The sequence below is a fragment of the Spinacia oleracea genome, chromosome 3, assembly GCF_020520425.1.
Source record: "Spinacia oleracea cultivar Varoflay chromosome 3, BTI_SOV_V1, whole genome shotgun sequence".
Lineage (NCBI taxonomy): Eukaryota > Viridiplantae > Streptophyta > Magnoliopsida > Caryophyllales > Amaranthaceae > Spinacia > Spinacia oleracea.
In genome coordinates, this window is record NC_079489.1 from 11942727 (window position 1) to 12014325 (window position 71599).

Below are 71599 nucleotides of genomic sequence, written 5' to 3' on the forward strand. Positions count from 1 at the left end.
TTCTCAAGCATATATCTACTATAAAGTATACAATTCGGCTCTCAAACACAAGAAATTTCATTAAAGCAACAAATCAACTCAAATAACGAAAACCAATTTTCTACCAATCAACCAAATCACCAAGTTAGGAGCTCACTTTCAATTAAGTGTATTCCCAACTAATTATAACATCCACGTACAATTTCAAGAATTACAGAGCTGAATACAATAAAGAATCAAAACCGCAGCAAAACTCAATCAATTTTTAAAAAACCAAACGAAAAAATTCATCAATTACCTTAGGGCCCGTTCGGTGCCATTTTAAGTTTTAAGTTTTTAGTTTTTAAAAAACTGAAAACTGGTTTTAGTTTTGGATTTCTGTTTTATTAAAACTGTTTAGTTTTTGTTTCAACTTTTTTAAAAATTGGTACTCTTATCATCTTATGCATTTTTTAGACTCTAGTTTCAACTCTTGAATATATACACCACGCACTTGGACGACAAGAGTCACAAGACACATCCCACATAGAACAAATTAACAATGATCACTTGCTAGAATCAACGTGGTATACATTTTTTTTGCTGGTTATTAATGGAGATATATAATCATTACCAAAACCAATTCCTCGACACATTGTATAAAAACATCGTATTAGGAAATGTACTGAAATTAGATACAGTACAAGTAAACCAAGTACACCAGCTATACGAGAGCCAAACTAATGAAATAAAGCAATGAAACTCGTGCGGCATGTCACACAGGAAACAGACTGAATTTTAGTAGAATACAAGGAGTTTTCGTCGGAGTTTGAATGGGTACCTCGATAGGCAGGATCCCTCCCAATTGAGATATTTTCCAGTCTTAAGGCTCGAACTCAAGACCTTGGTTAAGGAGCAATAGCCCCTTAACCACTCATAACAACCTCAATTGGTTTAAATCATTTATGAGATAACATAAAAGGAAATATAAAGAACATTTTAAGACACCGAAATGAAATACTTCATCCGTACCGGAAATATCGCACCATGGTTGACTTTTACTCCTCTAACCATTACTTTGACTCTTAATGTCTCAAATCGTGTGCAAGTAAAAATTATAAAAAATTAATATTTAAAAAATATATCGATACAAATCTAACATGACCACACACGACTAAAATTTACTTTCGTACGAATCACATACATGGCAAAAGTCGCCGTGAATAGTGTAAAAAATAAATTTTGCCATATTTCTAGAAATGAGGAAATACTTAAAAATATTTTTTTATAAAAAAAAAGAAAAAAAAACTGTGCATCTCCTCCTCCTTCCTCCTCCTCCTCCTCCTAAAACCCTCTAACAAAAGCAGCGTCTTGTCATTGTAGTTGTAGTTGTATCTCTACTCGGCGCCGCCTCTGCCAACCATCCCTCCTCCTTCCCTGCTTCTGCTATTCTCGGTAATTATCTCTTGTCGGCGGCCACCTCTCCAGCCCTGGCTCAAGGACGGGCCTGCTCCTAACTATTACTGTATATACATATGTATTTTTTTTCTGATGATTTTGACTGACAATTAGCCTTATAGTACTTTGTTTGCTATTATTTTCAGATTAATTGATGGGTTCGTCAAATATCAGAGACGTTTTAACTTGTTTTAGCCCTTCTCTTGATTTCTTTGCCACTACTTCTGGCGATGGCCGAATTAAGGTAAACAATCATTAGTTTGTTCTATAATTGAATTTCAACTGTGTATAATCTTTTGGTTGTTTAAATTTGAGGGGATTTTTGTTGAAATGAGATAATTTTACTACATTGGTAATGTGGGGTTTTGGTAGGGTTTAGGGTATGCTTAAAATAATACCTTTTTTTGTTTTGGGGAAATTTCAGATATGGGATACGTTGAAGGGGCAGCTCCAGACTGAATTTTCTGATATCCAATTGACCGAAGAGGCAAATTTGTTTGCAAAGCCGGAGAAAAGAGGGCACCTTTCTATTGATTACACTTGTATGAAATGGGTATCTTTTGATAAGAAGGTATTGCATTTTTTCGAACTTTTCTACCATTTGAAATGCTCACTTAAATTGGGTGGCTGATAATTTGATGGGGTTTGGTTGCTGCAGAAGAAAAGGAAGCTAAACACTTCATTGTTAGTGTTGGGAACAGGCAGTGGTGATGTATTGGCGTTGGATGTTTCCGCTGGTCAGTTGAAGTGGAAAATCAATGACTGTCATCCTGGGTGAGTAGTTCTGAATGCTGAACTCTTATAAGTCTTTTGTTCTCTTTACTAGGATGTAAAAGACCAGGGAAACGATCAACGAATCAGGAGGGTATATGGGAAAGGAGAATTTTTTTTGTGAACTTAATTGTCCAATCGTGCGAGTGTCATATAGATGTTACAGTTAACTTTTGCTAAAGATTTTCACTAAGGGGGTATTTTAATTATTTACGGGTGTTTTTTTTTCTTGCCTGGTGAAGGTCAGTGGTTCAAACTTTTTCTGCTAGTTTTTTTGTGATGTGCAAATGCTTGTAAACATTCCCATTGCAGCATGCTGTATGTTTTTACCTGGAACAAGATAATACTAGAATTTTGACTCTCCATCCGGACATGTGATTGAGTGATGTATGATCTATTCTTTTATGTAGGGGAGTTACTGCTATTGCATTTGCTTCTAGAGGTTCTTGCTTGTATACTACTGGAGCTGATGGAATGGTTTGTGAAGTTGATCCAACTACTGGAAACTTGTTAAGAAACTTTAAAGCTTCAGCTAAACCAGTGTCCAGCATGTGTGTTTCACCAGGTAGGATTAATTCATTATCAGCTCAGTATATTCATGTTTCCCTCTTTTATATTCATGTTTCCACCTCTTTTAATGATATAGACTTGGATCTTTAATATCAGAAGGCCAAATAACAGACACTGTCTCCTGTTATACACATGTGTGTTTCACCAGATATTGTGCTATACTCTATCGTGAAAACAATTAGACTACTAAGTCACCCATTTCTATGATTAGTGTCCACAGTACTTAAGACTTACTCATCTCCAGTCTTAAGAAGAGTGATGGAAAAACCTCTTGATATAACTGCTTAATGATGTTTCAAGAGGTACACTTTGAATTGCTATAGGTTCTAAGTACTACATTCTTCTGATCAAAAATAGGATAACCTTTCAGCTAGTCTATGCTGAAAAGTTGTCAAAAACCATTGCTATAGGTTGTCAAAAATGAATTCTGTCTCTATTTTTTTCCCGCCTACTAGTCTATGCTGAAAAGTTACTTATAACTCATTAATCGCTCAGATATCTTGCAACCTATGTGGGATTTTTGGTGGTCTAGAATAAAATGGCCTTTTATTTCTAGGAACTTCGATGAATTAATTCATGTGCCTTGTAAGATTCTTTTTTTTTTTACTTGCCTGGCACACTGATTGAATGATGTTTTGAGGCAGATGGGAAGACAATAGCAACTGCGGCTTCTCAAATGAAGATATTTGGTCCGGATCATAAAAAGATTCAGAAGTTTACTGGTCATCCTGTATGTTCCAAATCAGTATATCTGTTATATTCTTTTTGAATTATATAGTTACTATTGAATTGTGCTGTTAGTACAAGCGTTATGCCATAGTTATATATATGTCACTGATGGTATCAGGGTGCTGTTCGTTGTATGACCTTGAGTGAAGATGGAAAGTATATGTTCTCTTCTGCTGTTGGGGAGAGATATGTTGCAGTCTGGAGGGTAGATGGAAGCAAGAAGCAGTCTGCAATTTGTGCTCTTGCAATGGAACACCCTTCTGTTTACCTAGACTGTAGATATGTAGACAACAGTGATGCAGACGGAGCAGGCTTTTACGTTGTTGCCATTTCAGAGCTGGGTGTGTGCTACTTCTGGTATGGGAAAGATATTGAGGAGTTACGTAAGGCAAAACCTACGAGGATCTCCTTATCTGTTGAGGATGCTTATGAAAAAAACCACAAAGGTGCTTCAGCTGCCATATATGCTGCAAAAATCCAAAGTACAGCTGACGCTGCCGCAGTTTCAATGTTTCTTGCTCATGGTTTCTTGATCAAACCGTCGTTCGAGAAAATTTTGGTTCGTCATGGGGAAGATATACAGATAAACACCTCGAAGAATGGATTGCTTCTTCCATTTAGCCAGACTCGTAAAACTAAGAAACAACTGGAGCTACAAACCGGAGGTAAGTTTGGGTTGATTGTAGTTTGCTTTTTGAGCTTGACCAACTGTTGTTGTGCCTAGTATCTCGAATTTGTAGTAGTGAGAGCCCCTGCAAGCTCCCCAAAATTATACCAAAAGAAATAACATTCAGGTTATTAGTTTGAATGCAACAATCTAGTATTTAACAATGTCGAAATCTTGCTTTCTTTAGGGTCAAATTTCGACCTCAATGTTTTATTTATGTTTATGTCCACTCCATTTTTTGGTCTAATCTTGTGTCGGTCGCCATGTGGCAAGCAATATAGGGTACTTTTTATCACCTGCCTCTGTGATTATCTTAGCACCCAAAACCATGTGGAAGCTATGTACTTTCATTAGTTGGCGGCATCTACGTTTCTGTTCAGAGGACATAATTCTTAGCTAGCTTCCTTTCTGATAGGCGATAGCAACTGAGTTTTCTCTTCTTATCTTCCAAGGTTGATATTTATTTGTCTTTTGTCCAACAGCAACGGCACTAGATCGTGCAAACGCGGAAGGAGCTTTGCATCCAGTACCAAAGGTTCTTGATCATGACAGAATGAAGCAAGATCAATCAATCAAACTTGACAATAATAAAGTAGAATCCGTAGGCACCACAGGTAGAATTTATTTTATTCTGCCAGAGGAATTCCTGAATAACTGTCTTGTAATATACCTTGTTGTCAAATGTGCACCTTTTCAGCTTTCTAACAAAGAAGTAAAGGTGAATGTTTGATTTTTCAGTCGTGATAGGATAAGGCGTGTTTCTTGAAGTTTTTGATTATTTTTGCTGAGTTTAAACTTAGTGTGCAGTATTTCTTTACGTTAGGATTTTTTGAACAGGATACATGTTAACTCATTACTGATCATCAAGTGAATATAATCTCTGTTCACAAAGTTAATCAAATGTGCATTTGTATGTCAAGTTTACTATCTGAAATATTTAATTGTGAAGGCAACAGAGTGAGAAAATGGGCTAGAAACCCAAAAAGTGAACAATGCATTTCTAAAATATGCATGTAGTTTATCTTTACGTACCTTAACTATTCAATTTGTTATTGTCAAGTGTAATATTCAATTTTGGATATCCTACTACTTGCTGAGGTTGACCAAATATTACTTGGACGGAGGGAGGGAGTTAAAAATGACATGACGGAAGTAGGATGGACGGAGGGAGTTAAAAATGATATGAAGAAAGTGGGAAGGATGGAGGGAGTTAAAAATGATATGAAGAAAGTGGGATGGATGGAGGAAGTTAAAATGATATGAAGAAAGTGGGTTTGCAAGAGCATGTAGCAATAGATAGAAGCGAATGGAGGAAGAGGATCTTTGTGGATAACCACTGGAGATAAAGTCTTTGTTTCATTCAAACCCTTTCCTTCTGAGGTCGGAAGAATTCAGATGCATGACTGTGGTTTGTCCACACAGGACCACATTCTCGTTAACCTTTTTTATTTTTTTTTATTTTTAATTTGAATATCTTGGCTAGGTTTCTCGTATATGTTGGTACTTTTTAGTTTATCTAGTTTTTGGGAAGTAACATATTGGTATTAAGTTTGAAAGGGAGATGCAGTCGTTTATCAGATCTGATGACTTCAAGGTTGGTTGAACATAGGTTTCTTAGTCAGGCATCTTTGAGGTAGCTTGGGCGCTTATCATATCGTGAAATGTAGAATCTATCAATCTGTATATCTGCTAAATGTCATGCCGTGTAATTGATTATATTATTTAAGTGTTCCTTGTTTTCTGTATACAGCTCATTTTGATGTCCCTGGAGTGGATTACACAGCATGCCCCATGGAAAATAGACTTAAAACTCTGGGAATAATCAGTGATTTTGATAGTACTACAGCCAAATCAATAAGAACTTCCAGCTTACTAAAGGATATCGATATCGAAACTGTTTTACCTCTGAAGAAGGTTGATACTTTACACATGGATTGTGTATTATGCCTCCAAGGATGTTTAAAATATTTGTACTTGCAAATCTGCTTGGTTTTCTTATTCTTGCTTATTTTTTGTGTAGATGAGGGCAATCATCTTGTCTATGCCCCCTACCGATGCATCCAAGATATTAAACATTTTGGTAGACATGTGGCAGGCAAGGTAGGTTACTCAAATGCCTAACTAATGTCATCTCCACGAAGAAGCTTTTCTGATTTTTTATTTTTTTTAAAAAATTTCGATTGGATTATCTTTTCTGAGACACTAATGTTTTTAATCAAAGCTACTTATTTTCTTCATTGTCCCCCAGTAAACCAGTATGAGGGGGACTGAAAAGAAAATAAAAGAAAATAGATTCATTTCTTGTTTGTGAAATGAGTACTGCACACAATGAATACATGATCTGATTTCTAAAAGAGATTTCATAAGTGGACATGCTATCAGGTGTGCCCTTATATGTTTCTCTGTCAAGAGGAAGCTTCTTATTAAGAAATGAAACTGATTTACCAACTAGGGTTGGCGTGAGTGGTTAAGGGTCTCTTACTCAGTTGCTCCTTAATCAAGGTCTCGGGTTCTAGCCTTGGGTATGGAAAAAAACTCATCTAGGAGGGATGCTGCCCATCGAGGTATCTATGCAAACTCCCGCGGGAGATTATTCCACCCGCTGAAGGCGGTGGGAACTCCTCGTCTTAGAACCAAAAAAAGAAATGGAACTGATTTTTGTCTTTGTATGAACCATCATTTAAACTAAATTAGGATTGTTTATTCGCTTATTTGTTTCGTGTATACATATAATAATTCTAAGCATTGATCTAAAACGTTCTGAATTATCTTTGGTATGAACAGGTCCAGCAGTGGAAAGTTTGTTCTTCCATGGATTTATAATATATTGGTGCATCATGGTCATCAGATTTTATCTCAGGAACCAGAGAATACTACAATTTCTTGTTTATATAAGGTACCATTAACTCTAGCATCCTCGTGAATGTATTGTATCTCATTTCAGACTTGGCATGTCAAAGCACAATGTTCTTCTTTAACTTTTGATGCTGTTCTCTTATCACCTTGTTATAAATTTAATGATAACAGTAATTTACAAAAGAAGCTTATATTATGCGTGGTATTTGATTGTAATGACGTGAAGTTGAAAATCGAAATGGTGAATTCAATCATCATCATTTATTCAGGGAAAAGTAATTACTTATTTCGCCAGTCAATTTTTTGTCTGAATCATGGTTGAAATAAATATCCTCCCTTTTTCTCGCACTTTGTAAGACAACCCAATCTGGATCATCAAAATATCAGATGGCATGAATACATGCTTTTCCCTTTTTTATGACATAATTTAATTCTTTATTTGTTGTTTTAGATTGCTAAATCAAAGGGGTCGGCTACTCAGTCTTTGTTGCAGTTATCTGGCCGTTTACAGCTTGTTACTGCACAGGTTTGTAATGTCAATGGTCTTTTGTGGATTCACTTGTGTTAATGTTAATGGTCTGTTCTCTCAGTGCCTTACTACATGTATCCTGCTATAGATCGATAAGGCTACCCAGTTAAAGACTCAGCCCTCGCTACCTGAAAATGAGATGATTGGAAGTGAAGATGAAGATGAAGATGTTGATGAAGTTTTGTTTGGGGAAGAGGATGAATCTCCAAGTAGTAGTGAAGACAATGATGATTAAGTGATGAGGTTATATTTCTTTTTCCTTATTTTGTTTGCCGTTTCTATAAGTTGCGTCTGGATTTCGAGAAAAAGCTGACAAATTTCTGGTTTAGGATTTCTATTTTCCTCTTTTTTTTCAACGGAGGTAGTTGGATGGTCTGTAACGGAGGTTAAATTTATATGGTTTCTAAGTTGGTGGACGGTCTTCCTACTTTATCTGGAAACTGCATTTACTTTATGTTACAACTCCTTATCAAACGCGCACAGCAGTTAAATAACCCTTAACTCTCTAGTCTCAGTCTCTCATTCGTACATGTACCATGCTTTTCTTTGTGAGGGCGAGTGGTTGCGGATGTGTTTGAAGAAAATTTTCTTTCATTCCTTCAAATCTCTGTTCCTTTTCAAATTTTTACATTTGGTGGCTCTGGGGTGTTTTTGTTCGTTCGAAGCAAGTGAATAAGTGTTGAACCAAATTTATCCTCTTGTAACACCAATATTGAAATGGTAGCTGTATTGAGTCTTATTCCAGCATGATTGGACCTTATCTGATCAGTGTTTCTGGCAGGAGATTATGAGAAGGATTTGGGAGGAATGTCCAAGAGGAGACATGTCCTTTTTGTTTATGGGAGGTTTAGAAAGTGTTGATGTTTTCTCACGTGGTTAACTTGAAGGTATCTCGTGAGTTGTGATAATAGAACATGTAGTTGTGGTGAGCGCTATATTATGAATTTGGTTCTAAGCTTCATTCTTGTGTTGTCTAGTCGAACATTTCTAGATTATACACTGGATTCTGATCCATATAAAATCCGGAGGATTTTCATGTCTGCAGGCTTACTTGCAGTTTTCTATGTGCTCCCAGTCTAATTTTATTCCTAAGTTGTAGTACAAAAGCTCATGTGTATTTTCTATGCCATAACGCATGGCTCCGTCTGTTTTGCAGTTCAATGCTTTGGATCTATGTTCGTTCATTATGAGATTGATCAGGCTTCTCTCCATCTGGTTACCATCTTCTGCAAGAATCCTGGAAAATGTCTGTGAAGCAGTATGTCTCCTTCTATCCTTGCGCATAGCTGCACTATTTTGTGCTCAATTTTTTGTCCACTGTATGGAATTTTGATCTCAATGTGTAAAAATATTGATAGGTTATTTAATATACGTCTTCTCCAATCCATATTATAGCTGTCCGCTAAATTGACTTTTTCTTGTTTGGTACCTATATCTATGATATCTTTAGAACTTCAAAGGCATTATTCATAGTTCATAGTAATTTGCCACGTCGTGCCATTCATGTGGCATTGACATGTCACATCATTCCCATGAATCCCAATGACTATGTGGTGTGATGTGGCTTTTGCTTGATCTTTTGTTATCTTCACATTCTTCTTAAAAGGTTAGTGAGTATGAACTTTAGAGTAAGCAACTAAATAATGATATTGAATCCTTTGCAGAAGGGTCAAATAAAAAGACAGAGGTGAATGCATAAAACAACCAATCACCTTTTCACACCCTAGGCTCCCACCTCCAATTATATCCTAGCTAGAGCCACGACAACTTAGTCTCACAGAGTGGTCTAGCCTATCTTCATGCTTTGAGTTTCTGCTGTCAGGAAAATCTTCACAAGCTTCTTGTTGGCCAATGCAACTTATTATTAGCAAACAAATCAGCTGAATTATTCCGTTGTCTTCACAACATTCTTTTACATAGTGACATAAATTGTAGGTCATAGTTGAAGATTGCTATTTAAGCGCCCAGGCTTTTATGACCTTATAGATTGATATTGTGCTGGACGGCTGGTATTGACTAGGTTGGATTACTTGGATCGAATTGATACCGACTAATTAGGTTTTCTCCAAAACAGTATGATATTGTTGCTGAGAGGTAAAACAACAGCAATTCATTGAGGAACTTGTTGAAGATGAATTCTGGGTGTATCAAGATATATTCTAGTGCGCTATGATTGTCTGTATCTAATTTTCTAATTAAGTGAAATGACCTGCTCATTCACCTTCATCAGGTCACTTGAAACCTTAACGTGGTAGATACTAAACCCTAAACCCTAAAATGTTGAAGGGTGAATTGCTTCTGAATAAATTAGAAGGACATGGTAGATACTTCATTTGTTTCTTCTCCTGTTCAGGCATTTAGTTTACAGAAAGTAATGCGGAATATATCATGAAATTTATACATTTCAATCATGTTGAATTGCTAGAATGGACTATGGAGGAATAACTTTTGATGCATAAAGCGGGACCCCTTTGTTGATGATAACTATAGGATTTTTTATGTAAAAAAAAATAGAAGTTGAGTATAAAATAAATGTGCGTATTTCCTTTAATATATTGGTTTGACAAGGCTGTATGCCAGCCCTCGAATTTGGCATCAGTTCTTCTCTAGCCACAAGCAAGAATCTTATTCCTGTCACAGCATTATCACAGGCTTATATTGTTAATTACTGCCACGTAATGTTATGCTATGGCCACCTAGCTTTCCAACCAAGCATCATGAATGGACTACGAAATAGGATTTTCTATTCGCAATGAAATTCTTGTACCTATACAATTGTACATGCATTTGGATTTTCATCACTGAAGATTGATGTAACATTCCCATTACTAGAAGCACTGTTCCGATATGGATCCATATTATATTGGTCCATCATGCCATAAGTTGTGTATTGTGGTGGTGGTGGTGGTGGTGGTGGTTGTACATATTGGTATTCTGTGATGGGAGTTGATGGCCTGTACATGTTATAACTGTGAGTTGTGCGAAGAGGTTGAGGTGGTTGTTCATGGTAAACAGTTCTTGGTGCTGGCTCACGATAAATAGGTTGAGATGATGGCTCACGGTAAATAGGTTGAGATGGTGGCTCACGATAAATAGGCTGTGATGGTGGTTCATGATAATTAGGTTGAGATGGTGGTTCATGATAAATAGGTTGAGATGGTTGGTCGTGATAAGTAGGACGAGGTGGTGGCTCATGATATACACGATGAGGTGGTGGCTCATGATAGATGGGCCTAGGACGCTCATGATAAAGAGATTGAGGTTGTGGCTCGTGATAAACAGATTGAGGTGGTGGCTCATGATAAACAGGTTGAGGGGATCGTTCATGTCTATAACTAGGTCCTGGTTGATTGCTCCAGTGTCCACCATAGCCATGACTGTATCCAGGTCCGTACCCGTTGCTATGACCATATCTATAACTGTAGTCAGGCGGATTGCGGTATACCACATGAACCTCCTCTACATCCTTTGGTCTGTAAGTGTTTGTTGGCTGGCTTTGCTGGGGTTCAGCTGGAGGATTTGAGTCAGGTTGTGGATTTTGATCCTGTGAATTTTCAGGTGGTTGTGGAGGTGGGGGTTGATCTTGTTGTGGTTCTTGTGGTGGCGGGGGTGCTGCTTCTGATTTCGGAGGCTCAGCTGGCTGAGCGCTTCCTCCATCTGGTGGTGGTGCCCCTCCTTCAGGTGGTGGTGCCCCTCCATCTGATGCTGGTGGTGGTGGTTCAGATGGCTGGGAATTCGGATCCGGTGCTTCTGTATGAGAACAGATGGTAGCAACTTTCCTGACTTTCTTTATAGCTTTGATGATTCTTTCAGGATCTGCCCATCCAATTATTGTTAACTTCTGCTGGGGAAAGTCGATGTAGAGATCATATATCCCTGCAGACAAGCAGAATTAGTATGAAAATGATGCTGATAAATTGGTTTAATGAGCAGATTATCTGTGATTACTTACCAGTAACGCCGTTGAGCGCCTTTTTGATCTTCTGCACACACCCATTGCAGTCCATGCGGACATTTATCTCGGTGACTCGAGGTCTCTGCATTTTTTAGGCAGGAAAACTGAAAAAAACTTAGATGGGTATCGATATATGTAGGTTGCGATTACAAAAATGCACAGGAAAAGTAAGAATATATGCTACTGAGTAATTACTAAATATTGAGGATGCAACCATACCTCTAATTGTGAAGCCATCTTGTAGGAAGAGAGGAAGATACAGGAGAATAACTGTATGAAAGAATAGGTGGCATCATATTTGTATTTGAGGAGGGAATATTTGAAAGTAGAAAGTGAGTGGGACATGCAAGGAATCACTTTTATAAGACCATGAAAACAAAGGTTCACACAGGAAGAAAGTAATTAGTTACCCTTGTTGTGCAGGACTTAGGCTTAAGAGGTCACCATCTGATATAAAAAGTAAGAGCGAAGCAACGATGATTATCGTAAAGAGGTCAATATCTTTCGTTAAAACGTTTTAAATTTTCCGTGGAAGGGAATTTTCTTTTTGGGTGGATGTATACTGTAATTAAAGAGGCGTCCGTGTTTAGGATATCTGAAGCTGACTCTGAAACAAAATACACAAAGTTAGAGGGGAAGATAATGAAATGGGAATAGAATAGTAATCTGCAGTTGTGTGATAGTATATGATCTAGTTAGTGCTCATTTTGGTCAAAGTGTCCACTATAGAGGAATCCTTTTATCACAAGTAAAAGAAGCGTTCAGACTTCAGACTCTGCCTAATTGAATATTTAATCTGTGTTTTAACTGGTATAATTTTATTATTAGGGAAGTTTTATTTCTGGAACTGTCCTTTTTCTTTCTTTTTGGAACAACAGACATCAGACTCTCTGCCTAATTGAATAGTTAATATGTGTTTTAAGGGTATTGATTTTATGTTTAGGGACTTTTTAATGTCTGAAACTGTCCTTTTTCTTTCTTTTTGGACAGCAGACATCAGATTCTTAGGACATGGGATGGTAGCTAGAGAGTAGAGAAGCCTTTTTTCTAATCTACGGCTCAAATTTGTGCCTTTTGATTAAAATAGTGATCAACTTCTAATCTTTTGATTGTTTGTTTTAGTTTAAATTAGGTTTTTAATAAAAGGTCGACTTTCCCACTGCTTTACTGATGCTGTACTAGTTAGGACAGGACGGAAAAATCTTCCGTCTTGAAGTAGATGTCCATCGTCGTGTTTAAGAAGGAACGATAGATGCAACCCTTGAGAGGAACGAATTTACTTTAATGGTGTAGACGGGATTTGATCTCAGGTGACATTCATTGTGTTATGACTCTTTAATCGTTATTAGAATTAAGGTTTCCGTGGTTGTGCTTAAAATGGCATCGTCTGATAATTCAAGGTTGCGTTGATGTCAGTATGCTCTTATTCATCGGTGATTTCTGTTAATTATTTTCTTCTTTTTTGTGACAATAATGTGTTTATCCTTTCAATTAATTGATTATACTAGATTCGTAAGTTGTACATTCATCACTTGATTCTTATGCACACGAGGTTAAATATGAATTTGATTTGAGTATGTTATTTTCCATCTGTAAAATGTGGTCGAATCTCTTGCAGTCATTGGGAGTCTTGGTCTTTTGACCTTTTTGTAAGCTAGGTTCTAGACTACCAACTTTCCATCTATTGAAATCACTCATGAGCCTTTTTTTTTTTCTTCGTTTGGTTTGGCCTAAAGACTAGATCAGATCAGATTAAACAAGGTTTCACCTTATTTTTATTGCTTATTAGACTAAACTAGAAAAATTCAGAGCAAGGCTAAGAAAGACCAAACAAACGTAAAAATTATTCACATAAAACCTTTAGGCTCTGTTTGGTAAGGCGTAAAATGTTTTCATTGTAAAATGATTTTTCATGGAAGATATTTTTCAAGGGAAAACACAATTCCAAACTAGTTTTCATTTGTTTGGTACCTTAAAGGAAAATGGGAGAAGATGGTGAAGATTGAGGGGAAGAAAGGAGAGGAAGGTAAGGAGGAAAGAAGAAAAAGTGGTTTCCCTCCCTCTCAAATGGAAAAGGGTTTTCCACTTGTCCTTACCCAACCAAACAACGTAAAATGATTAAAATAGGGAAAATCGTTTCCCGTGAAAACGTTTTACGCCCTACTAAACGGAGCCTTAGACCAAATTAGACCAGAAAAATTAATCGGACCATAAATTAGAAAAATTAAATTACAACCGTTGAAGGGATATTAAAGTCTACCTAGCTTAGATTGAAATTCTAAATAGTTATGTTTTTTTACCTCTGGTTGGTTTCATGTATTACTCGTGTAGTCGTATACTCGTACTACGTATTACATAGAAATCGGTGGGGTTTTTTTCTCCACCTTAATTGAACCATCCCAAGCTTAACAGGACTGATGTTAATTATTATTTTTAGATTCGAATGAGGATTAACCAAAGTAACAAAACAGAAAGATAAAAAAAAAACACACAAAGTGATGTTTAATGTGATACTTCATGAAATCCGATTTTCATTTGGCTTTTATGTGGCCCGACTCAGATTGGGTCGAACCAATTCAACTGACTCATCTTCGCTTCTAAGTTCTAACCGAAATGAGTAAATTGGCATTGATCTCAAACTGAACGACCAATTTTGGACAGGGGTGTCAAATCGGGTCATCGGTTAATTACGGGTCGGGTATAATCGGTTCGGGTTTAATCGGATAATGTAGTTGAACGGGACCATTATACTTATGCGGATTGAATGTGTGACTTTTGTTTTTCGGGTCACTTCGGTTTTTGTCAAAATCGATTGGATCTGGCCAATTTTTGACAGCCCTAATTTTGGTATCCTTTATTGTTGGTGTAGTTTTTGTGGGCTTGGGTTTGGGGATAGTAAGTATAAATTATATGCCCACTAGCTACTAGTCCAGAAGTCCATTAAGCTCAAACGAATTATTGTTTTGTTAGTCTTTAATCAATGTTGATGTCTCTTCTAATAGGATAACTGAATCATTAGAGGTTACTAAAGGGTGTTTGGTTCGCACATTGATTTAAGTTGGAATTATGAATGAAATCAAGGGGGTAAGTGGTGAAACTTGATTCTTAATATCGTGTGTTTGAGTTTTCCTAATGTGAATAACTTTTATGGGATACCTGAGGTGTTCGTATAAGTCATATTCACCTACGCGCTTTGGTTTATGAATTCCATATCTTATGGGTATTCGTTATAAGTTTATAATGAATTCTAAAAACAAAGACCATGTATGAGTTTAACAATATCAAACCTATAGCCCATGGCTAGGGATGGGCATGGGCCGGATCTAGGGGTGAAAGTTCGGTTTTCGATTTGGATTAAGGCCCAAACTGAATCCAAACCGAACTAGTTCAATTTTCATTTTTTGAAACCGAATCCAAACTAGATAACCTTTTAATCCAAACGAAACCAAACGGGATTTTAAATTTCCAGTTCAATCTAAACCATAAAATCGAATTTTCACGGGCCTTTCATTTGGGCCTATTTTGGACCTATATTATACCTATTTTTAGCCAATTTTCGGGCTCTTATTATACTTTTTAGCCAAGTTCAGTTTATTCGGTTTTAACTGAATTTCTTATTCGATTTGGTTCGGTTTGATTTTCGGTTTTTTACTACCAAACTTTCAACCCTTGCCGGATCTGTTGAGACCCAGACCCATATTTTTTAGGCAGACCCAGACCTGCCCCAGATCCACGGGGTCTGAAAATATCAGACCCAAATCCAATGGGTCTAATTGGTCTCACGTCGAAAATGGGCTAGTGTTATTTATTTTATTTTTTAACTTTTTTGTCTCATAAAATTTTTCCGCGCCATTAATTTAAACGTCATTTACCATCACATATTCACATTCAATATATAAAATATCAGAATTAACAAGTTAATACTTAATACCTGCATTACAAATTACAATCCAAACTCCAAAGTCACAAATACATCAAAAAACAAAACTAGGTCAAATTGTGATTTGTGCGTACAATACTAATATCATATGTGAACTCTTTTTTTTTAAAAAAAAAAAAACTTTAAAATCATATATTTTATTATTTAAATAATTAAACAGGTTTATGGGTCAAATCAGGACCGGGCCCTGGGTCTGAGAATGTTAGATCCAGACCCAAACTCTTTTTAAACACATGTTTTCAGATCCGATCCAAGCCCTTGAAAATGGGCTGAGCGCAACCGGGTTTGAGCCGGGTGCTGGACCCATGCCTACCCATGGCTCATACCAGAAATCCGCGAACAAGACAACAGGTAGGACATGCAAGATTTTGTAGATAAAGACTTTGTGGAGCTTGTCGACAGAAAAGACAACGTAGTTTTGACTTTTGATGATAATAATTGCCGCAGTCAACAACTTTGTTTTTCCCTTCTATGCCCCCCACGGCCCCACGGCCCACCCCCTTTCTCTCGATGTACGAATGGAAACTAAGCAGGCCCAATCTTGGACTGAAGCCCAAACTGTCCCAATCGCACAGGCCCAGTTTATCTTTTAGGTGCAATTAATAGTTACTTGCTTCCATCCAACGACTATCACTCTATCATTGAGGTTGTCTGACTTATTTTATTTTTGTGCAAGCACTCACACTGACTTTATTATCAAAAAATAAGGAAATTTTGTGTAACACTACCTTAATGTTTGGACGTTTTGTGAATTACTAGCTTATAAAAACTTTTTTATACTTTCCTACCTTATAAGTTTGATATGTTTTAGTAACACTACCTTGTAACAGAAAACGTTAAATCTCTCCGTTTGTGGGCCCCACCCCCAACGACTTTATTCCATTTCTCTTTCCCTTTCTCCATAGATGATCTCTGTTTCTCTTTCTCAGTCTCCGATCTCTCATTTCTCAATCTATGTTCTCATCCGAATTCAATTCTTCTTCTTTTTCTGATAAAAAGGCATGAGTTATCTCTCCCTTCTCCGTTGAAGCTGTTTTCTCTCTCTTTCTCTCTGTTTCAGACCATAGACATAAACAGTGACTGAGAATTAAAACCCAGAGTGAGAAATTCCCAATGCTTTAGTTTCCCAATTCTCCACCCGCCCAGCCAAACACGCCCCAATCCCTTTAATTACAGAGATAATCTTCTCTTTCCTTTTTGTTATTTTTATTTTCTTCATCATAAAATCAGATAGTAAGTCCACTTCGTTTCGTCTCTTTCTCACTTTCTCTATCCTCTACTACTTAAAATTTGAAGAAGTTTGTTGTTCATACCCATAATTCTTTTTCATTTGGGTTTCTTCTGTTCATGTCATTTTCTTTTTTTCTCTTTTTCAAAGAACAATTAAAAGTGGCATTTAATTATTTTTGGGGAATAATTATTGGGTAGTTGAACATAACCCTCTATAAATTTAATTGTTCTTCGTAAATGTAATCCCCCCCATTTCCCCCTTTTTATAGAAAAAAAAATTGATTGTGAGATTTGTCTGTTTCTGTAATCGATTTTCTTTTCTTTTGGGTTATTTTTTAGAATGTTGGGAACGAACTTTGTTTGTTTAAGGAGAAAAAAAGATTGTTTGGGTTTTGGAGTGAGTGGTGGAAATGACAGAGGTGGTGAAGCAGCAGCTATGGTGAATCAGACCGATGATGATCAAGAAGTTGTTCATCATGGTGTTGAGGAGAGAGAAAATGTAGGAGGTGAAGTTGATGAAGAGAACCAGAAATTCGGTTTAAAAAATGTTTATGGCATGGTGGTTCTGCTTATGACGAAGAGAACAGAGATTGAGAAAGAGGGAGAGAAATGGAATAAAGTTGTTGGGGGTGGGGCCCACAAACGGAGAGATTTAACGTTTTCTGTTACAAGGTAGTGTTACTAAAACATATCAAACTTATAAGGTAGGAAAATATAAAAAAGTTTTTATAAGGTAGTAATTCACAAAACGTCCAAACTTTAAGGTAGTGTTGCACAAAATTTCCAAAATTTAAATACGAAATATATAATAAGATGTCACCATTTCCCTAAAAAAAATGTCACCGTTTCAAATTATTGTTAAATTAAAAAATTATTTCAAATTTAAGAGTAGTTGTCTGAGATATTATTTCATTATTTCATAATAATATTATTTCATACAAAATTGTATTATTGTTTTTTTTTTGAGAGGTAACATACGAGACAATGATGTTAAATATGTATATGTGAAATGTCATCATAGAATTGATAGAAAGTGACGAGTTTCACATGGTAGGATGTCACTAGAGAAACATTTTTAATTTAATAGTACGAATATGTAAAAATTAATGTATGATCCGTACTAAGTATGGCGAATTATTGGTTTTTTTTTTTACAAATAAGAGCAAGATTAACGCTAGTATAAGCTAAGACTTCCACGTCATTTTTTTATTAATCAGATTCTTGTCGAGACCCTTTCAGATTTACTTATTTTTTCCACTTTACCCCTCGTACTCATTTAAGACTCCTCAACTTATGAAAATAAAAAAAGAAAAAAGAAAAAATAATAATAATAAGATTGAATTTACAATTTAAACGTCTTAAGTAGAGTCTTGGAATTCCAAGACTCTTGCTCAGACTTTTGTTATACTCTTCCACTTAAATGGAGGTCTTAAGTTAATACTTGTTACGATATATATGGTGTATATGGAGTTTGTTATGTTAATATTGTAATATCCTAGATATACGGAATTACCTAGTTAGCCTTCCTAATGTATATATATATATATATATGCTTGAGAATTAATGACAAATCACGAGATTGAGTATTATCTGTCATGGTATCAAGAGCCTAGGTTAAACCTAGATTTTTTTCTTCCGCGAAAATAGGAGTCCGCCGTTTGTTCCCAGATGGCCGACGATGGTGTACCACCACATGAGAAGGCGGTCATTCCCGTCGATCTTGACTATCATCTTGGTTCAGGTGACGGCCCGGGCATCGTCATAACGCCGGTGAAACTCAGAGGTTTGGTCAATTATGACGAATGGGCAAAGGCTGTGAGACGCTCGATGATTTCGAAATTCAAGTTTGGGTTTGTCGATGGTTCCGTTACCGAGCCGTCTACCGATGCGAACAAGATGAAACACTGGTATGCTGTGAATTCTATGGTGGTGTCGTGGATTACAAATACAATTGATGAGAATCTACGCTCTTCCATTGAAGACTTTGACATTGCGTTCGAACTATGGTGTCATTTGAGGAAGCGGTTTTGTGTGGTGACCGATACGAGGGTTTACCATATAAAGATGGCGTTGAGTAGCTGTAAACAGAGCACCACGGAGGGGGTTACGGAGTATTTCGGTCGAATGTCGAAGATTTGGAAGGAGTACGTTCAGTACGCAAGAGTGCCGCGGTGTACATGTGCGGGATGTACGTGCAATATCGCGAAGCAGGTAGGGGATATAAGGGAGGAGGATCGCCTGCACTATTTCTTGATAGGACTTGATGATCATTATGAGGCCATTCGGGCTCAATTGTTGGCTCAAACGCCCCTGCCTTCTGTTGATGAAGCATACCAGACCGTAGTGAATACGAAAAATATGCGGGCTAAGGGAAGTACGGGGAAGGAGAACGTGATGGCGTTTAAAGTTGAAGCTAAGCCTCGAACGAGTTTTGGAGACACGTCTGACAAGTTTTATACTCACTGTAATCGTGAGGGGCATGTCGAGGAAAGCTGCTACCAACTTATTGGATTTCCTGATTGGTGGGATGAGAAAAAAACGGGGCGGTCGTGGCCCGGGAAGGGGTGGCAGAACTGGCTTCCGTGGAGGGAAGGCTGGACGCGGCAGTGCAAGCGTGGCTCGTGCCAATGCTGTCACTACAGCTGCTGCCAGCAGCAGTGCAGTGGCGTCTCAAGGCAGCAACGCAGGGATAGTACCTGCTGTGAGCGATTTACAGGGCATTGCGGGAGTCTCGACAGACCAAGTGCAGCAGATTATGGACATTTTGTCTAAACCTAAGGCAAGATTACAAGGTAATCTCGACCTACGTTGGATCATTGACACAGGAGCTTCGAATCATGTGACGGGAAATATTTCACTCTTGAAAAATATTACTACATCTCAAGATTGTTCGGTTGTATTGCCAGATGGTGTGTCGGCGAGTTCGAATCAATATGGTTCTGTGACTTTGGAAGGAGGATTAGTTCTTCATGATGTTTTATTTGTGCCTAAATTAAACTGCAATTTAATTTCTGTAACTCAATTAAGCGACGAATTGAATTGTTCAGCTCAATTTACTAACAAAATTTGTGTGATTCAGGACCATATGACGAGGACGGTGATTGGCGTGGGTGATCGACAGGAAGGACTATATTTTTTCCGCGGAGTTCTGAGAGTAAAGGTGCTTGCAGTGAGATGTGTGGTTGACTTGTGGCATCAACGCATGGGGCATCCGTTGGAGAAGATATTGTAGTTACTCCCTCCTGTGAGTCGTAGGCCTAGGAAGAATAATAAAGTTTGTGATGTATGTCCGCGTGCAAAGCAATGTAGAGAGAGTTTTCCCGTTAGTGATAGTCATGCTAGTATAATGTTTGAGTTGGTTCATATTGATTTATGGGGTCCTTATAAAACTCCGTCCACGTGTGGAGCAAAATATTTTTTAACAATTGTTGATGATTTCTCTCGATGTGTGTGGATTTATTTGATTAGTAATAAAACTGAAGTTGAGTCGATGTTTATGAATTTTGTTGCTATGATAAAGTGCCAATTTGATCGAATCATCAAGGTGGTTAGGAGTGATAATGGTACGGAGTTTAACTGTTTGCAAGGATATTTTTTTAAGCATGGCATGTTGTTTGAATCTTCGTGTGTTGGAACGCCTCAACAAAACGGGCGGGTTGAAAGAAAACATCAACATATTTTGAATGTGGGGAGGGCGTTACGTTTCCAAGGAAATTTGCCTAAAACGTTTTGGGGGGAATGTGTGATGGCTGCATGTTTTTTAATTAATCGCACTCCTACTCCGATACTTGGGAATAAGACTCCGTATGAAATGTTATTTGGGAAAGTGTCGTCCTTTGCCACTATTCGTGTATTTGGGTGCTTGTGTTATGCTTACAATCTACGGAGTAAGGGGGATAAATTTGCTTCCCGTAGTAGGAAATGTGTGTTCCTCGGATATCCGTTTGGCCAAAAAGGGTGGAAAGTGTATGATGTTGAAACCCGGGAATTCTTTGTTTCCCGGGACGTGAGGTTTCATGAAGATATCTTTCCGTTTGTAGATGCTCCGAATGGCAATATTGGTGTTGCTCGTGTTTTGAGTGAGGATGCAAATGGGTTTAAGCAATGGGACTTGCTGCGTGAGGATGAGGGAGTTGGGACAGCAGGTGGTGGCCCTGCTGATGGTCAGCTTCCTGTGAGTGAAGCAGATGCTGTTCTGCAGGGTGTGGGGCAGCTTCTTGTGTGTGCGGCGCCTGAGGCGCGAGGCGAGGCGATGGGGAGAGATGATGCGCAGGGCGAGGCGCTGCATGGTGCGCAGGCTGAGGCGCTGCATCATGCGCAGGCTGGGGCGCTGAGTGATGCACAACAAGTTGCGCAGCAAGATGGGCAGCACGATGAGCTGTCCCATGCGAGCCTGCAAGACGTGCAGCGAGTGGATTTGGGTGAGGGTGCAAGGGAGCAGCAGCCCTTATTACGTGATGCGAGTGCGAGGAGTGATAGTGCGGAGTCGAGTAGAGAAGGTACGGAGTTGGGTCGGGGGAAACGCGAGAAGTTTCCGTCTTCGAAGTTGCGTGACTACACGACGCACACAATCCCGAAAAAATATAGTTCATCCGAAAATCCACCAATGTCACCGTCTTCAGGTACACCTTATCCCATCACCTATTTTGTTAATTATGAACGGTTTTCGTCGAAACACAGAAATTTTATTGCAGCATTGCAGGAAGGAAAAGCACCTAAAACATTTAAACAGGCAATGCAACATGAGGGGTGGCGAGATGCAATGGCTGCTGAGATTGCTGCTTTAGAGGATCAGGGTACTTGGACACTGGAAAGTTTGTCGGAAGGGGAGAAAGCACTCGGAAGTAAGTGGGTGTATACTGAGAAGAGAGACGAAGATGGGAATCTATTGCGTTTAAAAGCACGCTTAGTCTGTCTAGGCAATCATCAGGAGGAAGGCCTGGATTATAATGAAACGTTTGCGCCCGTAGCAAAAATGGCTACCGTTCGTACTTTCCTTGCTGTTGCAGCTATTAAGAAGTGGGAGGTACATCAGATGGATGTTCACAATGCTTTTCTTCATGGAGACTTGGAGGAAGAAATTTACATGAAAATACCGCCAGGCTTTCAGAAACATAATTCAGACAAAGTTTGCAGAATGAGGAAATCATTGTATGGATTGAAACAGGCACCTCGTTGTTGGTTTGAGAAATTGTCTACGGCTTTGAAGCACTATGGTTTTCAACAGTCATACTCAGATTATTCTTTGTTTACACTTTCCAAAGGTACGTTGCAGATTAGTGTGCTTATTTATGTAGATGACATGATTATTGTAAGCAATAACACATTTGCGCTGGAAAGTTTTAAGGCTTATTTGAGTGAATGCTTTAAGATGAAGGACCTGGGTGCTCTGAAATATTTTTTGGGGCTTGAGGTGGCCCGTAGTACTATGGGGTTCTATGTTTGTCAGAGAAAGTATGCTTTGGATATTATTTATGAGACTGGTCTGTTGGGTGCAAAGCCTGCTGAGTTTCCGATGGAGCAAAATCATAAACTGGCACTGTCAGATGGGCCAGATTTTGAAGATGGTGAGAAGTATAGACGTTTGATTGGGCGTCTGATTTATCTGGCAGTCACGAGACCAGATTTGGCTTATTCTTTTCATATTCTTTCCCAGTTCATGCAATCACCGAAAGTGGAACATTGGGAAGCGGCGTTGCGGGTTGTGCGTTACTTGAAAAAGTGCCCCGGACAAGGTATTCTACTTCGATCAGATAGTGATTTACAGTTGGAAGGGTGGTGTGATTCGGATTGGGCGAGTTGTCCTTTGACTCGTCGCTCATTGACAGGTTGGTTTGTGTTGCTTGGTTTGTCTCCGGTGTCTTGGAAAACCAAGAAACAACACACCGTCTCGCGTTCATCGGCGGAAGCAGAATATCGTTCCATGGCCGCATTGACATGTGAATTAAAGTGGTTGAAGCAACTACTTTCGGGTTTGGGAGTCTCTCATAAACAAGGTATGCATATCTTTTGTGATAGCCAGTCTGCATTGCATATTGCACATAATCCGGTGTTTCATGAGCGCACGAAACACATTGAGTTGGATTGTCATTTTATTCGTGATGCAATCAAGGAAGGTATTATTTGCCCGTCGTACGTGTCGACGAAAGTTCAATTGGCGGTTATTTTCACCAAAGCGTTGGGGAAGGCGCAGTTTGAGTTTTTTCTAAACAAGATGGGCATTCGAGATCTTCATGCTCCACCTTTAGGGGGGATGTTACGATATATATGGTGTATATGGAGTTTGTTATGTTAATATTGTAATATTCTAGATATACGGAATTACCTAGTTAGCCTTCCTAATGTATATATATATACGCTTGAGAATTAATGACAAATCACGAGATTGAGTATTATCTGTCAATACTCAATAAGACTATTGCTCAGACCAGCGCTAAAGCGCTAATCTTGTTCTAGAGCAAGATTAGCGCTAGTATAAGCTAAGACTTCCACATCATCTTTTTATTTATCAGATTCTTGTCGAGACCCTTTCAGATTTACTTAATTTTTCCACTTCACCCCTCGTACTCATTCAAGACTCCTAAAATGAAAAAAGAAAAAAGAAAAAATAATAATAATAAGATTCAATTTACAATTTAAACGTCTTAAGTAAAGTCTTGGAATTCCAAGACTCTTGCTCAGACTTTTGTCATACTCTTCCACGTAAATGGGAAGTCTTAGGTTAATACTCAATAAGAATATTGCTCAGACTATTACTCAGACTACCGCTAATCTTGAGGTTTAACTTATCAGTATAAACTACTCTGTTGTTTTTCTGGTCGTGTGACTCACGGTATATATTTTTTAATCAAATTATATAATGATGTTGATATAAATGTTTAAGGGGTAATGAACTAAATAATCAAACATTGATTAATTGAGAGTTTTAAAAATGTTAAAAGTTATTATCAAAAAAAAATATTGGAAGTTTTTAACATTATTAAATATTTAGAGAGAGTTGCACAAAATAAATTAAAATATATAAAAATAAAAAGAGATTTTAAAACGGTAACAAGTGGCATACAAATTTTATTGTTTTAAAATATTAAGATAGGTTTGTCACAAATAGGCATATATTTTTCAAAACTCGTATTACACGGAAATGAACATAGGTCTAGTTTCATCAACTTTTTATAATAACTAGTATAGGATCGGTGCGATGCACGGTTTATATATTGCAACTTTAATTGCAAAGTTAAATTAATGTAGAAAAGAAACATAGAAAAATACGTAGATTTTTTTATTCCTTTTCACGCATCACCCATAATTATTTGTGTAACACCCCGACAATTCCCTTTTTCTAAAACAACCCTTTTATAAATATAACTATAGAGAATTATCAAGGCATTATCGCCCGTGTGAAAACGTATCGGCTTATTCAGAATTTTGCAGCGGAAAACATAATAACTAACTTTAATAATTTAAATAAGTCAACTACGGAATGAAATCTAAAACCAACCGACAAAACAAAGTCAACGTAATTAATTAAAACAAAGTTCGAGTCTCTTTAAAACAGGCCAAACAAATTCAACATCAAACTTAAAACAAAACAATTTAATAACTACACCGCTCTTCGATCCCGAACCCCATGATGCATCACCTTCAAACCTGTAATGGACGATGCTTATTGATCCCTAGAGACTGCTCACCAAGATTGGGTCATCACAGGATCAATAAGGCATAGCCATGATCAACATGCACAAACAAAGCACGTAATCAGCAAAGCTGAGTACTACATACTAAAACAATAATAATCCTAACATGATACTATTAACGAACAACCCTAACATGATACTAATGAACATAAACAAGGGCAGACAAAACATGATAATTTGACGACCATGCTTAACTAGACTAGGCTAGACTGGACTTTAATAACAATAATATTATTTTAGTTGAAATAGACAATGGACCGAGTTTTCTAGCTAGAGGCTTCACTAAGGAAGACGAGGTACGGGCGCGACTCCGTAACCTCAGTGACCTGCGATATCGAGGAACGTTTGACTGAAAATAGGACGCGGTGATCAATCCGGTCCGAATGAAAGGCCATGGGCTACCACCATGAACCTCAACTCCTGTTTGTCCGTCACTTTAGACGTGCACAGTCTAAAGCTATTGCTACTCAGTTTCACTTTACATGATTTACAAATTGACACCCTGTTATGACTCAACAATCACATAAGGCATGCAACTCACATTTATTTATAACTGTTTTTATCTTGGAATTGAGTAAGTGATCACAAGGCATCAAACAAGACTCATTCCAATTAACTCCAATCTTTTCTTTAATACTGATCAACCCCTGAATATGGGTATAAGGTTTCAACTTACTAAATAAGGTCCTCCGCCCTCATAAAGTAGTGAAAAGCTAAAAGGGAACAACAATTAACTGATCTGAATTATATACTAAATGATCTAGTGTTCCCAATCAAACATGTTTGCATCAATCTTCCATACTAACATGTTATAATCCTCAAAATGCAATAAAGGTTTAATATGTTCATCCAACAGTATCAAACATGCAATTTCTACCTGACTAAGTTCATCAATAACATTAACATAACCAAGTTCATCACAATTCAACATGGCTTCAACAATTAGCACACATTCCAAGCACACAGGTATGTACGTACCTTGTGTAAACAAACTGATAGGCCACTTTAACACTTTCAAAAGTCGCCTAAAGAGAATTCTCCGCCTAAAACAACCAATAAGTAATCCCAATCAACTTCTAGTCATTGGCAACCATAATAAGCATTCTAAACGTATCCTAAACATATTTAGAGCTTTCCCCAATATCAAAACTTAAACATTTGCTTTCCTAGCATCATAATTATTGAACTAGTGATTGAAATTCGTTGAAAACTTTTGCAAACATCGTACTTTAAATTTTCAGCAATATAAATTCATTTAAAAGCTTCACCAAGGTCAACCTACGTTCCTAGTATCTCAAAACAATCAATTCAATAATCCATACTCAACCTATCATGATTAATAATTATAAAAACCTTGAATTTCATGCTTTAAACAATCAAAAACCAATATTTCAATGTAACTTGATAATCTGAAAATTAATAACTTTGTTATAAAATTCATATAATCTCAAATTTATAATTTAAATCACAAAACCCATAACTTTAATTCAAGAAAACATAATTCAAGTTAATAAATTATGATTAAGCCCTAATCTTAATTTTAATTAATCAAAACTGAAAATTAATTCGTTTTTAATCTCAACATCAAATCTGAAAATCACATTTACCATAAAAATTATAAATTTAATTTAAGAACATAATCTAAATTAACAAACTTTAATTTAAAATAATTAGTTACTTAGGGTTTAAGAAAGTAACCAATTCAAGGAGGAGGAGAGAGAGTTGGCCGGCGGACAGAGGTGGCTTGCGGCAGGGCTGAGCGACGGCGGCACACGGTGGTGCTACCTGCGGTGGCTGCGCGAATGAGTGGTGGTCAGCCACAATCAGTTGAGTACACAACCACAACAAAAGAATGAAATAGAAAAGAGAAAGGGAGGGGAGAACTACCGCGCAAGGTGGACGGCGAGGGCGCAGGGCGGCGGTTACAGCCAGGCTACGAATGCTCGGCGCGGTGGTAATGCTGTGCGAAACAAAAATCGGCTGAGGAGGAGAGAAAGAAACGAACGAGTGGAGAAGAAGCAAAAAGGAAAAAGGGAGGAGGAGTTACCGGCGGCGGCTGGGCAACCGCAAGGTCGACGGTGAGGAGAGAAGGAGGTGGACGGCAGCGAGAGGGAGGGAGTTCTTGAGGGTTTGAAATCCACGTGAAAGTGAAAGAGAAGGGAAGGGGTTTTGGGTTTTTTGCTTTTCACGTGAAATAGAAAGAGGAGGGAGTAAAGAATTTGAGTTTTTTGTTATTTGGGCTTTATCAATTTGGGCTAGAACTAGGATTGAGTTTAAGTATTTGAATCCCAAAACCAATTAGGATTGTTTTCCAAATTCAAACGGTTTTCGTAATTCGATTTCTTTTCAACAAAAAGTTCTAAAATTATTTTAATTTCATAAATCGTTGAAATATTTAAAACGTATAAAAATAAATATTCGTTACTTAAATATTGATTTCAAAATTCGTAAATTCTATTTTAATATAATTACTTATACGTTAAAATATATTAATAAAATGTATAAAATTACGGGGGATTACAATCTACCCCTCTTAAAAGAAGTTTCGTCCCGAAACTTGACACGAAAATTCACACATTTTTCAAAAGTTTTCAACTTATTCTTACTGTAGAAGTACTTTGTGCCACTCTTGTGCACTCTTTTGCCAACTCAAAGATGCTTGTGTTACTCATGAACACCTTTTTCTTATGCGGATAATTTATTTACTTTGCACCAACATGTATAAGTTGCTAATAATTAGCATAAAATGCATAAAATTGCTATAAAAGTAGGTAAAAGGCGCGAATTTCTATCGCATTCTACCCCCTTAAAGAAAACGAGTTACGCCCTCGTAACTCATTTCAGGGAATAACTTTGGATACTTCCACTTCATCGAATTATGTCCCCAATACAATATTTTCACTCAAATCATTCCAGCAATGGACTTCTACACTTTTTCCACACAATGCCTCAACATGTGACATCGTAATGCTCGCATGGTAACTATCGATGCACGACAATTCAATCAAATCTAAATGATCTCCCAACTTCTCTTTAAAGTCAATAGTACATGCTCTCAACATATCTCCCATGGTTTGGTTAGTGCTCTCAAGCTGACCATCGGTTATAGGGTGGAAAGCAGTATCATTTTCAATGTTGTCCCCAAGCTTCAACTGGACCTTATTGCCAAAATTTCAGACTTTTGTGCTCGGTAAGGATCTTACATGTTGCCCTAAAAAGGTAATGTCTCCGAATATTCGCATATAACACAATAACAGCTAGCTTTAGGTCATGAGTAGGTTAATTAGCCTCGTAAGGTTTCAACTGACGTGACAACGAGTGCGGGGGTCAAATGCTCTTTTACAATCTGGAAAGCTTTCACAAATTTCTCCCTTCACTCAAACTTTGATTCCTTTTTCATCAGATTGGTCATTAGTCTTGCTATCTTCGAAAAGTCTCTCGGAAACCTCCTATAATAGTCAAATAGGCCTAGGAAACTTCAAACATTAGACACGTTCTTTGGAGTAGGTCACTCACTCACAGCTTGAACCTTAGCAGGATCTACAGACACTCCTTCTGCTCCACTTTCCTTTTTTTTACTGAACCTCATAACGCCTTTCATGGATGTATAACTCTTGGGCTTCAATCCTAGTATTTCACCAATTCATATATTCCCCTCTTTTCAAGACAACAAATTTCTAACGATCCTGGACCACTCGAATCACCTCTTAATGTTACTCCCTTACGTAACGTAGTTTTCGATCAATATAGTCCTTCACTTTTCCACTGGTGTCACTTATACACACATGACTTCAAGATTTGTATACTTCATTTAAGAAAAAAAACTAGATTCTTTCTAAGCGTCTCCAAAGTAATCCTCAAGATTTCATTATGCTCTTTTTGCATTCTTTGAATAAATCATGATACCATCAGTAATATAATAACGAACTTAATTCGGAATTCGTGGGAAATCTCATTCATCAATTCCATATTTATGGCAGGTGCATTGGTTAACCCAAAAGACATTACTCTAAACCCATAATGACAATAACGAGTCCTAATGAGGTCTAGGCCCTTATCATCTATCCTCAATTGGTGGTACTTCAACACAAATCAGACTTTGAGAACACACTCGCCCAATTCAATTGATCAAATATGTCATCTATCCTAGGCAAAGGATACTCGTTCTTGATGGTGTTTAGCTCCCTAAAATCGATGCATGATTCCATACTCTTATCTTTCTCCTTAACAAACAACTCTTGAAATTGTGTCTTAATTCGCTCATTTCAGGAGGTGTCATGCCATAAGGTGCCTTGGATATAGGTGTCGTTTCAGGATCTAAGTCTATAGTGAACTCAAAAGCTCTAACAGGTAACATACTTGTAATTTCACTCGGAAACACATCAATGAATCCACTCACAATGGCAACATCCTCGATTGTCACTAACTTCTTTAATCACCTCTGACACACTACAGAAAATAGTTCGTACTCCCTATTCATCAATTTCCTCACTTGCATTACGGAAATAAGTAAAGGTTCTTGGACTTTTCAAAACATCTATATGAGGTCAATTTTCCAATAAGGTTCCTTAAACTTACTTTCTGAACTTCACAATCTACCTTAGCCTTGTACACACTTAGCTAGTCCATCCCCGAAATTACATCTAGGTCCCTCAGACTAAACTTTATCAAATCAGAAGGAAAAACACAATCTTTTGTCTTCAAAGGCAAGTTCTTAAACAACTTGGTACACTTTATGGTTACACCAGTAGGTAGACTAACAGGTAAATCAATCGCCTCAAAATCTACTAACTTCAACTTTTAACAATAGAGGACGAAATAAAAGAGCAAGTTGCCCCTGAATCAAACAATGTTTTAACTGTCACGGAGTTAATAGAAAAGTACCATAAACTACATCTGCAAAACGTTCAGCTTCACTTCTACTCCTAACGAATAGTTTATCCGGAGCCTTATTATGGTTGTTATTCTCATTAGCAGACTTATGGAAGTTCTCTTAGTTGTTCTACGCCCCTAAAGGCTTCGACCCTAATTTCCTGACTGGTTAAATCCCTACTTCACCTGGTTACCACTCCCATTACCATTTTCATTCATATTTCTCTTGAAATTTCCTTGGTTTTCCCCAGCATTAAACTCTTTTCTTTTCTCCCCAACAACAATATTTTTCTTGTCCATTCTAGACTGCAACCCATAAATATGAGCAGCTCCCCCATACACAAAATCCAAAGATGTAGAGGTTTCCCCACCTAATCCTAAGGTGGTCATGCTATAAATCTGCAATAGTATTCATCGATGGTCATGCTCCCCATACTAATGTTTATGAATTCCTAAACTTTCTGCTTTCTCATAAAAGGTAGGGTAAACCTTTCCCTTAAGGCAGTAACAGTTGAATCCTAATTGAATCTCTCAGCAGCGCTAAGCCTAACTCTATTTCTCTCCACTGTAAATCGGCTTCATCTTTCAAATACATGACAACTTGACCCACTCTCATATTCTCAAGACAATTCAAATCCCCAAACAATTTCTCAAACTCTCCAACCCGGTTTTCTAAAAAGGTAGGGTCAGCTTTTCCGCCAAGAGGCGAATAGCAACAACTAAGTCATTATTGTTGGCCATTCTAGAAGGCGACCTGCAATTAGTATACTCTACTTTAGGTTTGAAACATCACCTATACGTTATCCCATACAATTTAATACTTGAATTGACCATAAAGTTCGCCTCAACCAACAATGTTCACATTAATACACATCATTTATGAAGGCACGACAATCGTTTATGAAGGTGCAACGATCGTCTACAAGATGCAATAATCATTGAAAAATAATCATCCTCAATAATTCACGAAAGACATTCACACACTGCACATAAGGCATAACATTTTGAATCATATTGGTCATGAGGGTCTAGATTGGCCCTCACTTCCTTTATGTACTCAAATCATTTAATATTATTGTGGCAATTAAATTGACCCACAATTCACACTGAGTATGCAACCAATGGAAAATTAATCCATGACGTGTTACCTAAAGGTTGGGGTATTATGGAATCCTCAAAATAGAATAAAGAACAATTCCTTGAAAACTTTAACTTTTATTGCTAACTCCATAAGGATTTATTACATCCTTCAAAATAATAAAGAACATTTCAAACTTCAATAAACTTTAACCTTAAACTGTTGTAGCTTTGCTACTTATTCTTTAAAACATAAAAGAGCTAATTAACTATTTATGACTTCAAAATATTTGTGGCCTCTTGCCTATCCATTGCTCCTGAAACTTGCGGAGTGACATTTAGATCTCAAGATCATCGAACTCTTCTTCAGGGTCTTCATCGGGGTCTTCCTCAGGGTTCGCATCTTCTCCCATGTCTTCATCTTGATTAGGCTCACTTGCAATCTCCTGTTCACTTTCGAGCTCTGCATCTGAGTCACTAGAAATTTCGATGGTTGGCTCATGGGCCACTAGGTTAGGATTCTCTGCCTCAACACCTACATTCTCATTCTCCACAGCTACATCATTTTCCTCTAGGTCATTATTTACACTTATTCCCATATGTTCTTCTGTAACTGAATCCCCAACATGACTCCCTACGATTTTACCGTCTCTAAACCCACTTTCTGCCGCTTCAATAATGGTGGTCAGAATTTCTGAATCATATTTCCATCTACCATCCCAAGTCCCATACTTAGTCAAGTTTGGAGTTCCATTATCAGAATGCATGTCTTTAAACTTTTCCTTGAGTTCTAGATATGGAAATTTGTTAGGTAAGCAATTAATGATAGTGGCTGCTATGATATCTTTTCTCATTAAGATAGGTTGCCCTTGAACTTTAGCATAATATTCACATCCAAACATGATTTTCTTTACGTAAATATCAGGGGTTTCTATATCAAGTTTCTCGAAGGATCCTATGTTGGTATACTTGGAAAGAAACATTTTATTCCTGAAATAAACAATTCAAGGTCTCACTAACGATTTTCCAGCCAAAACATAAACAAGGTTCAATGATCAATAAGTTTGGTGGAATCAAACAATTCTTTATGCACATGTAAATGTAACACTTAAACAATTAGCACACGCACGTACATAACAATCAATTTCTAATGCTAGCGTTGACTAGCCACTAATGCACATATAATTCTATCTTATATGCCCTTCTTATACTACCCATCTCTCATAAGCTAAAGCATTGAAATAATTTAAATAACAAGGTAAAAGGACGCTAATATAATAACATAAATAAAAATATAAAATAAATAAAGTAAAATAAATTAAGGAAATGCGTAGCGAATGAATTAGAAAATAAAGTTATTAATTCGAAAAAAATTTATATTTTCTTATAACGAATTCTAACTCTTGAAACAACTAAAAAAATGTACTCATTTTTTTTTAGATTTTTTTTTAATGATTAATAATAAGAAAAATAAAAATGTCGAAAGTATCACTTTAACTTTAATAATAATTTGATTTCGAACTTAAATAAGAAATATTATATACTTTAGAACAGGATAAAAGGAAATCGGCCCCCCCAAAAAAATACCAATTTTTGAACACTATAACCCGTAGAAGCTCGATTTTTAAGAAGTTGATTTTAAATTACTAGATAGTTAGGCGCCTAAAAATTTATTAAAGTAAAACCTTAGCTCTGATACCACTTTGTAACACCCCGACAATTCCCTTTTTCTAAAACAACCCTTTTATAAATATAACTATAGAGAATTATCAAGGCATTATCGCCCGTGTGAAAACGTATCGGCTTATTCAGAATTTTGCAGCGGAAAACATAATAACTAACTTTAATAATTTAAATAAGTCAACTACGGAATGAAATCTAAAACCAACCGACAAAACAAAGTCAACGTAATTAATTAAAACAAAGTTCGAGTCTCTTTAAAACAGGCCAAACAAATTCAACATCAAACTTAAAACAAAACAATTTAATAACTACACCGCTCTTCGATCCCGAACCCCATGATGCATCACCTTCAAACCTGTAATGGACGATGCTTATTGATCCCTAGAGACTGCTCACCAAGATTGGGTCATCACAGGATCAATAAGGCATAGCCATGATCAACATGCACAAACAAAGCACGTAATCAGCAAAGCTGAGTACTACATACTAAAACAATAATAATCCTAACATGATACTATTAACGAACAACCCTAACATGATACTAATGAACATAAACAAGGGCAGACAAAACATGATAATTTGACGACCATGCTTAACTAGACTAGGCTAGACTGGACTTTAATAACAATAATGTTATTTTAGTTGAAATAGACAATGGACCGAGTTTTCTAGCTAGAGGCTTCACTAAGGAAGACGAGGTACGGGCGCGACTCCGTAACCTCAGTGACCTGCGATATCGAGGAACGTTTGACTGAAAATAGGACGCGGTGATCAATCCGGTCCGAATGAAAGGCCATGGGCTACCACCATGAACCCCAACTCCTGTTTGTCCGTCACTTTAGACGTGCACAGTCTAAAGCTATTGCTACTCAGTTTCACTTTACATGATTTACAAATTGACACCCTGTTATGACTCAACAATCACATAAGGCATGCAACTCACATTTATTTATAACTGTTTTTATCTTGGAATTGAGTAAGTGATCACAAGGCATCAAACAAGACTCATTCCAATTAACTCCAATCTTTTCTTTAATACTGATCAACCCCTGAATATGGGTATAAGGTTTCAACTTACTAAATAAGGTCCTCCGCCCTCATAAAGTAGTGAAAAGCTAAAAGGGAACAACAATTAACTGATCTGAATTATATACTAAATGATCTAGTGTTCCCAATCAAACATGTTTGCATCAATCTTCCATACTAACATGTTATAATCCTCAAAATGCAATAAAGGTTTAATATGTTCATCCAACAGTATCAAACATGCAATTTCAACCTGACTAAGTTCATCAATAACATTAACATAACCAAGTTCATCACAATTCAACATGGCTTCAACAATTAGCACACATTCCAAGCACACAGGTATGTACGTACCTTGTGTAAACAAACTGATAGGCCACTTTAACACTTTCAAAAGTCGCCTAAAGAGAATTCTCCACCTAAAACAACCAACAAGTAATCCCAATCAACTTCTAGTCATTGGCAACCATAATAAGCATTCTAAACGTATCCTAAACATATTTAGAGCTTTCCCCAATATCAAAACTTAAACATTTGCTTTCCTAGCATCATAATTATTGAACTAGTGATTGAAATTCGTTGAAAACTTTTGCAAACATCGTACTTTAAATTTTCAGCAATATAAATTCATTTAAAAGCTTCACCAAGGTCAACCTACGTTCCTAGTATCTCAAAACAATCAATTCAATAATCCATACTCAACCTATCATGATTAATAATTATAAAAACCTTGAATTTCATGCTTTAAACAATCAAAAACCAATATTTCAATGTAACTTGATAATCTGAAAATTAATAACTTTGTTATAAAATTCATATAATCTCAAATTTATAATTTAAATCACAAAACCCATAACTTTAATTCAAGAAAACATAATTCAAGTTAATAAATTATGATTAAGCCCTAATCTTAATTTTAATTAATCAAAACTGAAAATTAATTCGTTTTTAATCTCAACATCAAATCTGAAAATCACATTTACCATAAAAATTATAAATTTAATTTAAGAACATAATCTAAATTAACAAACTTTAATTTAAAATAATTAGTTACTTAGGGTTTAAGAAAGTAACCAATTCAAGGAGGAGGAGAGAGAGTTGGCCGACGGACAGAGGTGGCTTGCGGCAGGGCTGAGCGACGGCGGCACACGGTGGTGCTACCTGCGGTGGCTGCGCGAATGAGTGGTGGTCAGCCACAATCAGTTGAGTACACAACCACAACAAAAGAATGAAATAGAAAAGAGAAAGGGAGGGGAGAACTACCGCGCAAGGTGGACGGCGAGGGCGCAGGGCGGCGGTTACAGCCAGGCTACGAATGCTCGGCGCGGTGGTGATGCTGTGCGAAACAAAAATCGGCTGAGGAGGAGAGCAAGAAACGAACGAGTGGAGAAGAAGCAAAAAGGAAAAAGGAAGGAGGAGTTACCGGCGGCGGCTGGGCAACCGCAAGGTCGACGGTGAGGAGAGCAGGAGGTGGACGGCAGCGAGAGGGAGGGAGTTCTTGAGGGTTTGAAATCCACGTGAAAGTGAAAGAGAAGGGAAGGGGTTTTGGGTTTTTTGCTTTTCACGTGAAATAGAAAGAGGAGGGAGTAAAGAATTTGAGTTTTTTGTTATTTGGGCTTTATCAATTTGGGCTAGAACTAGGATTGAGTTTAAGTATTTGAATCCCAAAACCAATTAGGATTGTTTTCCAAATTCAAACGGTTTTCGTAATTCGATTTCTTTTCAACAAAAAGTTCTAAAATTATTTTAATTTCATAAATCGTTGAAATATTTAAAACGTATAAAAATAAATATTCGTTACTTAAATATTGATTTCAAAATTCGTAAATTCTATTTTAATATAATTACTTATACGTTAAAATATATTAATAAAATGTATAAAATTACGGGGGATTACAATTTGTTAGGTATAAAAATCAGTTATCATCATGTACTATGAGAGATGTCAACTCTCAACCTGAACTATTGAACCCGCTGGGTTGATTCGATCGTTTAGAAATCAACCCGTTAATAACCCGCGAGCTGGAACCCAAGATCCGATCCGATTATATTCAACCCGAATAAACCGGAAAATATTAACCCGATTAAGATCCATAACCTGATAATAAACCCGTTCCGCAACAACTCGATCCTTTCCAACCCGAACCGAATGGATCTGAAACCGTTAATGACCCAACCCGTTTCCATCCGAACCGTTTGAACCCGAGGAAAACCTATTCACAATAAGAACTTTTTTAACCTGTAACCCGCTTAATTCGAACCGTTTACAACCTGTAACCCGTTTTAATTTGAATTGTTTACAACGTGTAATTCGTTTAATTCGAATCGTTTACAACCCATAACCCGTTTAATCCTGCTATTGATTGTAAATTTTTACACTTTTAAAAGTTAGTTATTGCATTTCTCCCCTAATTAAGGCCTCAATATTAGAATTTATAAACGTATTAAAAATTATGATTTTTTGATTTAATTGGAACCGAATTCACCTTATCGAAGTACAACCCTCTACTATTTCATCCCGTTACTGATTTATTCACATTGTATGAAACTAAATTGATAAAAACTTGAACCGAGATAAACTTTTACCCGGTGTAACCCAACTATACCTGTTTAACCCGACCCATTTCCGATCCGATATTAAGTTCAAATACTATCTCATTTTTTATTGTGTTACTCATATCTATTTTAAGTACCCGCCTAATCTCAAGTTTATTCTCTTGAAATAAGGTCTGATCAAATCCATAAATTTTATTATATTTAATTAGGTCCAAGTCCAGTAAGCTTAGATAAGTTCAGATAAATTCGAAAATTTTATTTCAAATAAGGTACAGAAAATGTACCCAACATCCATTTTTCTTTGTTCCACTCACTTGTTATATATGTGGTCAAAATAATAAATAAATAAATAATTGATTTGTACTCTATGGAGTATTTACGAAAGAAAGAAATTATGTTGGTTAAAACTCAAAGCCAAAACAAACTCAACACATTACCACGAAGAATACAATTTTATCTCTATATATGTTCATCACTCGTTAAATCAATACTTATATATTTCCGTCTAAAAGGGTGGAGACAAACAAATGTTCATTAAACTCGCTTCACCGATTTTATTAATTAATTTAGTTGAGATATAAAATATTTTATGGAGATATTGAAGATAATAATATAATGGAATTGAGAATACTCCGCACTCGTAAAGTCATAAGATTTTAGATATTAGTGAATTTATTTGGTGATAGTTTTCATATCTTATTGATGTGTTTTCATTTAATTAATAAATTAATAAATAGCAGAACAACTACATACTTCTTAAAACGTTAATAATTAATATAAATAGCCAATAAAAATATTATGACTAACACCTAATTGTTTTAGTTATCAAATCGGTTATATATTTTTCCATAAAAAATTTAATGTCGCACTTAAAGTTAAAACTTGTAAGTCATGCATTGCACGGGTCTTATTGTTCATATATGCAAAGATATTCATAATTCCATTGCATAAATGCGTGGGGATGTACCATGAGATTATATAAAGGATTAAAGGAGTAATACATTTTTATTAGAATAAACATAATAATAAAATAAAATACACAGGGACATTTGTCAGCCTTAGAATCTGGGATGGAGGGAGTAATACATTTTTATTAGAATAAACATAATAATTTGGGACGGAGGGAGTAATACAACCAATCTGGGCAAAAGTAAGTGTAACAACTAATCTGGGACGGAGGGAGTAATACATTTTTATTAGAATAAACAAAATAATAAAATAAAATACAAAGGGACACTTGGCAGCCGCAGAATGAGTATCATGTGTTTTAGTAGAGTATATAGATACAAATAGATAGATAGATAGATAGATAGATGAGAGTATGTAGTACGCATAAAACCCTAGTATATATCCGCAAAATCTTTTATGGAATCAAATGATTTGTCATGAACGCTATATATATATTAAACGCAATACTCTACTAATTTGCAATCTTACATATTTGGAACCATAAGATCTTAATATTCTATAGTAGATTATACTTCCTCCGATTTTTAATACTCGCAATGTTTGTGTATTTTACACTCAATATTCTATTTTGATTATTGTTGGTGATTTATAGGTAAGATAAAACATAATAATATATGATCTTGTTAGATCCGTGTCAATTTGTAGTTTTAAAATATTAATTTTTTATAATTTTTGTTTTAAAATAACTAAAGATATTAATGATCAAGTTGTGCATAGACATACGTGAAAGTAACCAATGTTATAAGTAATCAAACATTGATTAATTGAGAGTTTTAAAAATGTTAAAAGTTATTATCAAAAAAAAATATTGGAAGTTTTTCTACATTATTAAATATTTAGAGAGAGTTGCACAAAATAAATTAAAATATATAAAAATAAAAAGAGATTTTAAAACGGTGACAAGTGGCATACAAATCTTACTATTTTAAAATATTAAGATAGGTTTGTCACAAATAGGCATATATTTTTCAAAACTCGTATTACACGGAAATGAACATAGGTCTCGTTTCATCAACTTTTTATAATAATTACGTAGCATATATATTGTATGTTTTACATAGGATGATATACAAGTTCCACTTACTTTGAAAAATAAGTTCGGGTAAATTCAATTACATTCAAATAAGCTTAACTAAGGGCGTGATCGGTGGTATATAAGCGTTTGATATAACGGGTAGCGTTTGACAAATTTATAGTAAAGTTTTAAACAATATATATTCTAACTTTTATTTATTTTACAATATCAACCGCCACTTTTACCGAACCCGCTACTATCCACTGCTACCGCTACTCTAACCGCTATCCACTCAGCCGCTATCGGCCACCGCTAATGTTACCGAACAGGCTTAAGTTTTAGAATTTATGCGAAATTGTAAATCTTATAATAAGTTTGATTAACCTTATTTCTGAAAATTTATGATTTTAGCATCTGCACAATAATTTAGGCGGGGGAAAATGAGTTGTTTTCGTTATTGTGTTGACTTTTCCATCTTTATAAGCATGTCCTTATATTTTTCACTTATATTCATAAAATGGTTTGTATTTTGGTGTAATAAGTCAAGTTATTAAAGTGCAAGTTATAACGATACTTTTAAAGCTTCACTCTTAAACAGAAGGAAGTTGATCAAATCTACACTTATTTAGAAATACAGGAAAGGGAAAAAACAAGTTAACACTATAAAGCACCCACAAAATGAACAAAAGCCAAACACAAATAGAATAATCATTTTCAACATAATGTCTCTGTATAGGATTAATTTTCCAGAATAACTGATTGAGAGGGGAGCTAGTTTTGTGTAACAAATAAAATATAATATATTCTCTCTGCCTTCTCTCTAAGAATCTCAAAAACTAAAACCCTAGAATCCCTTGAGCTCACTGGCGGCCTAACCTGCCACCCTCTTTAGGTCGTCGGTGGGCCTCTGTTCAAGGTAGTTAGGTCGTTAGTTCGTCGGTGTAAATCGCAGCTTCGAGTTCAGCGACGATTCGAATTAGGTTTTGAATTGTTGGTGGCCATAGAAAGGAAGGTTGTCTTCCTCTACGATTCGTTTTGCGACACCGGCATTAGAAGGTGTTTCTTTTTTTAGGTTTTCACCAGCCCTTTAAGGGTGTTTGGTAGGCGGAGATTCGACTACACCAAGGTTCTAAGAAGAAGTTTTGCTCATATCTGACGTCCTGAGGTCTTTGGCGATCTAAACCCAAATACCATCCATAACGCCGCCGCTTAGTGAGTCGGAGTCCGTTTCATTCTCCGGTAAAGGTAAAGTTAGGGTTTGGCCTTAAATTTTGGGGGATTTCTTCGGGTCTCACCAAGTAGGGCGTTTTCGATCTTGATTAAGAGGTGTTTCAGTTCCATTGACGTCAAGCTCATCTTATCGCCGCCGTCGTCTCTAAGTGGAGGTTCGACGGTAAGGTAAAGATACGGTGAGGGCTTCCGTTTGATGTTTGTGGTTGGATTTAGAAGGCTCAATTTGTCACTTCAAGTGTGCTAGGGGAGTTGGGTAGTTCTCCCAATCCTAATTCTGGTTCATTTGGTTGTAAGTGCTTTGAAATCCTTCCCTCTTTTTCCTTCTCTGATTCATGGTCTTGGTTTCTGTTTAGTTAGTCTCCTCTGTTAGTTTGGTTAGTTTGTTTAATTAGCTATGCTTAAGTCGTTAAGTTACTTGTGGATAGTTTGGTTGGTTTTCTTCTTTAATGTCGAATTGTTCCCATATGAGGTTGTTGCGTGTGAAAGTTTGCTTTGGTTTTCGGAGGTGCAGGAGTTAATTGAGTGTTCTATGTGGGATATTCAATGCTTAAAGTGTTTTGTAATTGTAGAGTGGAGAGTTGTCTGTTGGTGCAGGGAGTTTATAAGAGATGGTGTCTTTCAACCCTCCAAATTGTTTTTTGGAGGAGGTGTGTTGTGGTGTAAGGAGGAGCCATTTCCCTTTGTAAGGAGTCTTGGATGTAGTGGTTCTGTGTTTGAGTCAAGGGGAGGAGGTACGTATGGAAAGGGGGTCTTATGTTCTCGGGTTTGGGTTGTGTGTTGGTCTTTAAGGTTTTCTGTTGTTAATTCTCATTTTAGGTTAGCGATGAGTTTCAATCTCGCCGCTTTCAAAAACTTTTATTTGAACGCTGCTTCCCTTCTGGGGGTTTATAGCATGCTTACCGAGTCACTTTTAGTGACTCTTCGGGCTTGTGAGGAAATCACAAGTCATTTACAACCAACTCGTGGTATCACTTCTCTTTCGCTCTTTTCTTTGGTTTCCGAGCTCCACAGGTTTGCAAAGGTCTCTTTCAAAGTTTACCAAACCTGTTGCAATTCAATCTTCAATAAGGAGATCAATAGCAAAAATTATCATGGCAACAATCAAGGGTCGGCAAATGAAGAACGTGCTATCCCATGTGTTTTTAATATTTTGTTGGTATTTTGGTGTGTAATCTATGTAAGGGGTTTAAATGGCCCTAGTAGGTTAATAAGTTGTAATAGGTAAACTTTCTTTTATTTATGCAAATTAAGCCTATGTCAAAAAAAAAAAAAAAAAACTGATTGAGAGGAATAAACTTAACACAAACAATATAAGATAGTTTTTGAAAGCCAAAAGTTCGAGGAGAAAAAATGCTTGCTATATCTATTGTTTCTCTTTTTTTCCTCCTAAAGTGAATATTAAATTTTCGCATATGCTTTTTATGCTTTAATTTAAACAATTTAGAGAATTAAGCTTGTCTCAAAAATCCAAGGAATGGGCAAGGGGAGAAGGCAATTAAAATAATAATAATATAATAATAACTAAAAGTAAGCACGTGACAATTAAAAAACTTTGCCACCACAAATACTCACATTAATAACAATATCATTCCACTGTTGCAGGACAAAAATATTCGACGTGATGCAAATTGGGACCAAAAGGAAGTCTAAATTTTGTCCTTTTTTTATTTTAAATATTTTTTATTTTTATCTTTTGGAGATAAGATGTGATATGTTTTTATTTTTATGTTTGCCGATGAGCCATTAAAAATGTTAGGTGTATTTAAAGGACATTTTTATGATCATTGGTATTCTCTCTTGATATTTTCTGATAACATAAAATTGGGATTGGACATAGAAAAAGAGGAAAGACGCAAAAATAATTATATCATCATGCATTTTATGTGTCACGGCTATTCTTTTTTTTTTTTTTGATAAACATAGGTCAAACATTACCTCAAGAAAATGTATGATGATATATTTTTTATTATTGTTGGTGCAAATGTTGATGATATAGAGTTGATTGTGTGTGTGATATAATGAAATGGTTGGTAGTTCAATTTATTTATAAGGCGGTTTTTTCATAAAATGTCTACGAGGTTTAATAAAACGCACCAAATATCCTTCTTTTTTCCAGAATGCACCAAATACTCCCGAGGTTTAAAATAATATAAAAATAAATTACCCTTAAGACTGACAAACGTTAAGTCTTCGTTAGCATGTGTTTGCTTTTTTTCCTTTACTCAACCATTTTCTCTACTAATCCTAATATTAACACTTAATTAAATTCCTAAAAAATTAATTAACTATTATCTTAAAAAAAATCCCAAAACTTTTGTTGGGACTTCTTTTACTTCTAATGCTCCTCTTCTTCTTCACTTCACGCCGTCCATCATCATCATCATCATCATCGTCATCATTTTCTTCTTCTTCCACCATCACCATCTTCTTCTTCTTCCACAATCATCATCTCTACAATCTCTCTCTTTCACCTTGCCATTCTCTTTCCTCTCCTCCTGTTAAACTACTTCCATCAGCCGAAACTCCACTCTCCAAAAATCAAATATCTGAACCTCCAACTTGGCCTAGCAAACCCAGATTGTTACGAACACCATATAATTCAAATTGGGAAAAGTTGCAAAAAAAATACTCCCCCCGTCCCAGATTTTCTGTTACACTTTTCTTTTCCGTCTGTCCCAGATTAGTTGTTGCATTTCTAAATTATGAATGATCCCACGATTATTATACTGTCTCTCTCTTCCCGCTAAATTATTTTTGTCCCCACACCCTCTCTCATTCAATTAAAAAAAACTCCACTAAATCCTATCACATCTACTTTTTCAATAAAATAACAACTGATAACCAAACAACCACTTATCACCTAAAATTTTGTGCAAAAGTAAGTGTAACGAGTAATTTAGGATGGATGGAGTAAATATTAATTACCAGATAATTGAAGACTCATATTATTTCAAACCCAAATTATTGCAAGCAACTCAAATTACAAATCTCCAACCCCATCAAACAAATCGAATATGGAGGAGAGAGAGTCAAGGGATATTGACGGTGTTATAAATGCTGGTTGCAGGTACTGATAGAGGCGGCACAATGGCAGAAGCAGAAGAGGTCATATACGCGCAACGACGGTGGTAGAGCCTGCGATGTGATTGCCTCAATAGGAGGTCTCACCCCAGCAAAGGTGGACCACATCAGAGCGGAGAGAGAAAGGGGATTGACAACCCCCCCCCCCCCCCAGAAGTCGTTGAGGGTGGCATGGACGGTTTTTATGAACACTTTTCTTTGCATCTTGACATTGCTTCTTCACTCTTGATCTATTGAGAACACGTCTATCTGTTTTTTGTTCAAATTTGCTGAAATTTTGACCGGTTATGACTGAATTTGCTTCACTTTTGATAAATTAATACTGGGAATTAATTTTTTAGTCGAATTTAAATTTAAACTTTCGATTTTTTATGGAGGTGGTAAGATAATGAAGAGAAAGGGATGCAAAATTGGACGGTAGTGGTGAGGTGGGGTGGCAGACTGACGGTGGCCGGAAACAAGGTGAGACTCAACGACATCGAAAGATGGAGGCATCGAGAGGAGGGAGAGGGTAGGACAAAAACTTCATTAAAGGAGAAAGATGCGGATAAAAGAATAAAGAAAAAGGAAAGAGAAAGAGAAAGAGAAAAAAATAATGTTGAAGGAAAAGTTAACCTGTGTAGATGAAAAATGGTTATGAAGGGTATTTGGTTCATTTTTACAAAACCTCAGGGGTATTAATTAGTTCCAGGAAAAGTTAGGGGTATTTGGTGCATTTTATTATACCTTGGGGACATTTCATGAAAATCCCGTTTATAATGAGTGCAAGGAAGATGATAGGTTGATGAATTATTTGGATGAGATGTTTAGTTTTTTCATGCTTTTTTTAGTTGATAATTTAAAGAGTATATTAACTTATGCGAAGTAAGTACTAATGTTTATTATTTATTGTTTTTGTTATGGAATATTTGTTGATTAGTTTAATTTAATTTAGCTCATTGAGTTATGATTATTTATTTGTGTATTTTTGTTATGCATGGTTTATTCTTTTTATTTTTATATGGGTGTCTTTTGAGTTTTTTCTATCAATATTAATTAATATATTAAAAAGCGTTGTGAAAAACGTTTATGTGCTATGTTTATAAAACTAGATATTTTCAATGTAGAAAGTACCGGTATAGTGAGTTTGATTCTAGTTAAATTTAGTATGTTAATTTTAGTTCAAGTTGTTTTTATGGTAAAGATTTGCGCGAGATTTATCCTATAGTTTTTTTTTACTCCCTCCGTCCCTTAATACTCGACCTGTTTTGACTTTTTGCACTATTCACATAATTCACTTTGACCCTATTTTATTTCTAGTATATGAAAACAAATGTTAGTATATAATATATTGTTGGATTCATCTTAATATATATTTTCAAAATATTAATATTTATAAATTTTATTAATATGTAGTTAAAGAAATTGGTGGTCAAAGTTGTGCATTGGCAAGCGTGTCCGATCAAAACAGGTCGAGTATTGGAAATAGGGAGTAACTTTATATTTATGGACGAATTGCAATCCGCCATATGTCATACCATTTTTCACAAAAGTTTGTCGTGTCCTATTTATTCCATTACTTCGGATAATCCATAAGAAAATTGAAAGCTCTACCTTATCAAAGGCATCCATAGATATTTTGATGTGTAACATATATAGCTCTTATCAAGTAGTACCACTTTTACTACGTGTGTAGTAATATCTGGATAAATCTGTTTTCTACTCAGGAATATTCTAAGGGAATTGTACGATTCTAAAGTTAAGTGTCAAGTTTTCAAACACCTTTGTAACTACATGCCAAAAGCCTTTCTTCCAAGTGACAAATTTACCAAATTTCGTTTTTTATAATGATGACATTTCATTATTCATTCCATATATGTCTAAAAGTTGTTGTCAAGTCTCAAGCTCATGGTATTTGACCAATAATGGTTACAATTAAATTTCACCAAACAAATTATTATGATATGATATGGAAATTAAGTTAGTGCACATACTTATATGGATGTCACATAAGCAACCAATTAAAATAAATCATCTCATTAGTCGCCTTGCTAATAGAAAAAAAAGATGTGGGGATAAGGATGAATTTTGTTACAAGATCCATAAGTTATAATCAATTACTCCATAAATTACGGGGCAATCATGCGAAAGATGGTAAGTTTGACAGGAGTCAAGAGGAGAGTGTTATAAGCTTAGAGATGATGGTGGATATGACACGATTGAAGCCTTAGAGGTAGAGGTTTTGATAAGAGATGGTAGCTAGTGGTCCATGGTTAGGTGAGTTAACAATGGCCATTGTTAAGATGACCACTCTAATAATTGATTTCTTAATCATATGATATAGCATAAAACAATGACCTCTAATGCCAGAATCGTGTTCATATGATACCATATACTTCATATATTTTATTCAACTGTGACGAAAGAAATAACTCTACATAAAAAAATATTTGCACACAAGTCTTGATCATGATATTCATGACAAAACATGTTGACATACAAGCACTTGTGAAAGGGTACATGCCATCATTTAGATGTACTCCATAATATTTACATAGTAGTATTGTGTTTAATGCAAAGGCACGTTTGATATTTGTGGAGTGTGGGTTTTGTATTGTTGGATAAGTGGGAGAAAGGCCATAAAACCATTAAGTTATCAATATCATGTTTCATGTTCTTGAGTCTTGACCTTTTTGTGGATGCCAGCAATTTGAAGGTGTGTTAATGTGCCAGTGTCTAATGGACCCCCATACCTAAACTTCCATTTTCAATGCTAAATCTTTTTCTTTGAAATTTTTGTTTATATGGTTTATCTATTTATTTGTAGGGATTTATTTATTTACAGGATATTAATTATCCTATTGATGTAAAATAATTACTTTCTCCGTTCTCGATTATTATTCCCTTTTGAAATATTGTTTTTATTTACAATTGAAAAGGATCTTATACTTTATTTTCAATGCGTATTTCAAAATATATTGATGTGGGATCTTGTTTTGTTTGTCTCAATGTGTACTTTGACAATATTATATTTTTATATTTCTTTAATGTTTAAATATGGAGTTGAAACGGATGAAAAAGTCAAAGGGGAACTAATATTTAAGAACGGATAGAGTATTTAGAATTGGACAATACCTCTTGTATAAAACGTACTCCTTTCGTCTCAAAATAATTATCACATTTATATAATACTCACCGTACCTAAAGACTCGATTTTATACTGTAATCCATATGAATATAAATTAGCAGTATAAGATATTGTTGTTTTGAGATACAAAAACAAATTCACAAATTCTTATTTACATAGGGTGTACGATAAATATTGTACACCGAAGTTAAAGTTGACGTAAAATGCTTAAAAATTATCCTTATATATGTAAAAGTTATTTACTTTTTAGTAATAAAAATTTTCATTTTAATAAAAAAATATTTCTTCAAAATCACTAATAATGTATAAAGTTAATCATTTAACACTTTAAAATGTTTATCTATTACTACTTTTTTAATAACATAAAAGTTAGAGAAAACTGGGTAAAAATTATGTTGGTGCACAATAAATTTATTGTGCACCTTGTGCATGCAAGACCTTTTGAAATAAATTTAACAACAATATGATAATAGTTTCTAATATAAGTTACTAGATTTAAAGCCCGTGCGATGCACGGGTTAAATTCATTTTTTTATGAGATTTTTTTTTTCACCTTTAAATGATAGTTAGAATATTGATTTTTTTTTTTTAATAATCAATTAGTATGACAGTTTTAACGGGTCTTTGTTTATCTATTAAAAATTTTCAAAATTTATCTCTTATTATCTTTTATCAAGTCTTTAATTATCTCTTTTTATTTTTCTTGAAACACGTACTTTTATTTTTCAATCGTTTCTGCTTGAATTAATGGCTCGAATCAACGAAATATTTCTGAAACTTAATCAAAATTTATCTCTTATTATCTTTTATCAAGTCTTTAATTATCTCTTTTTATTTTTCTTGAAACACGTACTTTTATTTTTCAATCGTTTCTGCTTGAATTAATGGCTCGAATCAACGAAATATTTCTGAAACATAAACGTACGGAGTAATCAAATCATAATAACTATGGGTGAAAGGAAAAACAAATATAATATAGCACTTATTTATAAAAGAGGAGCATAGTTTTATAATACTCTCGTATATTTATAACCAGAAAAAATATAGGTTTAATGCAAGTAGAATTTTATTATGATATGAATTAATCCAAATATCATAGGTTTAAAGAAAATAAAACTCTATTATAAACCGAAAAAGATTTCTTTATCTAAAATTCTATAACGTGGTATTCATTGCTAATACTCTTCAAACTACGATAGTGATCATTACTTTAAAATAGCTAGTCTTGTGAATTACTTTGTTTTTCTTTACTTTCTTTTTTCCTATTTTTGGTACGGAGTAAGGTTTTTTGGACTTTATTTCAATTTCAAGTAGTACATTAAGTTTAGTTTAATTCAACCAAATAAAACGTGGGCTTGCAACCCCGATTGTGTTAACGTTTATCGTTGTATATTCTATGTTAGGTTTAATTTTGACATCTAAATTGTAGTTCGTTGTGCCGTATAAGAAGCATAAATTATGCCCGAGATAACACTTAATTTATTTATTTTATTAATCACTATTTAGCTCTAAATTAAACTGTGTTGATGAGGTATGATTTGGAATACAAAGATATATATATATATATATATATATATATATATATATATATATATATATATATATATATATATATATATATATATATATATATCAATATCCAGTAGGTATACGAAGTAGTATTAAATGAACACACATAAACCGATAGAACAAAAACAATTATGTTTGTACAAAATTAACATAAACAATGAATAACCAATGAACCACGTAAAAATTATTTTCTATGCAACATAAACAATTATGCGGTACACCGTGAGTCCGTGACCATCGGGTGTCCCGTATTTCTGGAACGAAATAAAGAATAAATGTACGGAGTAATTGACGACAAATAAACAATAAAAATCAAAGTAAAATTATGACAACAAAATAAAAAAAATTGGAATCCAACTGTAAAGAAAAGGATGAAGAGTGATCATCAACCTCATCCTCACCCAACGCCATGCAACATCATATTCTTGCGATGGAATGAAGCACATACAATGAAGCCTCCGTACAATTTGGTGAGGGTTGAGATTTTTAATGTGAGGGTTGAGATTTTTAATATGTATATATATACACAAAGATAAAAAAAGTTTGTGAAATTTATCTTTATCGTATTAAGTAGTCAATCATGGTAAGACTCCCATATTATTTATTAATCTATCTTTATCGTATTAAGTAATCAATCATCGCAAGACTCTCATATTATTTATTTAATTAGTTAATAATTTAATAATATGTGATGACGTGGCAATCCTATGTGGACGCTCTCATTACTCTTGAAAAAACTCCCCTTTATATATATATATTAGATTAAATTTGACCTTTAAAATCAAATTGTCCCAATTATTTGTGATGGATATAGTAGAAGTTTTAATGTACAAACTAGCACATGTTAGAAATATTCGAGCGTTCAGAGATATTTTCTATAAACAAGTGTCCAAGGTCAAAGCCAACCAACTCAAATCGATCGAGTAGGTTGAGTTTTTAATTAAGTAGTTGGGGAAATAAGTAGTTGGGGTATCAATTTGTTATTTTTTCCTTCCAATGGTGGAGTTTGCCCAACCAACGTAAATCAATCGAGTTTGCAAATGAATTGCAATCACCGAACTTGCTCAAACTTCGATTACAAAAACGAATTCTAATTAACACACCTTTATGTTTATGAAGTATATGAAACTGCGCTTTTGTATTGGGTGTGTCGAGCTAATCAGACTGGTACAATACGGTACAACAAGAAAAGGATAGCACGACACAAGTATGGAAAAAAAAAAAAGCACGACGACAAGGGCTCAAAGTTGTGGATTGTGCGCTAGACTGTAATTTTTGTTGGGAGAAAACACGACAAGCTAGATAGAACACGTCAACACGATACGATCACACACGACAAAGCACGTTAAATTGAGGAAAATTATGCTTAGGCACATAAGCACATCACAACACGACGCGATACGATGACATATGGGCTTGGACGGAGCTTAGGAGTCTCTTTTCAAATTCCCGGCACAACACAACATGAATCTAATGTGTTTGACATGTTCGGGCCGGCCTATTCATGGCCAAACTACGCGAGCTCGCCACGAGGACCGACCCATAACTATCTTTAATATTATGTATATATAATTAGCGCTAAGATCTTTATATCTTATATTTTGTTTTCCATAAAAGGAACGTTAGATAATTTATTTATAATAACTTAATATTTTTATACTAAAACATATACCAGGAATGAGACATGTGATCATTTCCTGGTACAAAATTTTCTCGCTAAAAACCATTTTTCTAAAAAAATATATATTTTATTTAATTATTTTATTTTTGAATTTTCTATGAATATATTTTTTATAAGTTACTAGTATTTATGTATGAAAAAAATATATTATTTTATAGGCCGTGGAAATGATAGATACCAAGTAATAATAATTTGCTGAATTATGATTTTTGATAATATTTTGGTCACCTCAGTATATTAATAATGAAAAATATATTTACTCAATATTTGGTCAGTTTAGTGTATTAAACATATATAATAGTTTGGTCAAAGTAACATATTAAGCATATAATTAAAATATGTAATAACTAGTTAGCTCTCGTGCCATGCACGAGTTCGTTAAATATTTTTAAAGAATTAGTTTACTTTTGGGGGTTCGTTCAACATCATATATGATTTAAAGTGAATAATGAAAATTAAAATACTCATACATATATTAAGCATGTCGATTTTGAAAAATGATAACAAAAACTTGAAAATAGTTTCCATGTTTTAGTTTTCTAAAAAACATAAAGCTCGAAAAAAAAAAAAACTGATACCGAGCGGGGCCTATAGAATTTTGATTTCCAATGCAAACATAAAAGGAGTTGCATTTAGATGCAATAAAAACAATAAGAAGAATATGGTCACGTGGTAATTTTTCCGGCAATAAATATTAAAATCTTTATTATTTCTTAAAAAAAAATATTGTACTACTCAACTTATAAAAAATATATTAAATAAAAAAAACATGTGATGTTTTGAAGGGAAAAACAACTTTGCTTTAATATAATATATAGATAAAAGGATAAATAATATTAATTAAATGAGTATATTCAAGATTTTTGTAATCATACATCAACTTTACGAGGATAAATATTCCAGTTAAATATTTTATAAAAGATAGTACTCCTTAACAATTTTAGAATATTTGTATGTTCACTGGATTTAATCTAACTAGTTAAAGCATACAATGAAGATATGGAAGAAAACAAGAAGGGTAAAGAACTTAGAAGAGGGTCGAGAGTCGTCTTTGGTTGGAGGGCGGAGAGGCCCATCTCAAAGATGTGTTTCCAAATACATATCCGAGGGCTATTCGGTAATTTCACCATTATTTTAAAAAAAATTGAGTCCCATATTTGAAAAGTGAACACAATTTTTGAACTTCTGCGTACCATTTTTGATCTTGTGAGTACCATTTTGAACTTCTTAATACTCCGTACCAATTTTGAACTTCTTAATGAAGTACCATTTTTGAACTTACAAATACTATATTAGAACCTTTTTTGGTCTGATATGTTTTTGTAAAAACATATCTGAGATGGGAAAATACTTCCTCTCATGGTTGTGCGACGCATAAAATACTTTTACCAAAGAAGCTTGATTCAACCCATAAACAACTCGGCAACCCATAATCCCATACCCTAAAATGAATCCTGATACACAAGTAATAAACTTGTAAAGGATCCTTCTATAATGATTAAATAAACCTTTAAAAAGATCTTACACACTTGGTGTACAATAAATTTTTTGTATATTAGATAACTTTACCCAAATTTTGGTAACTTTTAATATGTTTTGATTAACTTTCACATTATAATTTTTTTGATGGATAAACATTATAAAGGGGTATATAGTTACTTTTACACATTAATAATGTTTTTGAAGGATAATTTCTATTGAGGAAGCAGAAAAATTTATCACTAAAAGTAGATAATTTTTACATTATACTACGTAACAGGGTAACTTTTAAACAATTGATTTAATTTTTACTGCGATGTACAATATTTATTGCACACAAGAACACCAAAATTAAATAAGATTTTGTGTTAAACCTTTATAATTTCAGAAAACTTCTACGACATTACTCGAGCACATCATTTGCTTGTAACTCCTCTATGAACAATACAAATTACATTTTGAATTGCTAGACTTCTAAATTATCTTAAGTAGTGTTTGGATATAAACAAACAAGAATTCTAAATCCAGAATTTCAAACCCCCTATGTTGTTTGGGGAAATATAAATTTGATTTTAAAATCAAACAATTTCTAAATCTTACCATGCAATAATTTAAATTTAAAATTGTACGTAATCATCACGTTGAAGTTCAATTCTAGGAATAAAAGGTTCAATGAATTATTAGACAAAAAAAATCAATAGCTAAGTCAACGAAACAGCAAATCGTCAATCCTTTAATTCTCCGACAATGTCAATTTTCTTCAACACAATCTGCAATTTTCCACAAACTATTTCTAAAGTGATCATCAATTTTCTCTCTTTCTATTCCCGCGAAAGCCCACAGACTGAAAATCCCCCTTGAAAAGGTCGATTGTAGCCCTAACCTCGGGTCCTCGAACCACCGCTCTTCGTCGGAATCTCATAATTTCATAAACTTGCTAAAGGATAGTAACATATCAAATTAGTCATAGCAAAAAAAATTAGAATTTCATATCAAAGTTCGGTGCAATTGCAAGGCCTACAAATAAGAGAGGGTTTTACACATGAGAGGTTGTTGAGATATCATAAACGAATTGAAAGGGAGGAAGGTAGCGGAGGAGAGAGAGAGAGAGAGAGAGAGAGAGAGAGAGAGAGAGAGAGAGAGAGAGAGAGAGAGAGAGAGAACGTCGATGAAGAAGTGTGGGGGGAGAGATAAAAAATAAACGCTTAATTAAATGATAGGTAATGGGCTGAGAATTTCAAATGATATACTTTAAATTGTAATTTCAAATTCTTAGTCTAATGGGTTCTTCTTAACTGTTTTAGAATTTGGGTTAATTCTGATTTTCAAATTCCAAGTTATCCAAATAGTAGAATTGATCGAATTCCAATATTTCAAATGAAACCCTCATATCCAAACATACCATTAAGGGGGTGTTTGGTTCACATTTTCTAGGTATGAGGCATGAGTTTAGAATGGTCTAAACTCATACCATGTGGTTGGTGTTTTTAAGAGTTCTAAACCCATACCTCAAACCCCCAAGGTATGGGGTTTAGAAACGTTGGGGGGGGGGGGGGGGGGGTATGACTCATACCTTTACTCCAGGTATCAAACAAAAGGAAAACGGATCCCCAAATTGAACCAAACATAGAGTATTCAGAATCAAGTTCCAAACTCATACCACCTTGATATCATTCCAGATTACAACTCCATATCAGTTTGTGAACCAAATTCCCCTAATTATATTAAGAATCCCCTTGGATTTGTAGATGGTAAGACCACCGAGTTCTCCAAAAGTGAAGTTCTAGAGTTACAACCCTCAACCAAAGCTAACTTGAATAAAACTTTAAATTGTTTGACTTGAAAATAAATAAATGAAATGACAAGTTAGAACCTTAAGGAAATAGAAGATTGTAATATGTACACTCTAGAGGACTAAAGTAAAGAGGATACCAAATAAACACATTTGTGTCATCAATACTAATCGGAGACAATACACGCGCTTTGCTATTTTCTTTACTACACTTCAAAACGATCGTTTTGTAGGTCGTTTTCCTTCTTCAATACAGTTTGACTTCCCCAAAACGACTGAGGAATTGACTCTTTTGAAGGTTGTCTTATTGTACGAGATATCTTCCTTGAACACCTCATTCTTTCATTTCTAATGGCATAAGAGGTGTTTTAGAATTTTGGAATGCATAAAGGCATTGTTTGTGTGGGTGTGATATCCATACTTCTTTGTCACGGGGTCAAATCCTACAAACCGGAGGTGCTTGTGATTGCGAATCCCTTTACCCTTATTCCTTCCCCTCATTTTTCAAGTGTATGATTTGCAAAAAATTGAGTAAAAAATTCTCGGGGCTGAGATTTAATTTTGGAATGCATAAAGGCATTGTGTTGTGTGGGTGTGATATCCATACTTCTTTGTCACGGGGTCAAATCCTACAAACCGGAGGTGCTTGTGGTTGCGAATCCCTTTACCCTTATTCCTTCCCCTCATTTTTCAAGTGTATGATATGCATATTGAGTAAAAAAATTATCGGGGTTGAGATTTAATTCTCGGGGTTAAGATTTAATTAGAGTCCTCTAACCGTCAATTAAAATTTGTTTGGAAGCAATGTAGAGACAAAATTTTGGGAAAAAAACTAAAAAAGAATCATGACAAACTCAAAATGACAAATTAAGAAAGAAATTTGGGAAATTAGTAAGAGATGAAGATAATGCTTTAGAGTTTGTGTATACTATTTAGTCAAACTTAAGCTTCACTCCAATCATTTAAACCATTTTAATTTCCTTCCCTTTAATGGGGAAGGATCCTCTCTCTAGTTATTAAACGATCGAATGATCTAGTTGATGCATTTAAAACGTGACAATTGTTATCTTCTTTGTTCTTTTTTAAATGACACAATTGTTTAGGCATGTTGCCAATACACGATTTCAAACATTAATATCTTTAATCTTGAATAAGAAAAATTATAAAAAGTTCATATTTAAAAAATATATATTGAAACGAATCTAATAAGACCCCGTACGACTATATTGTTTCTTAAGTATAAATCACATAATGAAGTCAAATGAGCTTGTGTTAATAGTGTAAAAAATCCAATTGTGCCATGTAAATAAGAATGGAGTAAGTATTTCTTTATCCACCCCCTTTCCCAAATAATGATAAGAAAATGATAAAAAAAACCTTGAAAATGTTTGGTGTAATATTTATAGCGAGTATATATAGTGGTTCTCCCCCCGCAAATGACTACATGCAAATTAATTAAAATATATTCCGACAACTTCGCCTTCGGTCTAAAAGAAACCGTGAAGACAAAAGTGAAAGTACTCCGTAGGAATTTGTTTAACCATCATGTAGACTTGTGAAACATCAAGAGAGAGGTTGTGAATTTGTTCCTCGTAGTAGCTTCGAGTTAATCGCTGACGAATTGAGTTAACTCAAGAAAACTTACCCATATTTGCCTGGTTGGTGAGAGAGAAAAATTGGGAAAGGAAAAAGAAAATAAAAACAGATCTTTTATTTTTTCTCTAGCTGAAACGTCAAAATTTCATAAAAAAATTAAATGATCTAATTATTTACCAATTGAAAAGGATCCAAATTATCTATAATGTACACGCTTATAAAAATACACTCGGCTATATAATAGACACCGATAAATGACTAGATAGTGAGTTGGTACCAAAATCCAAACCCTTATCCATTCTTACTTTCTTAGCCATAATTCACACTCCCTCATTACTCATTACTTACTCCTAAAAAATTCCCCAAATCAAAATCTAACCAATAGGAGGTTAAGTTAGTAAACCAAGTAGGGCCCACAAAAATCAGACAATTTCCACCAGGTAAGCAAACACAAAAACCCACGTGTCAGAATCTAACCCTAAGATCAAAAAACCAAACAAAACTATAAACAGTTCCACTGTAGAAAAGTCTGGACTCAACCTCAGCGTTTCCTTTCTAGTCTGGACTCAACCTCAGCGTTTCCTTTCTCCGTCACTCACTCTCTCTTAAACTCCACTTTTGTCCGCGGCGTTTCGTCTCCAACACACAAATTCCTCCATTTTCTCTCTCTTCTGCAACGACCCATTATTATTTATAAAATTCACAAAAATAAAATAAAAATTAATTTTAAATAAAAATTAAATCTTTCGTTTTTTTTTTAATTTTAATTTTGGTTTTTTTTTTAATCGAATTGAAACCCTAGAAAGCGGGAGAAGAACAACAGCTAAAACCCTAGTTTTGTTTTGGCGAAAAGAGAGAGAGAAAAAGAGGAAATCTGAGTTTTTTTTGGTTTTGGTGATTAATCGATTTTCTGGGAAATTTGTGTGTTTTTTTTAAATAAATTTGATAAGATAATGTCGACGACGCCATATCGTAGTCATAGCGGTGATAGGTTTTACTACCCGCCGGCGGTGCGACGGCAGCAGCTTCAACAACAACAGCAGGAGCAGCAACAACAGGTTATGGTGCAGAAGCAGCAGCAGCAGGAGAGAGATGAGATTAGGCGAGAGAAACATCATAATCACAATCACAATCAGAATCAGAATCAGCCGCCTCAGCAGCAGCCGCAGCAGCGGCGGAAGAAGGCGGCGGATATGGTGGTTCAGCAGCCGCCACCACCGCAGCAGCAGCAGCAGCAGAGAGTGAAGAGTCCATCTTCGTCGTCAGAGAATCGAGTGGAATCTGATGATTGTGCTTCCACGGCGACTACCACGACGACGACACCTGCTGCGTCGGTGTCGTCGCATTCGACGAATTTGGATCGGTTTTTGGAGCATACTACTCCGTCGGTCCCCGCTCAGCACTTCTCTAAGGTAATGGATTAGGAGACAGAAAGTGATTGAGATTAGGTTTTTTTTTTTTTTCCCGTTGATGCTTTGAATTGTGTTTTTGTTAGGTTTTGTTGGAATTCGAGTTAATTTGACTGCAAATTGGATCTGATTTTGTTGAATTCTGATACAATGTGGTGAATTTTGTATTGATCGGAGTGTGGAATTGCAAATTAAGAGTATTGTATTAGTTGATTTGATTGGCTTCAGATTGACTTGCTCTGCTATTTTCTGTACTTTGTTATTTGATTGTAGTGGTAGATTAAGGTGTTGGTTACCTTACTAATGAAAAAAGGATTATTTTTTTTAGACGAGCATGAAGGGATGGAGAACTCAGGATGATGAGTTTCGACTGTACTTTGTGCTTGGTGATCTCTGGGAGTCTTATAAGGAGTGGAGTGCATATGGGGCAGGAGTGCCGCTTTTGTTAAATGGAAGCGACTCCGTTGTGCAGTATTATGTTCCATATTTATCGGGCATTCAGTTGTACATAGACCCATCAAAGCCCTCTCCAAGAACCAGGTTTGGTTTTTATTTGAATTCTTGCCTTTTATGTTACTGCTTTACATTTGATATCGCGTATGTTCTCTATCGAATCATGTTGTACTATCTGATTTGATCATTGGATGATTGGGTATGAACTTGTTGAGGCCTGGGAAGTTAGAATTTACAAGTGATCATAATTTCCGATGTATAAAGTATGTCTTAGGCATCTTCTCCCTTATCGAAATTGAGTTATAAGTTCCATGTGGCCATGCGGTCCGTGCCTCGTAATTTCAGAGGATATGGTACCTACTGGCGTGTTAATTATGCTGGTTTTCTGATCTCAAATCTTCATTGCCAGGCTTTTAAGTTGATAGTACTAGCTCACTGGTCAATAGTGTGAATTATGAGCAGATGTGAATGAGCTACATTGCCTTGGTAACTAGACTTGGAACTTGGAAGCAATGAAAAGCTCAAGGGAACTAAGGCGATATGGATTCTTCTCCATAAGACAAGCCTTATTGAAGTGATACTGAACAAAATTATAAACGTTGGTGTAAGAAATTAGTTAAGTGCCTCACCTACGCCTCTTTGAAATCACCTCACCTAAGCCAATCAAGGCACTTGACCCCTACCGCCTTAGGCCCCTGTAAACATTACCTGGAAGGAATTCCAACTATCAGAGAGCTTGGGTACAAGAGAAGGGGAAAATTTAGATAAAGTGGACGTTCTTGATATTAGTTCTGAAGAAGGCATCCTTGGGAAAATAGAAAAAGATGATGTTCAATACTCAGTAGTCACCAGTCAGTACTGAATCTCATTCCGAAATGGCCTAAAAAGTATAGTAACCTTGATCTGTTATAATAATTTTATTGGCCTGTTTAGCAGTTGCTGTATAGACAAAAGAAGTTTGGAAGCCATATTTTCTGCCTGATCTATTAAATGTTATGTTGTTTTGTACTTGTATGCATCATCTTTGAATTCCATCTCCTAATGCGACTACGCGAGGGAATTAGGGATCATTAAAGACCTTTATACTGGTCAACTCAGAAACTGTAATTGGGAAAGCCGTTCTTAAGAGGAGATGGAAAGACCTATGTAGGTTATGTTGTATCCATTGGGGAGCTATCTTGTTCTATGATATTTACCTTCTCTCTCATTGCATGGGCTCTTTTAACGCTGGCCTTGAAAATTGTTAGTGTAGAAATCCAATTCTATTAGGATGTTGCTGCAAGTTGTTCAAATAGATGATGAACAAATCTAACATTTATATTTTTTGGTGATTACCTTTGTCTTTATATTTTCATTGTTTGGGTTGCTTGTTTTTTCTGGAGTTCTTGAGTTAAGTTTCAAATGCGTTGTAGCAGTGGAGCAGTGTTCTATTTTTATTTTTATTAACACTTAAATACTTAATAGCATAATAAGTGGGAGTTTTCTTGGTATATTTGTATACAGAGTTTCATAAGTTGAATTCTACGTCATAGTAGTCTCATATATTTGGATGCACATCATTGTAGTAGTAATTGTATATTTGGAGAATGGGAGATCTATTTTCCTTTGCAAATAACTTGGATGCTGCCAGCCTGCCATACAGAATTAAAGTAGTCATTGAGTGAAATTAAGTTGAAGGTTTGGTGACATAGGGGGTTAGTTTTCTTCGGGATATGTGTTGCGATAGGTAGACTGGGCACTTTTCTTTGTGGAACAGAACCGACTTTAGTTTAACTTTCCCTAATTTTCTTATGGAACCAAGATAGAGTTAGTTATCTATCTCTTGGTAATTTAGCTATAAGAGAGTTGTGTATAGGCTAGCTGTTAAAATTTCCAAGGAAGATGATAAAAAGGGTTTACATGTTTAATTTTATCAACACGTACAACTGTATGAGGAAGGATATGGGTAAAAGTCGCCTCTTATGACATTGGAAACGGAAAAATGCATCACCTTTTCTAGGTTCTTTTGAACAAAATAATAGTTTCTGAGCTTTTTTAACCCGGTCTTCAAAATTCTTCATAAGATCATTAGCAGGAGAGCAAAGGGTCGTTTTGTTTCTGCGCAGGAAGGTTAAATGTGGTGATAGGGGGAGAAGGTCATTGGTTGTCTAGGTGTCAATGATGGTGTGACCCTCTTGGCTGGCACTGACTTGACATGGATTATGGTGGGAGTTGGTTTTCAAGTGGGGTTGGCCGTTGGGGGGTAGGGAAGAATCTGTTTGAGGTGGATTTTTACACCAAACTAGGGGAAGAATAAAAAGTGAGCCAAATTCTTTGGAAAGGGGTAAAAAATAGGAAAATCCCCACCCCCTCCTTAATTATCTTGAGCTTAGCATCCCCTAAAGTTTATTTTCCATCTTTTTTATTTATTTAGGATTAGATTGTTTGAAGACCAGGTAATTGGGTTTGAGGACATTTATTCAGCTGCGAGGTGCTTTGTGCATATTATTATTATCATCTTTTGAATTTTGTTGAAGAATGAGAATCATATAGAGTTTCGGTTAAGTTCCACTTCACTTATCACTTATTTGGGGATGAATGAAAGAGTTTAGTCTCTCTTATGGGGAAGGATGTGTTAGGAAGTTAACTCCACCACCCAATACTGAAAAGTATTACTCAGTACTCGCTGAAAATTTGCTGTCATGTGTGAGAGTGAGAGATTATAGATCAGTTCTTGCACTAACTATAGTGACAAATAGATGCTTTTCTTAAGGGGCTTGTCTGTTTCTTTGCATTCAACTAATGGTTGGTTTTGTCATTACGGTATTTTGGTCAAGCTCTCCTTTTTGGTCTAAAATCTATTTTCTTTCTAAGTTGAATGCTGAATTCTATTACTGGCACTATTGTTGATTTGTTATGGCATTTCTATTAGTCTCTCTTAGTTCAAAGATTTTTATATTTATGAATGCTCTGATAAATTACCTGAAAACTATGTAAAATAGTACGAGTAATTGATTTTGGTTGACAAACCATGGTTGAAGGGTTTCATAAACATGTTAAGTTTAGTTTTCTTGTACAAAAGAATTCTACTGAAAGTGACTTATGACTTTATGAATTGATACAGCTAAAGTACCTCTTAGTCTCATAGATTAATACTTAGAGACTATCTGCTAGATGTTGCTTGGTTATGTTTGAAGAAAGTTGGTATGCAGGGCCATTAGTATTTCTTGTAAATCGATGAACATTCTATTCAGTTATGGGATCCGTATTCCGAATAAAAGTCAGAGGGTTTGTGATGCTTATACTACTTAGAAAAGAAGACATAGTCGTGACAACCAAGTCCAGGTTGTAGGTTCTCAGTGTAATAATTTTGAAAGAGGATATACTATTTTGTCCACATTTTTGCAGAAAAGTTATTCTGGTGTGTTGGTATCTTTATGAGGGGCTTTCTTATGTTTATTGTTAGGGTTGTGACTTCTACTTTATTTTTTAGTTTAGTGGTTGAATTGAAGGTCAGAGATTTTATATTGACTTTTTTTTTTTGCGTTGCTTGCTTTAGTTTTTGAGTTTTTTTAACCACTTTCACGTTCTATTTTTGCAAACAACTTTTACCATTTACCCATTATCCCCACAATATTCAAACCATTGTACTCTCCCTTACTTTATCCACCATTCTCTTATACCCCACCTTTTAACTCCATTTCTCTTACTTTATTCACTTTTTTCTTACACCCACTTATTCAATCTCTCATATAGTGAAGAGTCTACAGTAATAGGCTTGAACATACGGAGTAAAAAATAATAGAAAAAATGGAGGGAGTACAATCTATAACTCTAGTAGGCAAAATCTTTTTTCCTCAAAATAAAAAATGTCATATATACTTTTAAATATAAAAAATTGCTCCTATAAGTAGGGATCTTCATTCTTGTGTCTTTAACGTGCATTGTTTCACGCTAAGTGTAGCATTGTTCTTGAGATTCTAGCTGCTTTTTGTTGCAGCTATAATTTACTCTCCCTTATAAATTCACTTTTTTAAGAGTTGGTTGAATTTTCGTACGTCGGGTTTTTGTTTTGCTCTTTACTCAATGGGACAACCATAAAATGAAACTGGGCCAATTTTAGGGAGACGTAGGGAGTACTAGTATATGAGTATTTTAAGCCACTATATTATAAGAAGCATGGCATGCTTGTAGCTATCTGGTTTTTCTGTCATCCAGTTCACAATATATCGATTGAAATCTTATTTCAAGTACTTTTTTTGGGTCTAAGGTAGATAGTTTATTATTCAGGAACAATGTTCCAAGGTCAAGCTAAGAGGGGACCCAAAATCATACCACCTCTGTTGAAATAATCATAGCACTTAACCACACTGTAAGCATGCTAGCACAGAGTGGGCGACTTCTTGTAGACTGTTGTATTATTCTGGACTTGGACAGATTCATGTGTTTATATACTTTACTTTGGGGTGAGGTGGGCTTCTAATTCATGACTCATTTTGTAATTTGTAAGTTCAGGAAGTGTGATGGCACTGATAGTTTATGTGTTTTTTTTTTCCTGCATCAATGTAATCGGTATGAATCTCAAGATTCTATTAATGATTGCATTTCTAATTGCATGTGTGGTATGTAATTCATGTTCTTTCTAGACGTGGGTCCTCGGCGTTCTTATAGTGTGCTAAGACTTGGCTGTTTGTTCTGATATTACATAGTTTGATGGTTGTATAATTCAGGTCGTTCTCTTTCATTGCTGCTACTTGTAATCGGATGTCTACTCATGTTTGATCTCTTGCGAATTTGTTGCAGAATACCTGGGGAGGAGAGTGATGAGTCATCTAGAGAAACTAGTAGTGATGGCAGCAGTGATTGTGAAACCGAAAGAGGAGCTTGCAATTTTGCTGCATGGAACCAGCAGGAACTTGCCGATTCTACTCAACAAGATATGAAGGCACTTTCTCTGAGATATAAACCCTTCAATGGTTCATCCAGTGATGAAGGGGACTTTTCCAGTTCTCCTGGTGTTCTTACCTTTGAATATTTTGAGCGTGATCCTCCCTACAGTAGGGAGCCATTGGCTGACAAGGTTAGTTCACCTGCTCCAATTGTTATTTTTATTTTCCAAAAATGTTGTTTTCTTGTATTCTTCTATTGATTTCGTGTGTGTTAATATCAACAGATATTGCTTCTTGCATCACGTTTTCCGGAACTAAAAACGTACAGGAGCTGCGATTTATCTCCATCAAGTTGGATTTCTGTTGCTTGGTATGGTCTTCTCAGTCTTTCTAGCTTGAGTATTATTGAATAATTTGTTTATAACTTTTATAAACACACGAGTTACCTGATCTGTGTATGTTTCTACTGGATTTTTGAAATTAGGTACCCGATATACAGAATTCCAACTGGTCCAACCCTCCAGAACTTGGATTCCTGCTTCTTGACTTTTCACTCCCTCTCAACACCTCTTCGTGGTACGTCTGTCATATACGATTTTGAATTTGTTCTCTTCTACTGTGCCTGACTGATAGGATTACATTGTAATGGTTACAGGTGGACAGAGTGAGTGGCGAAGTCAGAATGGTTCATGCCCAAGGGAGATTCCAAATGGGTTGAATAAGATACCATTGCCGATATTTGGAATGGCGTCATATAAGTTCAAAATCTCGGTTTGGGATCAAAACGGAGTTGATGACTCGCAGAAGGCTAATTCCCTGTTGCAAGCTGCAGATGAGTGGCTCCGGCTTCTAAATGTGAATCACCCTGATTACAGCTTCTTTGCCTCTCACAACTTTAACTGGAGATGAGAGCCAGATGAAGCGGTGAAAGAGAAGACTCCTTTGCTCAGCTGACTAAAAGTATTTTAAAAAAAGTTGTTGGCTGAGAATCCAGAATCCCATCTCAGCCTACTTTCTGTTCCTGAATCTGCAACTTTGGTTATGCAATCTGCAATTACTTGTATTTTGGAAGGAAGTTGTTTTAGAAACATCAGCTTTTGGTGACTTGCAAGCTCGGCTTACTGGCGGCGAGGGATGAAGTTTATCTATCTATCTACGCCGTGTAATTTGCTAAATAACTTTGCAGTACCGAAACTTTCTGATGTGAAACAGTTGTTTATGAGGATGGGATTCTATTCCTAGGCATGTTGAAAGTCTACGGGCTTTTGTTTGCCAGTGTATGACTAGGCTCTGCTTTCATTTTATTTTTTTTTAAAAAAAGAAAAAAGAGTAGATATCATATGAGCAAGGTATTATTTGTACAAATACATGCTATGCTTTGAATGGATAAGTTACTGGTCATTTGCTTGTGCAAGGTTTTCAGGTTTTAAACTCTGTCGTAAGATATTTTCCTGAGTTTCTAGTGAATTCTGCATTATATCTATGCCTCCATTTGGTCCCCTTTTCCTACTTTTGACGAAATTTGGTCAGATTGGGGATGTAGTCCAAACTTCGTCCCCAAAACGACGCGGATAAACAATGTAAATGTTTTTTTTTTTTTTGGTGTTAGCATCCGGTTTATCCTTATGGCTAATCCGGATTCGGGGCGAGTTTTGGGTGGTTAGGTTCCAGTCCCCTCCCAATTGTTGTTGCGAGGATCGAACACGGGTTCTCCCCACCAAGTTGAGCCCCAATCACCACTAAACCAACAATGTAAATGTTGAGTGTTTGCTGTAATGTTATTGAGAAGGTCCTATACGGGACCGAATATAGAAATATCAACTGCTAGATAAATAGTGTTTGAAAAGGGCCAAATCATACTTGGTATTTTGTTTTCTTGCAGTTGACTACCACTACAGTAATACTAGTAGGAGTTAGGGGCTAGTCCTCTTTTATCTCAAGCAGCCAACTTCACACTACTTCAACAAGCACTTGAAGAAGCTTGGTTATAAGCAACACTAACTTTAATCGTGGAAGTTAAATTTGAAAAAATATTATAAATCAGATTGAGCACATTGGTTAATGGTTATTTAGATGATAAGTGAACGAATCGTTACTTGTCCTTGTTTACTGAAAATGTTACGTTTTATGGGAAATGAACAAAAATGAATTTGCGACTCTATAAAATCATCATATCAAAAATGCTTGGTACTTCTTAACATCCATCCCTCTCGAGCTTAAAATGTCCAAACAAAATCTATCTTCAATTCCCGGATTCCTATTTATCCAAATAATATTATTAACTTGTAATAATATTTATATTTATCCAAATGTTAACCAGCAACAGTTCATAAGAATAAAAAACCGCTTAGGAAGCGATGTCCTATACGCTATTGATATGATCTTCTAACTGTTAAGTTGCTAAAAATTTGTGGTGCATTGCATACTTGGTTTTTCTGTTTTGTCTCTGATCTCTGTAGTCTACATAATTGTATCTTGTATGCCGTACAAGTTGTGCGACTAGTGACCTAATGGCTAATGGGAGAAGAATTAATATTCTGTCAAAAATCATGCATGTCATTATTTTAATCGGTTAAATTCATTTGGGCAGTAATATTTTACACTTTTCCATCTATACTAATATATTAAAAGGCATTCTTAAGAATGTATACGTGTCACGTATACCTCCCTTCATTGCGCCACGTCACCACTAATTAGCATCATGACATGTCATTACAACCAAAAACATGTAACAAGGATCGAACACCAGACCTCTTTGTTAAAAGTTACACGTCCTACCATCTTAGCCAACCACAAATTACGTTACATCTTTCTATATATATATATATATATATATATATATATATATATATATATATATATATATATATATATATATATATATATACATATTCTTTGACGTTAAATAATACTCCGTACATTAAATAAAAGTGAATGCAAAAATAAAGGAAAAAAAGGGAATGATTACTGAATTTATAAATGTACAGTTATTATTTTTCTAGCTTAGGCCTCAAAAACAAAAAAAACAAAAAATGGTGTAATAAATCAACTAATTATGAATAAAAGTATCTAACTTTGTTTTGATTTTCGAATGTGGTGTTTCATATTAGGGAAGGTTGTTTTTTTTTTTTTTTTTTTTTTTTTTTTTTTTGACAAGTAAGAGAGGATTTTATATATTAATCACCCAACTATTACAAACTAAGCCAAACTAAAGGGAGACAAACCTTCTAGGAAGGACTCCCTCCACTTTAGCAGGCAAACCAGAGCTCAAAAGAGTAGAAACCAGAATCATTACAAGGAATATAACCAATCCTTATCTCTAGTACTCACTTTCTTACCTGGGATACTCTTAATTCTGTGTCTAACATCAAACTGAATACAGTTAACACTAGTATCCAGAGATGGAACTTTAGCATCCCAAATAGCTGAATTTCTTGCCTTCCAAATCTGATAAACCACCCCTGCAACAGCAGCATAACAAACTCTCCTTCTAAAACCACCCACACAATGCCTATGAGCCCATTTGAGGATCATGAACAAGCTTGTTCTGTGAGTGTTGAACCCCAACCAGTGCAGAACTTTCCTACAACATTCAATGCTGTAGTGACAGGAGAAAAACAGATGAGAGCTATTCTCTGTATGTAAGCCACAAAGAGCACACAGATCATCATCAGTAACCCCATAAGGGAACAACCTGACCTAAGTTTTTAACCTGTCCTGCAGAGCCAACCAAAGAATGACCCTATGTTTTGGAATGGTGAATCTATTCCATACAAATTGAGACCAATTGGTCTTAGCCTGTTGCTCACTCAATTGCTTATACATGTCACCAATAGAGTATTTTGTGGTTGTCAGCCAAGAGTCAGAATGCAACCTATTGGTACAATCAAGTTTGACTTTGCAGATATACTTTACTGCCCCACTAGCAGCAATAGAGGGCATGTACACCAACCAGTTCTTCTGTTTAACATAGATTGCATGCACCCATTTTACCCATAAATTATCTTCTTTCTGAGCAATGGACCATGCCAGTTTTCCAACAGCTGCTTGGTTCCAAATAGCAAGGTTTCTAAACCCAAGCCCACCCTGTGTTTTTGAAACACACAGGTTAATCCATGCCACTGGATCAGGTCTGCTATCATCATATGTACCATGCCAAAGATAGGCTCTGCATACAGAGTTAATTTTCCTAATAACACTCTTAGGAAGGATGAAAATCTGGCACGAGTACACACTGACACTCATTAGAACTGAGTTAACAAGCTGCATTCTTCCAGCTTGGGAAGGTTGTTGATCGGCCACTAATCTTGTGTCACCACCGTAATTCGATGTCATTTGATATCAACGACGACTCAATCAATATGTGCACATATTTACAAAATAAATAAACCCAAATAAAAGTAAGAAACCGGAGCAACGCCCGGGCCACACACTAGTTAGAAAATTAAATCTCTCACACTTTTTCAAAACATTATCAATAAACGTAATTTACATTTTTTAAATAAAGACATTAAGAAATCTTTATCCACATTAATAAGTTGTTAAGTCGTGTACATAATACCAAACTAAAAGAATAAAAATGAAAAGAAGTGGAGTAGTAAACAATTTGTTAAAATTGTCCAAACATTGTAAGAATCCGGGCTTTTACCTGATTCCAATTACCGGCCACTATATAGTTGGTCATTAAAATAACCATTTACCGAATGTTTTATGATAGTGGCTAGTTACCGCTTATAGCAGTGGTTAAAATTATACTTCGACTTTAAAAATCAAATAAACCCTAAAAAAACCAGAAACGAAATTCATCAAGAAACCCAAAATCGAGTATTAAATAAAACAATCCAATTACACGGAAGAAAACATAACACCCAAAGGCTTAAATTGAAAATTCACAAAAACCAGCTCAATTTCACAAAGAAATTACCAATAAATAGGAAAATACGTAGTATAATATTAACAAACCTAGAAAATCAACAGAAATTATCACCAAAAAATCAAAATTAAGAAATCAACAGCAATTAATGTGAACGCAATCTAATATTTTTGCGGAGTATTATATTTTTTTATTGTCAAAAAAATAAATTATATATGGAAATAATTAAACTCTATAGCTGGAGATATTATATTACATACTGTATATTTTATTTTATACGGAGTAATAATTATTACAAACTTACACTTTCCTATTATTATGTATTCACAATTTCACACTTGCCATAAAATTTGTTCTCAACGGCTAGTTATTTTAGTTTAGTCGATCATTTATATATACTAAGAGATTATTCGCTCATTACTACTACTTCCATTATTTTCCTGTCTTAAAATTTCCAAACCCTAGTTGTCTTCTCAAAAGGAAATATTGTTTGAATTAATAATGGGCAGGGCAAAATCAACCACGAATTTCATAGAGAAGGTAACGAAGAGAAATTCATGCTATCGTCAGAAAAAAGGAACTTTGATTAAGAAAGCTCGTGAATTATCAATTCTATGTGATATTCCAGTTTGTGTGGTGATCTTTCCTTATGAAGATAACACGAAATCCGAAGTTTTTTCTTACAAACCTGGTAGTAATTCGGAGGATTCAGCAGGAAACCCAGAATTGGCTCGTGAAATAATTAATCGTTACTTGGCATGCCCTAGAAAAGATGCGTCCAAGAACAAGAAGGATTCGTATAATATAAGGTTTGGAAATACAAATCTTTCTGAATTCAATGATGATCAACTTATTGAATTGCTTGGTAAATTGGATCATAAAATTGATTATGTGAATAGCAAAATTGCTGCAATCAAGGGTATTAGCAATAATAATCATGATTTTCATGTTGATCAAATAAGTAATCAAGTCGTCGCTGTTAATCAATTTCAGCCGTCTGATTTTGATGGGGTGTTTACTGATCTATTTGAAGCTGGTTATAGCGGGGTCTACGATGATCAAGGGTCAGGATTTGCTGATAATAATCCTCTACAATGTCTTCCTATGATGGATCCTTTTATCTCATATGGTGATCAAGGACGTCCTGATGAATTTCCTCTACAATGCTTTTCTATGATGAGTCCTGGCTACAGTAATCAAGGGTCAGGATTTGCTGTTAATAATCCTCTACATTGCTCTTCTGTGATGAATCCCGGCTACAGTAATCAAGGGTCAGGATTTGCTGATAACTATCCTCTACAATGCTCTTCTAATCCGGGCTACTGTATTCAAGGGTCAGGATTATACGATAATTATCCTCAACAACGCTTACCTATGATGGGTCCCAACTGCTGTAATAAAGGGTCTGGATTTGTTGATAATTTTCCATTACAATGCTATCCTGTATCTCATTTGTATGCTTAGAATTGTTCAATTTCTGAATGAAAATCAATTTAATGTTAAACTATTATACTGCCTCATACATCCTTCCCCAAATTTATAAATTATACTTCTAATTTAGGTGGTGCACAAAATATGATACGTTAATGTTGAGCCAATATCAATTTGTGAGTACTAGGTTGCTGTATACTTAAAACGGACATGGTTTAGGAGATGTTGGCTGTCCTAGCCTCCTAGCTTGGATTCATTAAGTACTAGACCTGGTCAACATGAGCCTGGCCCAAAATTTGGCGTATATGGGCAGATTTTAGGCCCGAACTCCGGCCCGACCCGGAAATATTAAAATTCGACGGGTTTGGGTAACGTAAAACTACATTTTCAGTTATAAATTTGGACCGGCCTAAATGGGATGAATGGCCGATGTGTTAGGCCCAGAATGACGGGTTTGGCCTGACCGTACTCGGTCCGACATACAGGCTGATTTTTAAGCTTCGACCCGGCCCGAGTTTTGATCAGGTCTACTTGTATAGCATGATTTTAAGGCCAAAACATATCTTAATATATGCTTCTTCTGTTACCCCCAAGTCTGTAAAAAAAATTACCTCAAAGATGTTGCACATTTAGGCCTATTAGCTTTACCATGCTTCTTCACCCCATTTGGCTTTAGTTTTGTACATTCTCTAGATAAACAAGTTGTAGTAATAATGGTTGTGTTTTAGGTAATGAAGTCTGTTTACAGAAACAGAATACAGTGTGTCTAGTTTCTGAGTTCCTAGGATGAAGATAACGAACAACTAATTGAACATTTACCACTATGAAATCAATAACATGTTGAAAAAATAAAATTTGAGTGCCCTCTGTGGATGATTTGCAGAAGAATGATGCGCGCAGTTGTAAGACAACTAAGATTACATATATTATTCAATCTTTTGAATATTGCAATGCATAAGCTGTCTACATACAAATAACAAATACAACATTAACATTACGATTAACTTCCAACATTACCCTCAACCTACACATATTCTCCTCTCTTTCTCTCTCTCGCTCTCTCGGAATTCACAACATCGGTTATACAATCCTCTCGGCATTTTCCCTTTCCCTTACGCGCCTAATGGCTTCACAACATCTGCAACCTTGGTCTCTGGCTTTACAAGATGTCATCAAGCATTGTGGAGAGCAGCAATTCTCGCACAAACTCACATTTCCTAGCCTTCTCCTCGTGCTCCTTTTCGGACAAAGCTGAATGCTGGGAACTGTATTTCATGCAAATCATTTAGCATACAAAGTAATTAGTACAGCAAACAGAAGATTAAATCCCAAGAAATAATAGGAAGATAATAAATGCACAACGAAGACAGCGCACAGCTAAGCGCAACCAGACATGTTAGTTTGTCCCACTTTGTTGAGATAAAGGTGGAAAGCTGGGTTAACCAACTACACCAAAATTATGCAGCTACACACTGAATTCCATTACACAGTATTATGGGTCCTCCACAAGTGCTTATTACACATCTGGCAAACAATATGGTGAGACACAAGCGCGTATTCCGAAACTAATTATGTGGCAACTTTGCAGAAGAAATGGCCTTATAATGTTTTCATCATTCTAATTTCACGGAAACAGAGAGATTATATGTGCTCAAGTGCCACATCTGGAGCGAACTTCAATGGCTTTTCCTTTTATTTTCCTTTCCCTTTCTGTTACATCTTTCAGAGCATGAGCAAAAACTAATAATAGGAGTAATAATCATTGCTCAAAAGCTGTATTTGGCAATTAAATTCGAAAAATGTTTACTTTATGAAAAGAAATCAACCAAACAATATGATTTTATCTTACCTTTCAATTGTTTCCTCCACAGCTTGTGGAAGGGAGCTTGTTTCCTTAGGAGAAGGAGATTCTTCCTTTCCAAGTTCTTCCGCAGTAGAGGAGCTGTATATAAGTGAAGATAAGAGAGGATCGGGGTCGGGATTTGATGAAGAAAGTGCGAAAGAGGACCCTCCGAAAAGGGCTTGTCTATTTCCTTCTCGTAATTCCTTCCTCAAAATGCTAAACATTGAATTTGGAACACCCCTGCGCAATCTTCTCCTGCGCTGTACGTAATCTTACAGTCAAGGAAATACAGTAATTCATAACTAAACCCATAAAGGGGTGCTAAAAAAGAGGGTAAGCAACACTAGCAAGCAATAGCAGACACGGGATATTCCCGCTAGACAACCCAATTTGTCTTTGTACTAAGGAACTCCATTTAGTTAGTTATCCAAAATAAACACCGATATATGAAATTTCTATAAAAGAATTCGTACTCTGCTTGATGAAGAAATGAATCCACTTCCAAATTATGGAGACAAGTCAGATAACTATGATCAAAACAGACAAGGCCATGAAAATTTAACACAAGTAGAGAATTTAATTTGCTAAAGCCATGAGATTGCAAAGTGAGGAAGTTAAGATTCAACACCAGTAGCCTTAGACATGAAAATAATTTAATGAACTATAAACTTGTACGGACTAATTGAATAGCTGCACAAAGATATGCTAAGCATAGCCGTACTGAGCTATGTAAGCTGTGAAAGATATCTAGGCTACAATCAGCTTCTTTTATGCAATCGTCAATTTTTGTTGTTGAATTGTGCATGAAATATTCATGTATTACCCAGAAAACAAAATCTTCCTCGATAAATTGAAATAACAAAAAACACTTTAAACATATTCGTTCCAAGTGCCACGTATCACATAGAATTTTCATGGAACACGCAAGAGGGGGAGGGGGGAATTATCAATCTCCACAATTCAATTTTACAAAAGCATCAGAAATAAGGATATCTTCAATATATTCCCATGCTGCATTGTGATATGACCGACCATGTCCATTCCAACTCTCTTTGCACAAACAGGGCAAACCTGCAAGAAGTAAAGCAACACACCAGCAAATCAGTAGCAAATTAAGCCAGACTAGTAAAGTATTCACAGAAAGCCAAACAGATGCCAAAGAGATCCTAATTAAGAATTTTCAGTGAAAATCTTTAGGGGTGATGAAAAGTGAGCAGAACACATCAATCAACAGTTCCCTAATAACATAAATAGTTAAACCAATAGAATGCAGATCAGTCCAGCAACACATCGATGTGGCAGAAGCGCTCTGCTAAAACCTCCTTCCCAAGACAAAAAAGAAGAAAAGACACAGACGGGAAGAAAAAAAAAAAAAAGAGACATCTCCAAAGCATAATTGACTTAATATATCTCGTTTACTGAAGAAAAAAAGGTTGTATATCTTGTCATATCTATCCAATGGGATAATAGCTCGCAATAAATGAAATCAACAACCTCCAACATCCAACGCGTAACATATCTACCCGGAAAGTAGAATGAACACAAAAGGAACTCTAAAATTAAAAGAGAAATGTTAGATTAACATTTGTTCAAAGCATGTGTGACCAAATATTTGTCATTCGCTAACAGAAAAAAGCCTAAAGTTTTGTCGTATCTATGTCGTAATGCCACAAATCTCGCAAGAAATTAAATTAACGACCCTCAAAATCCAAGATGTCACTCCGGTCACATAATGATCTAAAATTGTTTAACAACATTCAACAAACTTCGCATCCAAAAGCACATACAGTATACTAATGCAAACTCACAAAAACTTCCCCGTTGAAACTTACATTTCAATGCAACCCTCTAATCGAGTTCAATGCAGCCCCAATATATTTCATAAATACATTAACACCAAAATCATAGATTTGTAAAGCAAAAAGGTAAAAACTTCACATCATACTTCCACAAACGGTCCGTAAAACCCGCAAGACGATTTATGGTTCTCACTAAGCTTCACAATGAAGCCGCCACCCTAGCATGAACCAATCCCACATGTCACCCAAGCGACAAAAATGCTAAAACTGACATATAAAGGCAAACTTTAAGCAACTTCTAATCAAGATGCACATGTAAGGTGTAACCAAAGCTATTGAAAGCTTTGAAATCTATGTTAACAAGATAAACTAACATACCTACCACGAATGAACAAGTCCCAAGCCATTACTACTAGGTAATTCTACACAATAGAAACCTCAAATAAATGTAAAGCTTTAGTGTAATGGATTATTACCCCATTTTTCAATTCCACTTGATGCTCTTCATCCATATGGCAAAACAACCCCACGATATCGAACTCGTCAGCGCAAAATGGGCATGAAAACTCCTGCTTGTAATCATCTTCCACCTCTAAATCATCTCCTCCCAAATAAGCCTCTGTTTCAAACCAAATTCCCCAAATTTCATTCCATCAGTTCATCGTAATTAAGCTAATATCCCTAACCCCAGAAAATCTTATTCAAAACTACACCAATTAACCGCGAAAAGTACAAATTTAACAACAACTTTCACCTAATTATATCACCTTTTCCCTAAATTGGACAAAACCCCCTTTCAAGAAATCAGGCAAAGCAAATTAAAAAGATGGGATTTTTCACCTCATTTCTCTAATGGGTCCCCCAACAAACCCCAGAAAACTCTATCATTTCTAACATTTTAAAGCAAACCCATAAAAAATTGGGGGGAAATCAAAATTTGCAGGAAACCCAGAAAAAATAAAAACAACCCCGGATAATAAAAACTAACCAGATCGAAGTTGGTAGCGTCTAAGGGAAGAGGAAGAGAGACGGGAACTCCATGGATCACCACCGTCCATATTTCTGATCTTCTTTTTAAATGATGATGATCAAGAAAAGCCCAGAAAATTTCACTTCAAGATTTCTTGAAAAAAACAGATAAATTCAACAAAAAGCAACCTGTTTTGATGATAATTTAGGGTGGTTTTTTTCCGATTAATTTTGAGGGGAAACAAACCCTAAAAGGAGGAGTAAATATTTGTGCAGGAGAGAAATGAAATGTCCAGGAAATTGAGGAGAGAGAATGAGCTGAAAGACAACAACACTCTCTACCGACCTTCCTCGCCCTCTTGTATCAGGTACAGATAATATATACACTCACTTTTTTCATGACAATTTAGCCTCTCATTTTATTTAAATTACTCTTTTTGCCATTTAACCGCCTTTGCTTTTTCCTACCAACATTTTGTTTTGACGGGAAAAAAATATCATTAATAATAATGGAGTAAGCTGTAACTGACATCTATAATGATTACTGAGTATGGGATATAAAACAAAAATTTTGAAAAAATAACATAATTTTTATAATTTTTTTATTTTAATATTTGAACGTACGTCTAAATTCACCGCTTCAAGCTTGGCTCGACTAATGTTCTTTCATGCATTCACATCTTTTTAAATAGAAATCTTCACAAACTAATTAGCATATGTTATGATTTTTCAAATGGGGGGGAGTCGAACCCTATTGAATCCATATCAACTTCATTCATGTGTACACTGATGAGCATTTGGTCACACTAGGTAACTTTATCTTTTACGGCGTGGATGATAA

The 71599-nt window shown here is 35.5% G+C and overlaps 5 protein-coding genes and 1 long non-coding RNA gene across 7 annotated transcripts; 2 read left to right on the forward strand and 4 right to left on the reverse strand.

Annotated features, from left to right (window-relative positions):
• Nucleotides 1–1250: 1250 nt before the first annotated feature.
• On the forward strand, nt 1251–8925 carry LOC110788059 (uncharacterized). Its single transcript, XM_021992706.2, has 14 exons — nt 1251–1413; nt 1563–1660; nt 1841–1987; nt 2075–2190; nt 2598–2752; nt 3402–3487; nt 3605–4151; nt 4636–4767; nt 5904–6067; nt 6174–6253; nt 6938–7049; nt 7461–7535; nt 7627–7781; nt 8695–8925. The coding sequence occupies exons 2-13, from the start codon at nt 1571–1573 to the stop codon at nt 7771–7773; spliced, it is 1851 nt and encodes a 616-aa protein (XP_021848398.1). The 5' UTR covers nt 1251–1413; nt 1563–1570; the 3' UTR covers nt 7774–7781; nt 8695–8925.
• A 1135-nt stretch (nt 8926–10060) lies between these two features.
• LOC110788058 (extensin) lies at nt 10061–11961 on the reverse strand. 2 transcript variants are annotated; one of them, XM_021992704.2, is made up of 3 exons: nt 11713–11961; nt 11491–11575; nt 10061–11414 (listed from the first exon to the last, which is right to left on the reverse strand). In XM_021992704.2, the coding sequence occupies exons 1-3, from the start codon at nt 11836–11838 to the stop codon at nt 10306–10308; spliced, it is 1320 nt and encodes a 439-aa protein (XP_021848396.1). In that variant the 5' UTR covers nt 11839–11961; the 3' UTR covers nt 10061–10305. The 2 variants fall into 2 exon arrangements, with proteins under 2 accessions (XP_021848396.1, XP_021848397.1); XM_021992705.2 differs by having other exon boundaries at nt 11491–11597; nt 11713–11960.
• A 20289-nt stretch (nt 11962–32250) lies between these two features.
• On the reverse strand, nt 32251–34571 carry LOC130470694 (uncharacterized). The gene is made up of 5 exons (XR_008931420.1): nt 34439–34571; nt 34279–34351; nt 34090–34185; nt 33370–33434; nt 32251–32377 (listed from the first exon to the last, which is right to left on the reverse strand). It is a non-coding gene; the product is annotated as an uncharacterized lncRNA (long non-coding RNA).
• A 19027-nt stretch (nt 34572–53598) lies between these two features.
• On the forward strand, nt 53599–61244 carry LOC110788057 (uncharacterized). Its single transcript, XM_021992703.2, has 6 exons — nt 53599–54525; nt 54851–55062; nt 59758–60034; nt 60128–60213; nt 60328–60419; nt 60499–61244. The coding sequence occupies exons 1-6, from the start codon at nt 54067–54069 to the stop codon at nt 60750–60752; spliced, it is 1380 nt and encodes a 459-aa protein (XP_021848395.1). The 5' UTR covers nt 53599–54066; the 3' UTR covers nt 60753–61244.
• Nucleotides 61245–63134: 1890 nt separating this feature from the next.
• On the reverse strand, nt 63135–64178 carry LOC110788032 (uncharacterized). The gene is made up of 2 exons (XM_021992670.1): nt 63556–64178; nt 63135–63426 (listed from the first exon to the last, which is right to left on the reverse strand). Exons 1-2 carry the CDS (start codon nt 64176–64178, stop codon nt 63135–63137), a joined length of 915 nt encoding a protein of 304 aa, XP_021848362.1.
• A 2869-nt stretch (nt 64179–67047) lies between these two features.
• LOC110788056 (protein DEHYDRATION-INDUCED 19 homolog 4) lies at nt 67048–71112 on the reverse strand. Its single transcript, XM_021992701.2, has 5 exons — nt 70778–71112; nt 70266–70408; nt 68984–69061; nt 67997–68256; nt 67048–67412 (listed from the first exon to the last, which is right to left on the reverse strand). Exons 1-5 carry the CDS (start codon nt 70845–70847, stop codon nt 67307–67309), a joined length of 657 nt encoding a protein of 218 aa, XP_021848393.1. The 5' UTR covers nt 70848–71112; the 3' UTR covers nt 67048–67306.
• Between the last annotated feature and the right edge of the window lie 487 nt (nt 71113–71599).

Excerpts from the sequence above, each read along its gene's own strand:
- LOC110788059 (XM_021992706.2), top strand. The coding sequence starts at position 1,571 with ATGGGTTCGTCAAATATCAGAGACGTTTTAACTTGTTTTAGCCCTTCT. Across the intron at positions 1,988-2,074 it reads GGGTATCTTTTGATAAGAAG|AAGAAAAGGAAGCTAAACAC; the intron begins GTATTGCATTTT and ends TGGTTGCTGCAG. Across the intron at positions 6,254-6,937 it reads GTAGACATGTGGCAGGCAAG|GTCCAGCAGTGGAAAGTTTG; the intron begins GTAGGTTACTCA and ends TGGTATGAACAG.
- LOC110788058 (XM_021992704.2), bottom strand. The coding sequence starts at position 11,838 with ATGTCCCACTCACTTTCTACTTTCAAATATTCCCTCCTCAAATACAAA. Across the intron at positions 11,576-11,712 it reads AGATGGCTTCACAATTAGAG|AGACCTCGAGTCACCGAGAT; the intron begins GTATGGTTGCAT and ends TAAAAAATGCAG. Across the intron at positions 11,415-11,490 it reads GGCGCTCAACGGCGTTACTG|GGATATATGATCTCTACATC; the intron begins GTAAGTAATCAC and ends GCTTGTCTGCAG.
- LOC110788057 (XM_021992703.2), top strand. The coding sequence starts at position 54,067 with ATGTCGACGACGCCATATCGTAGTCATAGCGGTGATAGGTTTTACTAC. Across the intron at positions 60,035-60,127 it reads GGGAGCCATTGGCTGACAAG|ATATTGCTTCTTGCATCACG; the intron begins GTTAGTTCACCT and ends TAATATCAACAG. Across the intron at positions 60,214-60,327 it reads AGTTGGATTTCTGTTGCTTG|GTACCCGATATACAGAATTC; the intron begins GTATGGTCTTCT and ends TTTTGAAATTAG.
- LOC110788032 (XM_021992670.1), bottom strand. The coding sequence starts at position 64,178 with ATGACATCGAATTACGGTGGTGACACAAGATTAGTGGCCGATCAACAA. Across the intron at positions 63,427-63,555 it reads TGGTTGGCTCTGCAGGACAG|GAAAGTTCTGCACTGGTTGG; the intron begins GTTAAAAACTTA and ends TGAATGTTGTAG.
- LOC110788056 (XM_021992701.2), bottom strand. The coding sequence starts at position 70,847 with ATGGACGGTGGTGATCCATGGAGTTCCCGTCTCTCTTCCTCTTCCCTT. Across the intron at positions 69,062-70,265 it reads AAGTGGAATTGAAAAATGGG|GTTTGCCCTGTTTGTGCAAA; the intron begins GTAATAATCCAT and ends TACTTCTTGCAG. Across the intron at positions 68,257-68,983 it reads AGCATGGGAATATATTGAAG|GTACAGCGCAGGAGAAGATT; the intron begins ATATCCTTATTT and ends CTGTAAGATTAC.